The 72,089-nt window shown below is 33.0% G+C and overlaps 1 protein-coding gene and 1 long non-coding RNA gene across 2 annotated transcripts; one reads left to right on the top strand and one right to left on the bottom strand.

Moving 5' to 3' along the window:
- The first annotated feature begins 35,887 nt into the window (after window positions 1–35,887).
- LOC127710727 (uncharacterized) lies at window positions 35,888–43,144 on the top strand. The gene is made up of 2 exons (XR_007986300.1): window positions 35,888–36,048; window positions 40,384–43,144. It is a non-coding gene; the product is annotated as an uncharacterized LOC127710727 (long non-coding RNA).
- A 6,882-nt stretch (window positions 43,145–50,026) lies between these two features.
- Window positions 50,027–67,827, bottom strand: LOC127710634 (ran-specific GTPase-activating protein-like). Its single transcript, XM_052216573.1, has 6 exons — window positions 67,551–67,827; window positions 66,673–66,782; window positions 64,600–64,757; window positions 63,789–63,917; window positions 51,428–51,502; window positions 50,027–50,677 (listed from the first exon to the last, which is right to left on the bottom strand). Exons 1-6 carry the CDS (start codon window positions 67,563–67,565, stop codon window positions 50,469–50,471), a joined length of 696 nt encoding a protein of 231 aa, XP_052072533.1. The 5' UTR covers window positions 67,566–67,827; the 3' UTR covers window positions 50,027–50,468.
- Between the last annotated feature and the right edge of the window lie 4,262 nt (window positions 67,828–72,089).

The raw sequence follows: 72,089 nt of genomic DNA, 5'->3' as shown, positions 1-72,089 counted from the left end.
GAATTATATTTAGAAACAAGTTAAAAGAAAGGGGTAACTGAAATTTTTGTATTGCGGATGGTCTAATTGACGTAAAACCGTAGCTCTTTTTCTACATATATTTTATCGCCATGGTATATTCTAAGCGGTATAGCTGTTGTTACTTCTAAGAAGTCTACATAAGAAAATGCCTGTACCAAGTCAGGAATATGACAGTTGTTATTCATTCGTTTGATGTGTTTGAGCTTTTGATTTTGACATTTGATTAGGGACTTTCCGTTTTGAATTTTACTCGACGTTCGGTATTTTTTGTTATTTTACTTTTTGTTCATTTGAGTAGCACAATTGTTGACAGCATCAACGAAACGGTTTATCAAAGGAATAAATGCAACATACAATTCCGATTTGAAAAACGAAATTTCAAACAAGAAGCATTCATTTCTTAAATAAAAGTTAAAAAATATTAATTTACTCATTTTAAAAAATAATAATCAGCAGGATCATTATACATGTGAAAAGAAGGAAAATAAGTTCAATTTATATAATCTTCAAGATTTTGATGACATCCTGGTATGATTATTGTATAAGTATTACTAATATCTTAATTCTGTATGATGATAATGAGCCATGAAAAGTTATAGAAAATAAATCCACAGTAGTAATTAGAACAAAATATTTCGTTTGAAGAATGAAATGAAAATTTATCAACTTGTTCCGGTAGATCGTTCGATTAACATAATAACTTTGTAAAAATTCAAAGATTATGTTTGAAATGAAAAGTCTTATCTAAATTTATATCAAAACAAATAAGGATGAGTTGATCACTCAAAATTTCCGATGAAATAAGCATATATAGCAAATAATCTCAATTTTGTCAATTAAATACCTTCTAATAGAATGCCATTATTCAAATTAATAACTAAGAAATTACCAAGGTAACTATAACAATAAACAAATATTAAATAAGGGGGGTTTTCAAGTCAAACGACTTAGATTTAAGGTGCACACAAAGAAGGAAAACTTTAGCCGTATTTGGTAAAACAATTAGCAATTTTTGGTTTTCAATTTTCTTTAACTTCGTATTTGATTTTGCCTTCTAACGGATTGGATTTGAGTGCCACTGATAAGTGTTATGTGGACGAAACGCGCGTCTCGTTTGGCGTACAGAATTATAAGCTTGTTATATTTCATGACCTTTTTTTCCCGACAGCTGTCAAACATAGTAAATCATCATTTGGAGGATTTGAGGGATTATAATGAGTTTTTTTTTCTGTATTTCTTCAATAAATTTCTCTAACGAGATAAAAATATATACTAGGTTAACAACATTTCGGTGGTAAAAAGGTTAATCTTCATATCCAACTGCCGGTCGAACTAGACGGAACAAATATGAATCAAATAGATAAAATTCAGATATTTAGCTCTTCAATGATGCATACTATGTTACCCATTTGTCTAGTTTTATCAGTTTAATAAATGATCGAAAATCGGCGATCACCATCCGCCATTGTTTTTCTTATTAACCTCTTTCCGGTGCAAAGGTAAAATATAATATGGAGGACAACTAGGAACACTAACTAAATGCACCCTATTTTGTGCATCAAATAACGCTAATATTCTAGTAAAGAAGTACAGATCATCAAAACATTATTTTATTGAGGACAATTTATATTTGACAAGACGAAAAGTGATGAAAAAGTCAAATGTGCAAGATTTTCTTTTTAAAGATGCAATGAAATAGTTTTATTTTGTTAAACAATTCTTTTTTTTTTACTTCTTATTGTGAAAATCATTTTAAATAATTTTATTTTTATGTCAATAGGGGAAAATGATTTCACAAATTTTCCCTATTTGAAAAATTACTTTACCTGAATAAATATGAAAATTACATGAATATTAAAAAGTTTTAAAACTCTTGTTTGTGTGTTTGAATCAGAATAACAGTTCTTGGAATAGTGTTCTGTGTTACGGTTCACTGTTCTTTACAGTGGGGACAAAAGAAAGTATCCCCTCTCCTCAAAACCCTTACATCACTGCAGAATTGGAGATGTGTCCAGTGACGACAGTTATCATTGTCACACTGTGCCCATTTAACAAAAACAATTCCTGCTAATTGTCGAATCTCTGAGGGAGATTTCTTGTTACAAACACAGCAAGTTTCACCATCGTCATCATCGGTTAGATCACTGTCACTTAATAAATTATCAAGACATATTGGGCCTCCTTTATCTTTGTTCAAACCAGATGTACCAAGACATGCATTAACATCATCCTCTGATGGTTTCATCTGTTTTTCAGTTTTAACCCTCTCAGTTGAACTTTTCTTTTTACAGGTGCCCTCTTTTTAGTATCTTTTCCTGTTTTGTTTTGGTGTTTAGTTACATTTTCAACAGCCTTAGGCTCTGGTATTTTATAGGGTGGTTTAAATGTTGCTTTCTTTTTTGACTGATTCAGATGATCCATGTTTTTCTTTTTTCCTAAATTTCCTGTTATGGTAAAGTGGTTCCTTTTCTTTTCTGTCCTTTCAACTGAGACAACAGACCTTTTTAGCAGATATCCGGATGGGGAACTGTTTACTATCTTTATGTTTGAAGAGTTGTTTGATGTGTTCAGTTCAATTATAGATTCTGCAGTATATATTTGGATGTCATCAGAGTACCTGTTTTCAAGAGGAACTAGCAAAGGTTGACTGTTTGATTCATCATGATCTGATGAGATATCATGTTCCTTTAGAGTTGATGACAAAACTTCAAATTGTTGTATTGTCAGAGTGGCAGATTTGCTGAATTCCTGAGAGGGACCATTTCTTTGATCAGGCTGATTTACAGTGTTTTCATCATCTTGGGAAATATGGGTATTGTTCATTGAAGATTCAGTTGCTTCATCAGATGTTGGTAAATACTAGCTGGAGCAAGTTCCCTCGTGTCAACGGTATTTTGGTTAAAAGGATATATTCCACTTTTCTTGAAAGATGATGTCAGATTCTGTGCTGAGAGATCTTTCTGGTAGGGTGAACATGACATCTGTCCAATATTAAATCTTGTGATTTTACATCCAGGGTTTCTACGCATAATTAACTGTGCCTCCCTGTTGTAACAAGCCTTTAGTGGTCCAAAGCACCCTATATCTAGTGGCTGTACAATGTGGCTACAGTGTGACGGAAGAATGAAAAGGATGATGTTCTTCGATTCAGCCCAATCTTGTAAAGTTAAACTAACATGGGAGCGGTGGCCATCAAACAACATCCGTAGAGGAGTGCCAGAGATATCATGAGATACATACTCGAGGAAGGGCTTTTCAAGGTAAGTTTTGAATATGTCACTGTTGGGCCATCCAGTCTTAGAGCATTGGCCATCAGAACCAGGCGGAGTCCCATCAAGTAGAAGAGCCCTGTCAAATTTTACACCTGGAAATACGTAATAGGGTCGAACAGCATTACCAATAGAATTGCCAGCACCAATTATAGTTACATTTGAGGACCTTGGAGATGTGACAGACTGGGGCTTAAAAACAATGTCGTGAACTATTCTATTTGTGTTATGTTCAGTTTGCAGAGCACTCTCATCAATATTGAAGATTTTTTGTGGCTGGTCATGGAGATTGTTTTTGGTCATAATAGAGCCCAGCTCTTTGTAATAGTTGGAGAGTGTCTCCTTTGATGCACATCTAGCTCTTTGTAATAGTTGGAGAGTGTCTCCTTTGATGCACATCTAGCTCTCTGCTTGGACAATTTCTGCGGTTTACTGATAGTTAAATTTGGCCATCTTTTCATAAAGGAGTAGTACCATTTGTTACTTAATATATCCTCCTGCGGTTTACTTTTGCCCATAAACACGGCTAAATCAGTTGCAAGATAAATTACATCAATTCTGGAATAACCATAACCGATGCTGGCCATATGTGCAATGTGGTCCACAATTTTTTTTCTGCACCCTCATCAAACAAGAAATTTGAGCATCTCCCATCCACAGAAACCAAACCAAGTGTCCTATCTCTAAGAGTGCTTTCTGGAATACCATAGTTTTTTGCAGCCTTGTAAACAGACATTCCATTTTGGACAGCATCATAGGCATATTTCAAAGCATTTGGGTCATATTGCTTTTTCTTCATTTTGAAGATATCTGTAATAAAAATGAACACTAATAAACATTTACAAATAATGAGTAAAAACTAAAATCTGCTTTGAAATAAATTTTCATAAAAAATTTTTTTCTCGTATATAGCTGCAATTATTTTATTTATAAAGCACATTTTTTTATAATCATCGTGCAAGCATTTTGTCCTTTAATTACAGTTATCTGTTCTTCATATTCATTTTATTAATTCTAATTAAATTCAATCAACAGAAATAGTTTTCAAAAACATAAAAAAAAATCATAAGTCACTTTTTCTAAAAAGTGTTCATTTTTGTTAATCAGGCTTTCCATAGATTTTCCAGAGTCATAAGAACGTTTTATTATCACGTAATTGTTGTTTAGGACGCCTTACAAAAGGCAAACGATAAATCAATAACAATAGATTGTTTTTGGATGAATATTCAATATTTTTTGATGACTTGAAATTTCATGACATATCAATGATTTTGGAATGGTGGAAAAAACACTATCATGAGCTAATAAATATATTATTACATGTAGTGGAGACTGTTTGGCGTATTTACATCTGCTGACAAACAGCAGTGAACCAGTTTTCTGTAACCTCTGACCTCCGACCCATGCATGCGCTTTCAGTTCAACGAAAACCCGGATTTTAACATTACACCGGAATCTAGTATACACCGGAAAGAGAAGGCAGTATACTTGTTAAATTCATGGTTTATCTCATATAAAGTGATAAAAGACTTTCCGTTTTGAATTTTCTTTGGAGTTTGATATTTTTGTTATTTTACTTTTCACCAGCCGACGTTTGTTCCCCCAAATTCTACGTGTCTGACCAGTTTATCCTTTATAGCTTTTCTGATTTCTTTTTAAGAAAGACATTTTGTTCTATATTTGTGTTTTTACTTTTCCACAAATCACAGCAAATTAAAATTGTGTTGAATGGGTTTATCACCGAGAACGAGCTCAGTGTATACAAGCATTTATTTCTTATGCAGCATAAATACTGCAATCTGATTGGTTAATTACCCCGTTGTAAATAACACCCTACCCTTGTTCACCCCGGGATAAATAAAATTTTGCTAAAATATTAAAAAAAATAAAATTTTGCCAAAATAAAGAAAAAAAATTAAAATTAAAAAAAAATTAAAAAAATTAAAAAATTAAAAAAATGAATAAATTTGAGGACAAAAATTTTTAAATTTAATTTTTTTTTTCCCGAAAATTCAAAGGAACACAAAAAAATTCAGAATTTCCCAAAAATAAAGAAAAAAAGTATTTAACAATGCGTAGCAACATCGACGTTGAAAAAATGTTACACTGGAAATTTTTCATTAGCATTTTTCAATTTTGCATCCCGGTTTAAAAATTGGTAAAGGAATTGTTCATAAGAAATAAATTCGTTATCTTGGTGTAATCAGGGGTGTACGGAATTTTACACAGTTGTTGAAAATTCATACATCCATTCGGCTGCGCCTCAGGGTGTATGAATTTTCAACAACGGTATAAAATTCTGTACACCCCTGATTACACCAAGATAACTAATATTACACATAAAACCCATGACAGCAGTTCCGAAGCCCCGATTTTTGGTTTGAATTTATAGGCCGAAATTTTAACATATTGAAGTTGATACTTATTTATTTCGAGTGTGGCGATTTCTCAATTAAATATTTCCAATTTATTAAGGGACAGGCCATGCTCCACATTAAAAAAGACGCGGTTGCCTGTATTTGTGTTTTTCTCTCTAAGTTGTCACAGTTGAGCACGATTTGAATAAAACAGTTGTTATGAGAAGCGTTCCAAAGAGCTGATTAAAGTCATATTGAGTAGAGCATAATTTCCTCCTTTTTTTAAACTTCAAACGAATAAAACTTTTTCAATAAGAACACATATGTAATACAGTGATGATACAAACATTGTGTATGCAACTTTATCGATAAAATGTTCATCAAACGGACCAACTTACAAAACCAGACTACAATTTCATGAACTATGAAATAACAAACTTGTAATTCATTTAAACTCAATTTAAGATCTTTGTGCATTACATTTCATTGGAAATTAACAGCGTGTCATGACATTTTTGTGCTATTCAATATATTTTTTAGAAAGATCATGCATACTTTTTTTTCTTCTGCTACAAATGTCGCAGAATAGGGCATTTGGATGTTATTTCGGGCTTTTGTATAAAACCTGATATGTCAGACTATAGAAGAGCTTGGTACTTCAATCTTTTTGATACCTCGTGCTCTGAAGTTCCCGTCTGATAGTTCTATTGTTATTGCAACAATTTTCATCATTCCGTGACCACATACAATGACTGTCTTTTCACTTATTCGAGTAAAGGGTAAACTTTATTTGGTATGTAGAATCCGTGTACGGTCTACATGTTCATCACACATTGTTCTCTTGACTTTGCTAGGTAGTTTTCCCAGTTTCTGTAAGATGTAGGCATATTATCCTTGGTCAGATTAATCCTCTCAGACAACATTGACATCTCAAAATTTTTCCATAAACCATTATGGAAAAATTATGAGGTGTCAATGTTGTCTGAAAGGATCCATCTGACCTTGGCCTAGAGTTTATTGGCCAACTTTAAATTTTCGTTATTAGATTAGTTTCTCAATTACTTGATAGATGAACAATATCTGGTCTTGAAGCTATTGTAAAGTGTACATGTCCATGTGGTTCGTCTGCAGTTCACCTGATCTTGACCTCATTTTCATAGTTCATTGATCAACATTAAGTTTTCGTGAAGTACTATCAGTTAACATCAACAATGTTTGGTCAATAGAATTATGGAGTGATGCACATGTCCGCCTAGCAGAGATCACTTGAACCTTTTATCATTTTCATAGTTCATTAATAACGTTGACTATTCCTAGATAATGTCAGTTTTGCAAATAAGTGAAAGGTGAACTGTATTTGGTCTATAGAACCATTGTAAGTATTTAAGGTCCATATTGTATGATTTTCGTGATTTGGACCTCATTTTTATGATTCATTGAGCAATATCAAATTAGTGTGATTAGTTCCGCTTCTGAAAAAGTATAAGATTAATCAAATATTGATTTCGTTGGTGTGTGTATTGATGGATATGATGTTTGTGGTGTATTCATACTTATCACACCACATACTTTATAAGCCTGTCCCAAGCAAGGAACCTGTAAGTGTTTGTCGTTGGTTGCTATCTTCCATATTTGGTTTTAGTTCATTGTTTTATTATATAATGCCGTTGTTTTTCTCTTTTGAATTGTTTCACATTTGTCTTACCGATATTTTTCAAGCTAACTAACTATCAGGTATTGGTTTTACTTACTGTTGAAGACCGTACGATGACTTGTAATTGTTCACATCTATGTCCTGTGGTTTTATGAATAATTGTCTCGTTGACACCACATCTCTTAATTGACTATCATACCATTTCTCCTCATTGCCAATAATACCACATCTCCTCAATGGCATTAATACCACATGTGCAGTGGTATAACCAATGACTCGAGAACAATAGAAAAGTAACTTTTCTGATGAAAAAGTCGAGAAAATAAATAGTCAAACAATTTTGGTGACGATTCTGATTAAAAGTTATATTTCTTTTCGTGAATATAACAAATTAAAAATTGTGTGTTAAAGACGTTTAACGATTTTAACTATTTTTTAATACAATTAAAAGAAAAGGTAATCTCAATTTCTGTACATGTGTTTGCGGTCTTCTCGATCTATTCGCATTTAATGTTTACATAGGGATAAGATTCGTTTGAATTTCCTTAGTAACTTAATGTCAAAAGTATTAATCTTTGCTGCATATCAATCGATTCCTTTGAAATGTTTTCCCTGAACTTCGCTGCATATATATACGGTTCCACAGAGGTATACAGCCAGAAGAAAAATAAATTAAAGTTGGTACTCCAGGAATTTATTCGAATAGCAACATTTTAAACCTATGTTATACAAAGTTCCTATAGCCTAAAGTGCTCGTCGTTTTGCTATTTTAATAGGGAAATGATAACATCATATATAGTAATTTTGTTTTTATACCAAATTAATTATATCGTTATTATTTACCAGAACGTGCGTTTATAAGTAAAAGCGTCCTTAATAAAACGTAACAACCAGATCAAGTTTTCAGTTTTTACAAGGGAGGTAATATTTTTACACTAGATTTCTCACATTGATATGCTTATTGTCAATGATACCACCTCTTCTAGTTTTTGATAAACTGTCTTGAATGCAGTATTATTCGTTATGTTGTAAATCGCTCAAGCAGTCGCATTTTTGTTTGAGGAGTTTCTTAAATGTGTGATATTGAATACGTTTTTTTTTTTACTTTTGTGTTTTGATTTTGCATCTTTTTTAATAACGAGTAAGTCAGTTTTAAAAAGCCGCTCGACGTCATTGTGAAAAGAGATTTGAGCAAATATTTGTTTTAGATGTTGGTATATCTATTACATTTAATTACATTTTTACAATTTTGTGTATACCGCAATTCTTTATCAGTTATCTATGGATATTATTAGATATTGTAAATAATTGGATTGTATTCTATAAAATACAAATACACATACATGTAGTTTAACTATATCTGTGTTATCCTTTATTTATTCAAGGTTCAAAGGGATTGATGGGATCAACATAAAGAAGGGGCACAGAAATCAAACTTTGAAATTGAATAATGAGCGACAAGATCTCTATATATCGGATTATGTAGTTAAAGGGTTTTATTTTGTCCCAGGTAAGAGTTGTCTTATTGACACTCTTTTTTTTTATCACTACCTTTAACGTCTATGTTATATAGCCACCTACGTTTTAATATTGTATTTATATTGTGTCATAGATCAAACTTATACGTTCAGTGTATGTTTACTTGTTTGTGTTTAAATGTCTTTTTGATCGAGTTAAGCCATTTCAATTGATATTTTATAGTGTGTCTTTTTATGTTGTAATGTTACACTACTGTGTCGGGTTAGGGTGAAGGTTGACGCCTGTTAACAAGTTTAAACCCGCTGCATTTTTATGCACCTGTCCTAAGTCAGGAGACTGTTCAGTGGTTGTCGTTTGTTGGTGTGGTTCATAGGTGTTTCTCGTTTCTCGTTTTTTAAATAGATTAGACCGTTGTTTTTCCTGTTTGAATTGTTTTACACTAGTCATTTTGGGGCCCTTTATAGCTTGCTGTTCGGTGTGAGCCAAGGCTCCGTGTTGAAGGCCGTACTTTGACCTACAATTGTTAACTTTTTGTACATTGTGACTTGGATGGAGAGTTGTCTCATTGGCACTCATACCACATCTTCTTATTTATACTGTAACACATACTTTTTATGTATTTATTGCAAAATGCACACTTATAGCCAATTCGTAAACATATCTTACAAAAATGGCAATATCAAGACTGTGTAAAACTATTCAATGAAAGTCGACTAGCTTATGAATAACATTTTTTGCATGAAAATCGAAAACTTGATTAATTAAGTTTTGTCATGAAACAACTACTGACAAGTAATTTTTATGTTTTGCCTTACTTTATCAACATTTATCATGACCTTTGAATAAATCTAATTTGGTATTTTTATAGCCAAAAACAACCGTTTAGAAATTTAGAAATTTGTCAAAAACAACAAAATTACAAACTTTTCAAATTGTTTTGTTCATTCTTTCCGAATATAAACCTATATGTAGGCCTTTCTACTTTTCCGTGGAAAAACCTTTTGATTTTGTTCTGATTATTTTTTGTTTCTTTTGCCATATTTTTTTTTGTTACTTGACACATCGAAAGGATTTTCGGCCAATGATATCGTGATTACGATTTCACCATTCACCGCCTGCGTAACCGAACACTTTTTCTTATATGAGTTATTTCCCCACGCCCTCTTGTTCTTGTTATCTTCATGTCTGTAAGAGTAAGGGATATCGACATATTTTTTTTCAAATTGTTCGTCTACTCTTAAGGAAGCTTTGGTTAAGTTTTACGGTAGTTATCCAATGACATCTTATGGGAGTTCATTCCCTTTTCAAATTTAATATAGGAAATATATTGAATAAATTCATACACCATAGGTCATAGACACCTAAAGTGTTTCGAAATGAAGTTCTTTGTCCATTAGCTGGAAAATGATGTCAAGGTCAAAGGTCAAAGCAATGTTCTTACGTTTTAACTTTGCTTGTTATCTTTATCCCAAAGGCACCAAACGGTAAATGATAAGAGGCTTTTGTCAAATAAATTTTTACAACATGTCCCAACTTCAACGCATTTGAGTCGAAGAGTGTCGGTGACCCTCCTGGAGTTTTCTACCCTTGCATATTTGAAATAAGTATAACTCTTCAACCATACATGCGATTGACCTGAGGTCTTTTGTTTTGAGATCAATGACCTATGACCTTAAAATGGAAGTCAAGGTCAATTTGACGTTCTATATTTTGACATTTGGTAACAATTCATACTGATTTACTATAAAATCTATTAGGGTCTTTTGCATTTAGTTGGAAGACATATGACCTCTATGAAGGTCAACCAGAAGTTACATTTTTTGAACTTTTTGGTTGAAAGGGTACGTAGACATTTAATGGGAGTTTTCTCCCTTCGTTGTTTAGAATTAGCTATGTGGTGATATAACTCATTAACCATATATAGTAGAGACCTGGGGTCTCTTGATATGAGGTCCTTGTTTTTATGAACTTGAAATTGGGGTCAAGCTCAAGTTTCATTTGACGTTCTAGATTTTGACCTTTGCTTTAACTTCTTATTGGTTCAAGGTAAAGTCGAAAGGACTTTTACATTTGGTAACAGATCAACCGGAAATGACCTTTTATAAACCAGAAGTATTCAATTTTGCATTATTTTCATGTGCAATTTACTAGATCTTTATATTTTTGGAATCAGTGTGAAGTAAGGTTCAAATGTAACCGGAAGTAGAATTTTGTAAACGGGAAGTATCTACTTATCTCCCTTATTTTGATCAAAAGTATATACAAACTGTATATTTTCGAAATCAGCTTAAATTAAGCTATTACCTGACACCAGAATTGACATTTTAAGCCAAAATTGAATATTTTCCTGTTTATTTGAGGCGGAAAGACCTTCAACTGTTTAATTGTTTTTCTTCCGGCAAATTTTTTTTTTCGCTGTTTGGCTGTTTCGCATGATATTACTTAGATATTTGGTATATGATATCGAGCAGTTAATACACTTTTGAAACTGACACTGCTAAACCGAATACTTTTCTTTATAAGAGTTATCTCCTCAACACTGTTTTCTTTTTAGTTCTAATACTTCGCAACCGTAGCAGAAACCGACAACTTTATTTTTCCAAATTGCTCGTTATATTTTCAGGATGTTTTGTTTAATTTTACCGAAGCGCTAAATAGATTGCATATGAGAGTTATTTCCCCTTTTGTATTTGATATAAGAGATATCTATTTGTAACTAGTAAACCATAAGTGATAGAGGCCTAGGGTCGTTTGATTTGAGGTCCAGAGTCCACCAAATAGAAAATGTGGTAAAGGTCAAAGGTCAAAAGTCATGTTTTGCATTTTGAGTTTTATTTATTATAGCTCCTAATCAAAAACCGTATAAGATATCGACAAAATATTTTTTTCTGAATCGTTAGTTACGACATGTCAACACATATACTTTGGTTGAAAGGGTAAATTGACCTTTAATAGGAGTTTTCTCTTCTTTTATATTAAAAAATTAGCTGTATAGTGATATAACTCATTAACCATATAATGCAGAGACGTAGGGCTTTTTATTTGAGGTCCTTGCTTTATGACCTTAAAATTAAGGTCAAGGTGAATTTAACTATTTAGATTTTGACCTTTGCTTAAGCTTCATATTTATACATGATAAAGCCAAGGAACCATTTGCATTAGTTTAAAAACGTTTTAATTTCAAAGTTCAACCGAAAGTGACCTTGTGTAAACTGGAAGTAGCTATTTTTGCAGTTATTAAATGTGAAAGTGTATAGAACCATATATTTCTGGAATCAGTGTCAAGTTACCTATCATATAATAACGGAAGTGAATTTTTCAAACCGAACGTAACACATTATCTCTTAGTTCAAGCAAAAGTGTATATAAACCATATATTTATAATCAGAGTAAAGAAAGCTATCATCTGACACCTTAATTGACATTTTAAACCAGATTTTTATAACTCTTATCCAAATATGTCGTTTCGGATGGAAAGACTTTCAATTGTTCACTGAACAATATGTTTGTAATTTGTTTTTATTTTTTTTTCAGTCAGAAATCTCCTATTGATCTACAAGAATGTTACATTTCTCAAAATCGCTACAATGACAATTCGATGAAAACTGTTTTTTAAAGCAGCCAACAAGTATGATGTTTGGTGCGCCGTAAAACCTCGTTCCAACCACCACTTTCTTTTTGAATTGTCCATACTAAGTCAGGCCTATGACACTCGATCGCAATTTTTTCTAATTAAGTTTGTTCGAAGAATGTTTCCCTGAAGTAACAAGTATCAGCTTAAAAGCAAGAATCGAAGCTCAGATACTTGACAATCGTTAAGTTCAGGACTTTTGGAAAGTTCGGAGGGACAACGATCTTACTTCGGAAGTTCGGAGGCAGTATATATGTTGATTTTGATTTTTTGGAATGTATCTTGAAGTTTCATATGTTTAGTATTACCTTTTTATTATATTGCATATAGTCATTTCAAACAAAATATTAACAAGTTGAACTGTGTTGCCTTCTTATGAAACCCAAGCATTAAGTATTTAGTAAACAGAAAGTTAACGAGTGATGGATGTGAAAACGAAACATACGGTTCAGCACCATAATTCAAAAATTCCAATGCTCACATTAAGCTTGATATAAAATTGTAGAAAGCTAGGATTCACAGTTCCTAATGCGACAAATATATATAAGAACATATAAGTATTCGGCAAACAGGAAGTTTATAAACGATAAATATCAAAAAGTTTCACACGGTATAGTAAGCTGACATGAATTTTGCTACATTATTTCAGAAAGCAATGATATGAACTTCCTGCGAAAATAATCGACGAAGATTTCATGTGCTGTACGGACAGACGGACGGAAACCACTAAATCCATCCTTCGGATCGGAGCTTCAATAATGCTTAACTGTTTTGTTACGATATGATTGCCTCGGTTGTGTCCTTAGATTTCTAAATGAGTTGGTACGACCCCTTCTATTTGCATTACTTAAAATAAAGTTGAATAAAAAAAATTATTTATCTGTGTAAATGAAATCTACATTAATACGCAAATAAGGACAAAGGAAAAGTACAACTTATGCAAATTGAACTGTGTGAAAACTTTCTTCAATACAAAGTACTATATGAAATCTTTATTCAACACAAAATTTATTTGAATTTTTTTTTATTTGATACATAATGTACAATATGAAAACTATATTATTACACAAAGTATACTGAACGAAGCCATGTTTTACTATTTAATGTACTGTATGGAAACTGTAAAGTAAAAAGCTTAATAAAATACAAATGTACTATATGAAAACTATATTAAACACAAAATGTACTATATGAAAACTAACTTTACACAAATTGTACTAAATTAAAACATTTGTTTATACAATATGTACTGTATGAAAACTTTATTTAAGAAACATGTATTTTAGTTAACCTGCAGTTGGTAAAAACCAATATATTATATACTAAGTGCTTTTAGTATCCTATTCAAAGCATTTGTGTAAACAGGCTAACAATTTTTTTGGTTAATGTTGATTATTCAAATGTCTTTCAGTTTGTCCCAGACAAATATGAGATTAAAAAAAGTAAAACTTATGTAACGACTACAAACTTATTAAGTAAATAAAAAACTCATTTAGTGAGTATGATCTCATCAAGTGACTACAAACTCATTTAATGAGAACTCAATTTCCACTTTTTTCGTATAGGTGAAAAGAAGGACAAAAGATACAAACTTAAAAACGAAAAATCAAAATGGATAAGTTTCCCTTTTATCATGTTTACTGAATCATGGCCGTTTTATTTTCATAGATACATATTTCAAATTCCACAAAGATGAATCTTCTGGACTGTTCACCCAGAAATATCTTTCGTTAGAATTGAGGTTGACCAAAGTGCATAAAATTGCTTCATCGTAAAAATCATAGTAATCATAACTAACATCATCTGGGAGCAGGCCGTACCACCAACCCCCATCATAATTATCTTCACAATCATCATTCTGGCTATCGAAAGTAGAAAACTGCATATTGTTATTCCAGTTCATGGAGTCACCTAGAATATAAAGTAACGCAAATAAACCTTGGATGTCGCCTCTGAGGATATCGCCACCTAGATACATGTCATAATATCATATTTTACAGGCCTGAAAAACATACAGAGGGACAAACAATACTTATCTATATTTCACACATAATATTATGGGTTGAGCAATGTCATCTTAAACCAGGAACTCGGAAAATGTGCTCCGGAAGGGTAATATTAAACCTGTTGTGTTGGTCATAATAAGCAATGTTTATCGATGTTTGGCATGAAATTTTAATATTGATGACAATACTATCTATATTTAAAGAAAGTTACTCATTTGGCTTAAACCGGTTTTCAATAAGGCCTTCTAGATACAATATTATCTACATGAATAAAACATAATCAATCTACGAATACATAACGGAAAACAATATATATAAATATAACAAATAAGACAACAATGATAAACAGTGTGCTTAGAATTACAAAAAAAGTAAAATAACAAAAATACATATAACTCCAAGGAAAATTCAAAACGGAAAGTCCCTTATCAAATAGCAAAATCAAAAGCTCAAACACATCAAACGAATGGCAAACAACTGTCATATTCCTGACTTGGTAAGGCATTTTCTTATATAGTATATGGTGGATTACACTTGGTTTCATAGCTAGCTAAACCTCTCACTTGTATGACATTCGCACAAAATTCCATTATATTGACTTATATTGACAACAATTTGTGAGCAAAACAAACAGACGTAATAGGTATAACACTTTATTAAAAAAATTTAATGAATCCTCAATTTTTTTTAATTTTTTTAAAATTTCACCGAATATTTTATTCAACACTGTTGGACCATTAAAAAAAACTTGATTTGTGTAATTCTGTATTTGATTTCAAAACAATAGAATTATCTGAATTATTATGAAAGTCGAGTATTGTATGATTGCTTGCTATTTGTAGGCATAAATAAGGGTATAGTATTCTCTTTGTAACGGGAATAATTCCAGATTCCTTACATAGTTCAGTAGATTATTTTTGAATATCTTTTTCGTTAAAAATAATTCTAGCTGTCCTGTTTTGCAATTTTAGTAAATTGATAATTAAAAATTTGCCACAGTTTCCCCTTACTGAATAAGAGTGATCCAAATATGGAAGAATGAATGCATTGTAAAATAAGATTCTTGCATTAAGTATTACCTGATTGTCTTCAGTACCGATAACGAAGAACTAAACTAGTTTGCATAACATAGTTGATATGATATATGATACAACAATACCAAGGACCTTTTCGTTATGACTTTCATCAATATTTTGACCATGTGTGTGGTGTTCAGAGGCGAAATTAGGGGTTAGTACCCCCTTATAGAGCTACATTTATCTTACCTCTTATACTTCTCTAGGAATATCATTTGTTAGCATTGAACATGTTGAGACCGTGTATATTTAATATTTGGTCAGTGGGCGTGTTATATTTAAATACACGGTTAGTAGTGGTGTTACATTCCTTTGTGGAAACAACATGGCAGTTAAGAAAAATCTGAAATGTTACGCCCTAACAACAGATGAAGATATTGATGATTAATCAAAGGACATAAATGCAGAAAACACAATTAAAAGTAACAAATTGTTATTGTTGGTATTTGTTTTGGTATAGACCAAAGGAAGTAAGTGACTTATCTCTTTAATAGGTCACCAGTCTAATTCAACATAGTCGGTAAGATACGTTCGTTACACAGTGTTCTAATGACTTAATACGATATATACAGGGTCAGTCAATTCAGTATTGGGTGAGAGCAGAGCCCGTGTATATCATATTAGGTCAATAGCATACTGTATTACTTATAATATGGTGATGCATAGACTTTTTGCATGTCCCACTCCAATCGTTAACTAGTTTGGAGACCCCCATTTTTCAAAATCCTGGATCCGTATCTGGTGTTCAGATCTCCAATTTAACCTCTTTTTTCCACTTCGTTTTATCATTTAACTTAATGATGATTGTTTTATCTGTTCTTACAGTCAGTAAATTACGTCATAAAAAAGATAACTGTGAACATTGTGCATTATTTAGAACAGCACATGATGTAACTAAGAACACAAATTGATATATTTTCGATTATTTCATAAGGGATTAATTGAAAACAATTTTAAGAACATTGCACCTAGTATGAGGGTAATTTACTGTATGCAGCGTCTTATCGAAAAATTCACACCATGCGGTGAATCACGATGAAAAAGAAGATAAGAATAGCTGGATATGTTATGAATATCGTACTCTAAATTATGCTCGAATTTGAAAATGTGTATCTATAAACTTACTCCCATTGCCACTGTAGTCACTAATTGTCAATGTGTAATAACTGCTTTCATCCGAAATGTTGAAAGTTTGATAGAAAACGGAGGCGCTGACGTTATCAAAAGAGCGTTCCATATCTACTCTCAATGAATAGTTCTTTCCAGCAACTATCCTGTGAATGTTCTCATTGCCTAGAGGGTTGAAGAAAACAAATAATTCAAAATAAATATTTTTATTTCTACACATATGACATATTTCTAATATTTCAACCATAACTGTTGTTTGGTTCCTCAAGTGTGCCATGGTGTATTTGTTCTTTAATCCAGATCAATATTTCAGCGGCCCATACAAATATAAATAGCATACATATTTTTAATCCATTGTATTTGTTATACCTCGTTAATGGTATACTCGGCGATTGATAGTCCATCAGCGGCAGAGTAGATCCAGTCTTAAAAAAGCGCACGATACATATATCCGTGTGACAAGAGTTTCTAGAATGACCTTCTTCATGTACGCTTGAAACCAAGAGATTGGATAACATTTGTTTTGTTTTAATTCTGAGAGCTTTAATTTGCAAATGGACTTCACAGAATAGCCAAAACTTTATCTCTGTGAGTCGCAAGCTTTGATTTTGTGCAATTACGTAATTTATGAACTGGAAGTTTACACATATTAAATTCATCATGCAATTGATTTTCTTGATTCTAATACTTTATAATGATGTATTTTTCTTTGTTCTTTTTTTTTTGTGTCTAAGATATGTTTTAAACTTTCGTATTCTTATGCTTAAAAGTATGAGTATTTCCATTTCTTTCTCGGTTTAAAAAAATAATGTTGCCTATCAACCTGCTGATACTCTTAATGCATTAAGCCTAAAAAAATAAATGTTAACTGAAAAACAAAATGGCTTAATCTCCGATCTAATTTCTATTCTGTTTTTACCATTCTTGATCGACAAAGGAGTTTTTAGCAAAGTATAATGTTTACCAAGCCAAAAATTCCCAGCAAGATTTCCAAACCCATGTTTATAATCCGACCAGTTTCTGTTAAAGTCTTTGGAGTCATCTACTCTTCGTTGAATAACCTGTTATATAAATAGTATACCAATATCCTTTTAGTCAAAACACACGAAGACTTGGTACATGGAGGAAGAACATCAGATCAGCTTTAAATTACATTTTGCTATGAAAGAAAGATGCTTGAGAAATTAATAATTGTGTTTTGATAAGTTTGAAAAGGCTTTAAATAAGCAGCAAATTCCATTCTGTTAGGTTAAGTACTTAACAAACTAATTATAATAGTTTAACCATCAATCGTTACTACTCGGCAATCGACGCTAGTAGCGGATTCGGCCGATGTCTGCCTTTTGGTGTTACTATGTACCTGTCTCAGATCAGGAACTTCATCACTATTTGCCTTTAGTCATATCTTAATAGTTACATTACATGTATGTTTAACGAGAATCCGTTAGTTTGATTGGCTAACAACAATCGCGCGTCCTTCAAAACGTAACCTTTTTATCAAAATGAAATGTTACATTCATGATGACATGTGCTTCCACAATAAAGTACACAGGTAAATAAAAGCAAAACCTGATAAAACTTTTTGTCATGGTCTTATTAGCATAAAAATGTAATTATAAGAAATGAATGCTTCTTTTTGTAATTTTATTCGGGGTGTAAAAGTGTTGATCATGCACATTTTTAGACCGAAGCGCTTTCGCGCTTTATACAAAATGTGCTTCGGACAACACTTTTACATCGCAATAAAATTACAAAAAGAAGCATTCATATCTTAATGTTTATTGTATTTAAGGAGATTTATGATTCTTATCATTGTCTCTGGTAAATTTATTCATAATTTTTCTAGACTTTGGGGCAATTAGAGCTAGACAAATTGTATATATACTTTGGTATTGTTGAAGACACCACTTGACCTTCATGTCTTGTCAGATTTCTTGCATACAAAATTGTGGAATGTCAACCAGTATCTCGGACCTGACTGTTAACACGCATTGCAAATGTACTTAATTAGTTTCAGCCCCGTCGAGACGAACTGAAAATTACCGTCCATCCATCTTCTAACTCGCAGTAAACGTCTATTCCTTCGTTAGTGCCATTAGGAAATATTCTGTATATTCCATCCCTATCTCCTTGGCAAAGATCACCACAGTCAATTGGTTTGGTTTATATATCTGCAATCAAATAAATTACATGTCCTAAACTTTAAAAACTCCTGATAGCGTCCTTACAGAATATTATATTTATATAAATATGAACAATTACATACGTGTTTCGAGGCACAGTATTTACTTATTTATTTATTGAAAAGTCATAATTGCCTTACTAGGGGAAATATTTGGCGTGTTCCCATTTAGTCCTGACTGCCTATTTCAGGTTAAAAAAGTAAAAAAGTACTAAAGCTAAATGGGAATTCTACTAAGGCGAAATGAGAATTTTGACTATCCTCATTTTTGTATTGATTATGGAAAAAAAAAACAGAGAAAAGTTCTAAATCTATGGAGTTTTTTTATCATTAAAATGACCACTATGAATTTTGTGTCCGAAAATATAACAGTTGAATGATATATTATTAAAATGTTATATACATGATTATCATAAAACACCGAAACCGAAGATTTGCAAAATAAATGAAAAACAAGTATTGGCACAACAACTTGTTTTTTTTGGCTGTGTTTATATGGGATTCATATTTTGTTATGTCATCAGCTTACTACGCTTAAATACAGATAGTGAATGCAGTCAAGAACAAGTTAGAAAATGGCGATACAACATCCATAATAATTCAGTTGTTTTCAAATTTAACCTTTTAACTTATGTTTTGTTAGAAATGGAAAAAAATAAATTACATTCACTAGAAATATATGTAAAGCTAATATAGAAAACATTATTTTCAAACCCCTGAAAAATTTGGAAAACAGTTTTAACTTTTTTTACCATGCTTACATTCTGCTGGATATACAGAATACGCATAGAGAAGATAAAACAATATTTACTCGTTCATTCCGTTTCAGAACTTTCGATGAAAATACATTTTCAAACATTTTCATCTTGGGTTAAAAACCTGAGCTTTTTATTTCCGAGATCATTCTTCTAATACACAGAAATCGATTCCCTTTATTCTTCAAATACATTCCCTTGATTTATAAAACCATTATATAAAAATTTATGACAACTTTAACCCTAACAATCCAGTCGTTATATTCCGCTCACTACGACACTGACCGTAAGAGGGCGCTGCAATTATAGAGTTATGACAAATCCTATCTTAAGTTTCAAAGATATCGATATTGGATTTTTTAATTACACACTGTTATATTTCTGTTTGATAAATCGAATACACCGGCTTATACAGTCATATGACTCCAAAACAATCAAGGGTAACAACCCTATGATCACTCTTTAAATATACATTTTTTTTTAATATCATACACTATCAGGCGAAAAAAGTTATTGCAACTTTCGATTGCATGAAATGTCCACATGCATGCACTTTGAAAATATGTTTGTGTACAGAATAGTATTTCATATTTTGTGAACAGGCCCACAATTTATAACAAAGTCGTTGGTTCATGTCTGTCATATTTGTTTTTCGTAAATTGTTTTGTAATAAATTTGGCTGTTACAGTGTTCTCAATCTCTCATATTTTTCATGTCGGGGCCTTCTATAGCCGATTATACGGTATGGGTTTTTCTTAGTGTTGAAGGCCGTGTACGGTTGCCTATAATTGCTTACATCCACTTCATTTGAACTTTGATAGATAGTTGTCTCATTGGCAATCATACCACATCTCCCTATTTTTATATTGAAAATGATTTATTATTATTTGAGTATTCACAATACAGTGTCAGATGACAAAATATAACTAAAGGCAACAGTAGTATACCGCTGTTCGAAACTCATAAATCGATAGAGATAAAAACAAATCCGGGTTACAAACTAAAACTGAGGGAAACGTATCAAATATAAGAGGAGAACAACGACACAACAAAACCACAACATTAAAATGTAACACACACAGAAACGAACTATAATATAACAATGGCCATTTTCGTGACTATGTACAGGACATTTTAAGAACAAAATGGTGGGTTGAACCTGGTTTTGTGGCATGCCAAACCTCCCGCTTTTATGGCAACGTCAAACACAACACCAAAACGACAACATCACATGACAGGACCACAATACAAATAAATGGGAGAACATATAGGACAAAGAAACACACAAATAATAGTTAGCAGAAGGTACTAGGCTTAAAATTCAATACGCCAGACGTGCGTCTCGTCCACACAAGACCAACCAGTGACGCTCAGATAAAAAAAGTTTGAAAGCCAAAACAAGTACAAAGCTGAAGAACACCGAGGACCAAAACTTCCAAAAAGTTGCGCCTAACACGGACAGAATTTTCTGCCTGGGATAAGAACATCCTTATTATTTAGAATAATTTATAATTTTGCAAACAGTAAATTTTATAAAATGACTATATAATAGATATACATGATAAAATCAAAGTGGGGACTAACTACAGAATAAAAACGGATACATTACATAAAACAACTTAATCCAACATATAAAAATACACAGCCGAGTTAGCTAAAGTCTCAACGCACAAAGTGACGTCACATATGAAATTCTAAAAAAACACACAAAGTGACGTCACATATGAATTTGTAAAAATATTTCCCAAAAATAAGATAGGACCAGGATTGACCCAAGACCAGATCTGCAATACTGCCATTACATTTATTAATAACAATGAAAATTACAATACTTATTAATATCAAATTGTGGTAGTAATTAGATAACTAATTGTATCATCCAGCTATGTCGGTGTTTCCTCCGAATCAAACCGTAAACCAAATATATCGTATAAATTTCGTTGAACCAAACTAAAATCTAATAAATGAAGGGGGTGATTAATTATCTATACCATAACACACGAATATAACAGAAAATACGTTAAGACATTTGACAAAATCCGACGAGAACAACAAATATAACATCAAAATTAAATACATGAATTTGGGATAGAAAGGTACCGTGACACGTCTTATAGCAATGCGGTTTCACACTCAGCAAAACAGTCAAAATCGGGAATAAGTCACGTTCGGTAATTAAAAGATCAGACGACGTAATGACAAACCACAATCTAACACGTGGTAAAAATGTCCTTAGTTAGTTTTGACAAAGACACATCGTATGGATCAACCAATTGGTGATGGTGTCCGTAAAATTTACGGAGTGTCATTTTTAATCTGTCCTCCTCATAACTTTATTGGAGCAGTATTTGCTTAAGGAGCACACTCCTGTATATGAAGTCCGTATAGTGTGAACAAGCACGAGAATAACGTATCAATTGAGATATGTAAACACCATACGAAGGGGCAGAGGGTATGTTACTGCTGAGAAATGGGAAATTGATAAATGGGAAGTTGAAATCGTCCCGTTTATCATAGATTTTCGTATGAAGTCGTCCATCTGTGTCAATATTGAGGAAAAGATCAAGGTATGAAGCAGTCCTTCTAGTATCAGTAGTGAGTAGTATCCTTAATTTCAAGTTCACTGGGATATATGAGATGTAAGTATTGGCTGAAATATGGGTTATTAATTGATAGAACATCATCAATATATTGGAAAGTAAAATTAAAGAATTTCGCAAGGTGCTTTAAATAACTAAATAGTTATGGACAGAGTTTGTATTGTAGACGTTCATAGTTGCCATGTTTCCATACCATACTTGACAGGTTAAATATGCGTTATTTATTATCTAAGGGAGGTAATGCATTTTTTATGTTGTACAATGTATTCTGTGATTTCATATGATGAATTGTGATTTATAAATCTTCTTCGCAAAATCTAACAAAAATTGTGTATGTTTGTACATGTAAAGATGTGAAGGCTTCTAAATTCAATGAAGAAATGTATACATCGATCGCTTTATTTCTTCGATCCCAATATTACCTTATTTACATATAAGCATAAAAAGCATGCGATACTTATTCTTCCTTAATCAAATATTCACTGGAAAATCCGAAGATGGCAGATAGAGAATTACTTAGTACAAATAATTTTCTTAGACATCGTCGGAATGATAATTTCGAAGTTTACTGCAACTATGCTATTTTCCGCGTCGGACAGCATTGACCCTATAAGTATACGTGATATACAGTCACTGACCATAATTTTTTATATAACGCCTTGTTTGTGACGTTGATAATGTGTTTCCGTAGAGTTTTAATTTATGACGTCATAAAGAATGGTTTCCATATAGTTTAGTGAATTTATTGTTTTACCAATATAACTTGCAGTTTTTGAGTAACTTGTATTTTTCAATGAAAATGATTTAAATGTAGTAAATGTTACGTTTCTAATTTTTCATTTTGTAACAGTAAAACGCAATTTCCCTAAAATGTCGGAGAAGCTGGTATCTCAGTTATAGAAAAGAATTTTAAGTTACACAAATCAGTCCGATTTTGTACAGGTTATTTCTTCACTAAACGATAACTTCTGCGCGAGATATGCTTCATTTTTGGTTTCAATTTTAGATATATTCTGAATAAAGCAAAACATACGAGTAATGATTTCTAATTCTTATGAATTTTAAGAAAGTTACTTTATCCAATTTTCCGTCTGCAGTCTTGAGATGTCCTTAACTGACAATATAGTTAGCTGACTTGAGTTATATGTTTGAACAACTGTCCGTTCTGACTTAATTAGATATTGACAACCTAAAAAATTATATTTTGGCGAGATGGGAATTTTTTTTCTTTTTGTATAAAGTTTCAGCAAAGGCGAAATGGGAATAAATTAAATACTGTTTTATAATTATAGAACCATTATAGAACGGCAAAATAAAAAAAGCCATATCGAAATTGCACTTTTCTTAACTATTTGGCATTTAAAAAAAAGATAGAATAAGAAATATTTGAAAACATGTCGCTGTGTTAATTGTAATAATAATATTGTCGAGATCAAGAATAGGCATATTTACCATCATCAATTGGTTTGGCCACTTTCCTTATAATAATTCCATTCTCCGACGGTCTTGTATCAGGAAAACAACAGCTGTTGAGATGGCAATCTTGTGTTGATTTATTATAGTTTGCAGTACAACATTCATCATAACTGGTACACAAAGTAGCACATGCAGTGGTGGAAACTACTTTACCAGTCCCTATTGTTGATTCTGTCGAAACAAATTCTTGATTGTTTTCTTCAGTAAACTTCCTGTTTTTCATTTCCGAGGTCACACAATTTAACGGGAAGAGCATAAAAACCACGAAAATTATTCCTTTTTTCAGCATTATTGGTACTTTTACAAAGTTTTTAGACTGATGTCCAACAACATGATCATCGACATTTAAACAGGAATATACTTTTTTTAATTATATCAAAAACTCATGAATTATTAAGTAGAGGAAAGAAAATTTGCCTCGTTCTGCATTATTCGAATTGAAGTCATCAAAGCATTAAATAACATTTAGAACTTTGTGATGTCACTGCTATTAAAGGTTATAAAAAAATACTGATAACAAAGCAGTAAATGTTCACGTTACAAATATAGTTCGATCTATTTTTAAAAGTGCAGTGCTTATGACATTTGAGGAATATTCTTCTCATAAAAGCTATGGGCAGTTGTGTTTATCTGCCTTCATATTTACATTAAAAAGGTGGGATAAAATCTACTGTTTTCTCTTTTTTCAAATGTAGATTTACTCTTCCGAACGATTAATATATTGTTGTTTCCGAATCATTTACAATCATATCGATATATTTACCATTATAAATTTTATATCCCAATCTGTCATTCATCAAAACTTTAGCTTATCTTGTAAAACTGGAGATTGTTTTAAAAATGGAGTAAGGCTCCATGGAACATATATCAACCCCCTGAGACCCATGCATGAGATCTTGATGTGGGTTAATGAATGAAGAATAATGGGCCAGAAATGACCCTTATGAATAAGTATGATCAACATTTAGAAACCAGTAACATAAAACTATGTTTTCATTGGAAACCTACATCCTTAAACATATTTTTTAAAACAAAAGCACTAGCTGGTGATCTTTCTGGACAGGAATGGCTTGGAGGGGTACGTACCTAGGGTAAGAAACGTAACGTTTATGTTAGGTGTTTTTTGTTAATATTTGACCTCGGGCTTCTCTGAAAGATATTAATTGTCGAAATGCACACCTGGTGGTGTCAAATTGGTACTGTTAATCATGTTAATGTTATACAATTATTGACTTTTGATGAGGTTGATACAATTATATATCAACCCGATATATGATATTCACCGAGGCCAACGGCCGAGTTTGAATGTCATTTCTCTGGGGTTGATAAATCATTGTATCAACTGATATCAAAAGTCAACAAATGTTTTATCATATGACTTTTTTTATCCGTCTGTCTCCAATATTCTAGTATTTGCTCAGAGTATTTAGCTGCTCCTTGTTATTACTAAATATATCATCTGCTTTTGCAGTTGCTCACTTGTATAAGTTGAATATTCAATAAAATTTACTAAAAAGATACATTGAAACAAGAGTAAGAAAAAAGAAAGTTGGCATGATGTCATAAACAGACGTCATTGACGTCGCCTTGGAATAACTATATTTGGGTACACTTTAGCTGTTTCAAATCTTATATTAACCTCTTATGATTTTTCCCGCGGTGAATATAATGCTTTATCTAGGAAGATTCTCTATGGTTTTAGGCAATGAGAAAAGAGAATTTTTATAGTCATATATTGATATTAAATATCATGGGTACATTTGTGTCAACAAGTCTTATACTGTTAATGTTATTTGAGTACATTTGTGTCAATAATTCTTATTGCGTGAACCCCTGAGAGTTCACGCATATTAATTAGTTAGAAATATAGTCTATGGAGGAATATTCGGAACCCTAATTATTGTTCATTCGGAACATTTATATTTCTTATCTGTATTAGCTTCCTGCAATTAAGAGAACCTCCATACGGATCATTTAAGATATCTAAAACTTGGCAATAAAGAACTTTACACAGATCGCTTTACCTCACTTATTTGCTATATGGTAATAAAAGATACAGTTGACAATCTATATAAAAAAAAATTGAAATAGATTCCCATACGTATAATTTTTAAAGAATAATAATGATTCAAAACATGGACACATGTACCTCAGTCTTTCAAAAATTCATTAAATTAATCTAGAAATAATTAATGAGGCATTGAGTAATGGTCAAACTAGAAGAAGACAATAATTAATGATCCTTACAACTGATCATCAATAAGTGTAACTCTACCACGAGACGCATTGAGAGAATAAATGATCTAATATAAAACCATTTTTGTAGAGGCATAACTTTTAAGTTCAAGATACAAAAGATTTCATTGATAAAACACACGAGGTAAAAAGGGAATGCATTCTTATTGCCTATGATGAAACGTAAATGTACACAAATATGATCTTTGATAATTTAAAAGAAACAGTTATCAATGCAGAAGAATTAATTGACAAAAAAGAATATCCTTTAAAGATTCTCAACAAAAAAGATTAAACTGCATTTGTTTAATTAGTTCTAAGTTTAATGGAAAGTTATACGAACAAGTTATAGGAGCGCCCCCTCCATAGGTGGTATGTTTTCACCATCATGCACATATCTGCATCTGTCTGTCCTATTAATAAATATCTTAGATAAGTTCAAATGGAAAGAAAACATCAAATTACACTGTCAATATAGAGATGACGGTTTTATAGTCTTCACATGCAAAATAGAGCAAGTAGATAATTTCTTTAACATAGCAAACAAAATTTCCCCGGTACTTATCCTGCCTAACTAACTTTAAATAAAGCTAATACTAACAATGAACACTGCCCTTTCCTGGATCTTGATATATTTATCTTTAACGGGAAGCTTAATACCAAAATTTATGATAAATAAAGGCAACAGTAGTATACCGCTGTTCGAAATTCATAAATCGATTGAGAAAAAAACAAATCCGGGTTACAAACTAAAACTAAGGGAAACACATCAAATATATATACTACGACACAACAGATACAACAGATAAAAGAGATGATTTTTCATTTCCTATTGTTAATTATCCATTTTTAGATGGTGACGTTCCCTTGTCGCCATCTTATGGTGTTTATATATCTCAACTTGTTCGATTCGCTCGAGTATGTAACAACGTATTTGATTTCAACGAAAGAAATCTCTGTATTACTGAAAATTATTACACCAGGGTTTTCGATATCACAAACTGGTCAAAACATTTACTAAATTTTATCATCGGTACAAGGACATCATTCGTAAATATAAATCAACATGCAGACATCTTATACGTTCAGGTATTTACATCCAATATTTTATGGTAATATTCTTTACAAAGCACAAAAATGTCGGCATTCAGATCACCTCAAAAGCTAACCAAACCTTTAAACAGACTTATTCGGAAAGGATATAGTTACGATACTGTTGTCAAGTCATTAAGGATTGCATATTTTTGTATTAATATTGATTCACTCATATGGTCTTTGCATTGGAAATAAACACATTTATTCTAAAACCAGTTGTTGGCATGATACGGGTTATGTTCTTCTCATATATTTTATGATGGTATGATACTAAACCCCAAACGGGAGGGATTGTACTTGATTTTCATATGATGAAGTTATAATCTTTCAATCAGTTTAATTGAGGTCTGGAGCTGGCATGTCAGTAACTGCTAGTAGCCCTTTGTTCATTTATGTACCATTATCATTATGCTTAGTTTCTTTTGTTACCTATTCTGACATCGGAATTGGACTTCTTTTAAACTGATTTTTACTGTGCGTATTGCTATGTGTTTCTTTATTCTACATTGGCTAGATGGATAGGGGGAGCGTTGCGATCTCACAAAACATGTTTAACCCCGCCGCATTTTTGCGCCTGTCCCAAGTCAGGAGCCTCTGGCCTTTGTTAGTCTTGTATGTTTTTAAATTGTAGTTCATTTATATGTTTTGGAGTTTAGGGTGACGTCCATTTTCACTGCACTAGTACACAATTTTATTTAGGGGCCAGCTGAGGACCACCTCCGGGTGCGGGATTTTCTCGCTGCGTTGAAGACCCATTGGTGGCCTTCGGCTGTTGTGTGCTCTTTGGTCGGGTTGTTGTCTCTTTGACATATTCCCCATTTCCATTCTCAGTTTTATTAAGTTCACATATGAGTTAGTAGTTGGGAGACTTTTGAAAAGTTAACTTTAATCAAAAAATCCCAAAACACTGTTAAATTTCTGAACTATAGGCAACAAACATAAGTTAGCAAAAAACAGTGTAAAGTTTTGAGATTTATTACGTATGTTGATTTAAGGAACCGCATTTCATAATTATCGAATTATCCTGCGACTGATATGATTATAAAATATTTGGTTACTTTTCAATAAACATTGCGTTGAATGTTGAGTCTTAGCAAAGCGAGCTAAATGACATCAAATTGACCAGTGTTGTACAAGATATAAATCAATGACAATATTTTATACAAAAAAAAAACGAACAACAGACACGATAATAAGCAAACAAAAAAACAGGCTCCGGATTTGGACAGGTATATTAAGTATACATGTATAAGCAGCAATTTGAATGTATTAGCTGTATCCAAACCCATTTCTACGGTGGAACGGGATTTTACGGCACAAAATAAAATGGTAAGCAAGTAGATTTTGTCTTATTTGGTAGGAATACAGCTTTCACATTTTATGAAACAAAATATCGTACTTGCTCTGAAATATGTATTTTAAAAAGAAAAATATATAAAATTAAAAACCAATTGTTCAGAGAACAAATGAAGGTCTTTCCACCCGATACAATATATTTGGAGGTTAAAAATAATAAAACTCGGTTAGAAATGTAATTTTAGTGCCAAATGATAGCTCATTGTACGTTGAATTTATAAATACATGGTTTCTACACATTTTGTTTGAAATAAGGGAGATAAGTTGTTACTTCCAGTTTGAAAAACGTCAAATTCGGTCTCATCTGATAGTTTATTTGACACTGATTCCAAAAATATATGGTTCTATGTACTTTTACATTAAATGAGTACAAAAAATGACTACTTCCGGTTTACAAAAGGTCATTTCCAGTTGATTTCTTTAAGGTCATATGACTTGCAACTTAATGCACAAAGTCCCATAAGTTTATTATGTATAAATTAAAAGTTAAAGCAAAGGTCAAAATCTAGAACTTCAAATCAAACTTTGACCTTGACCCCAATTTCAAGTTCATGAAACAAGGGTCTAGGCCTCTACTATATATTGTTAATGAGTTATATTACCATACTACTAATATTAGATATAAAAGGGGCGTAAACTCCCATTAAATGTCTACGTACCCTTTCAACTAAAATTTATGTGTTGCGACATGTCGCAACTAACAACTCTGTAAAAATATTTTGTCGATATCTTACAAGATTTCTCAAAATCAGTGATAACAAGCCAAAACCAAAATTTTAAACATGACCTTGACCTTTGACCTTGACCTCATTTTCATTTTTATGGACCAAGAACCTCAAATCAAAAGACCCTAGGCCTCTATCACTTATGGTTTTCCAGTTACATATACATTTCACTTATATCAAATACAAAAGGGGAAATAACTCTCATATGGAATCTCTATACGGCTTCGGTCAAAATTAAACAAAACATCCTGAGGGTATAACGAGCAATTTGGAAAAATAAATTTGTCGGTTTCTTGTACGGTTGCGAAGTTTTAGAAATAACAAGAAAAACAGTGTTCGGGTAAATAACTCTTATATGGAAAAGTATTCGGTTAAGCAGTGTCAGTTTCAAAAGCGTAATAACTGTTCGATATCATATTCCAAATATCTAAGCAACATCTTGCGAAACAACAAAACAGCGAAGTAAAAAAATTAGGCGGAAGAAAAAAAAAAAAAATCAGATTAAAGGCAATAGATAGGTCTTTCCATGGAAAAGTGGAAAGACCTAATTACTGAGGGATTCTAGTTGAAATATTACCTCTACCAATAAACACCCTAGAAGAGTCATCCATTGGTAGTAGTTTGACCTTTCACACCGGTAAAAATGAAAGCTAACACCATCCAGAAATGAACTATTGAAATTAAAACATTCCTTATCTCCCTACTTTATATTTAAAACCACTCTCAAAATGCCATAATTGTCCTGATTTACAATAAAAAGAAAATATTATCCTCCACACACATGGTAATGAAAATACTGAGATATAATTTACAATTCAGTTGAAATAATAATTAGCATAAAAAAAGTTCTAAGGTTCACGTATTGACTTTTTTTTTTAAAAAGCAACTTGTACTGTTAATATTATTTAATATCACAGGTACAATTGTGTCAACAATTCTTATAAATGTATTCTAAGCTTCTAAGGAACATAGATTACGTTACTTTTCTTTCAAATGAGAATTTTAAAGCGTTGATGAAACTAACTATTTCATACGCATTTCCGATTGAAGGAGTGATCTCCCATAACCCGGATGCTTTTCTTGTTAAACAGTTAAAAGGGCATTAGTTAATAAGCTACGATTTCGACAAAAATTTAAATAAGATTTTCTTTGTTTTAAACATTAATAAAAAGCGGAATTTTTAAATAATATGTCGCTGTTAACAGAAAATTTTGTTCGTTTTGTCAAAATAAGCTTAAAATAAATCGTTGATGTTATATTGATTTGTAAGTCAACTCCACCTAACTTCAGTCTGTATTCATGCAAACTTTAATTTACCTTTGTTGGAGATTGGTTCAAGGACAGTGATTAAAACGAATGGCAGCTAAAAAAGGGAAACTAGGAAAAGCACCAGCAGCATTATGGATTTCGTTGATTGAATTGACCCGCAATAATATCAATCTTATACTGGTTATGAGTAAATGATTTACATCTAATTTATATCTTGAGATCAAACAAAACTGGCAAAATCAACATTATGCTGATGCACGTGCTTACTCGTCTATTTCCATTTAATGTGTACCCGTCCAGGGGCGGATTTATGGGAAGAGGTACATATATGGTTAATGTCTAGACTTTTTATACGTCCAACTCCAAACATTGCCCCTTTTGGAGCCCCCCCCCCCTTATCCTTTTCAAAATCCTTGATCTGCATCTGCTGTCTAATTATATTCATAATTATAATAACTATAATGGGGTTACTTGAAGGTCGTTTATCTATATGGATATTATCATTTGCTTTCAACTGATTTAAAAAAGAGATACTAGTATGTAAAATATATATATGTAGGAAAAAATAGCGGTTGATAATTCTCTTATACAATAATTTTGGCACGAATTCAGTTTATCTTTTCAGCGTCAGCAACCATTTTTGTCAGCAGAAATTTAAATAAAAAAAATAAACATTCGTATAATATATAAAGATAAGAAGATGTGGTATGATTGCCAATGAGACAAGTCTCCACCAGAGACCAAATGACATAGAAGTTAACAACTATAGGTCACCGTACGGCCTTCAACAATGAGCAAAAGCATACTTCATAGTCATCTTTAAAAGGCCCCGAAATGACAAATGTAAAACAATTCAAAGAAAAATAACGGCCTGATTTATGTATAAAACAATGAACGAAAAACAAATATAATATACAGCAACAAACGACAACCACCGAATAACAGGTTCCTGACTTGGGACAGGCACATACAGAAAGTGGCGGGGATAAACTAGTTTGTTGGCGCCATCCCCCCTCTCCCCCCCCCCCCCCCCTTACCTGGAACAGTGGTGTAACAATGCAACATAAGAACAATATATAAAAATCTGTTGAAAAGGGCTTAACTCATCAGATCGATACAAAGCATAAAAACATCTAACAAAAACACAGACCGGACGTAGCAGGGCATTTGTTCATTCCCACAACAAAAAAGACACTAAGTACAGATGAAAGTGCTCGCAGTTACTGACATCTAGTTCAAAGCCAATAATAACTAATAAAATAAATAATGCATATAAGACTAAAATATCAATCAGTTCACATCCAACATACAATGGATTAAGTCATTAACAGTCAGAGAAAAACATGACATTGTGCAATGCCAAGATAAAGTTGTCTTTTTGACATCGATACATCTTTTTTATTTATATTATGCCATAGATCAAACTTATTCGTTCAGTGAATATTTACTTGTTTTTGTGAATATGTCTTTTTGATCGAGTTAAGCCATTTCAATTGATATTTTATTGTGTGTCTTTTTATGTTGTAATGGTACACCACTGTTTCAGGTTAGGGTGAAGGTTGGCGCCTGTTAAAACGTTTAAACCCGCTGCATTTTTATGCAACTGTCCTAAGTCAGGAGCCTGTTGTTCAGTGGTGGTCGTTTATTGGTGCGGTTCATAAGTTTTTCTCGTTTCTCGTTTTTTATATAGATTAGACCGTTGGTTTTCCTATTTGAAATGTTTTACACTAGTCATTTTGGGGTCCTTTATAGCTTGCTGTTCGGTGTGAGCCAAGGCTCCGTGTTGAATGCCGTACTTTGGCCTATAATTGTTTACTTGTTACACATTGTGACTTGGATGGATACTGAGTTGTCTCATTGGCACTCATACCACATCTTCGTATTTCTATATAGTACATAAAAATAATTTGAATTAAGTGGTTTTTTTTTTACAAACTACAGCATATAAGTAAGCTTTCTTACGACAAAATTGTAGGCACACATATTTATCATATTTACATCCGAAAATTAAAAAAAAATTGTTTAATTTCCATTGAATTAAAATGAGATGAGACTTTAATAGAACATTGAAACAACTTTACTTCATGAAAAAGTTACCCATTCACTCTACAAACTCGTGGTATCGTTTTTTCCAATATATATCCCAATACTTGTACCTTAATGTATAGGTTCACATTTTAATTATATAGTAATGTAATCTTAATTATAACATATATTAATAAACTTTCAATATTTAAAAATAATAAATTTAAGACGAAGAAGATCTTATAATTTATATTGCTGATCCAGTAAATGATAATGATGATGGATTTGTGTTTAATGTTCAGTGGGTGAAATAGTTAATATGTTTATTCATATAAATTGCTTATTACAAACATTTTGCATAATCATGTTGAATTCATCATGGAATATATATATATATAAATGAGAATAGTAACCTCTGTTGAAAATTTCCCTTCGGGTCATGCACTATATATGTCTTCCATTCGGGTCATGCACTATAACCATATTGAATGACTGATTTAGTACTTGCGTGATTGGTATTATACCCTTTGGATTTCAATGTTGCAGATGTAGATGTACGATGTGCTCATTGTCAATGCTAAACACAGCATTATTCTATCAATCAAAATACCAAACGAAGCGTTCGTTTTTTCAATTCAAGTAACTATTCGTACCAGTAAAATTATTAATATATTTATTAAAAAAAAATCAACAGGATCATCGTGAATAATAAAAGGATAACGAGATAAATATGATTTTCTAGTTAATTTTATGACTTCCTGGTATACTGATTTTATAATTATTACATATAATAAACTCATCATATATAGATACCAGGCTGAAATTTTGAAAGCCAGACGCGCGTTTCCTCTACAAAAGTCTCATCAGTGACGCTCGAATAAAAAAAATCAAAAGGCCAACTAAAGTAGAAAGTATAATGTTCTGTTGAATAATATTGAGCCATTAAAATTTATAGTATTTATATGCAAATGATGATTAGAAAATTATACTTCGTTTGATGGTAAAAAGAAAATCATCCGGTATACAGGATTATGATATCGCTAGGTTAATATAATTATTCCCCGAGGGTATGAGCAATATAAAATAAGGAGTTATTGTATGATTGCAAATGAGACAATCATATCCACCATGTCCACCAGAGACCAAATGAAGTAGATGTTAGCAAATTAAAGTCACTGTACGGTGACCTATCCTTCCCAGTAGCCAGTACTTTTAATTTGTACTTGCATGAAAATACGGGTATTGTGTAACTGTTTTTTTTTCTTTTTGATACATCAGCTGCTTGCCGTCTGTATTAAGTTTTGTGTTTTGAACTATTTTGGACTCGAACATCACTGAAGAGACATTGTCAAAATGCGCATACCTTAAATGATTTAACATAGTAAAAATGTATTGATTATGTCTAAAATAAAGAACCTTATCTCAATTTATTTCAATAATTAAAAAAGAATGAACCACTGAATATTTTCGATCAAATAAGCAAAGGATTGTCTCCTTATCTTCAACAAAATACTCCCAGTGGCGGATCCAGGGTGAGAAGAAGAGTGAGTACCACCCCTTTTGATCGCCAAAAAAAAAGGTTCTCATGTTTTTCACGTCATTTATATTTTTTTACTATAAGATCGCCCGCTTGGCAGTTTATATCAAATTATCGGGATTCACATCCCCCTTTCAAAAATCCTGGATCCGCCCCTGACTACCACTATTCAAATTAATAACTTAGAAATTACCAAATTAAGTAGAATAGATAAATCAACAGAAATAAAAAGGTATTTCCAGTCAAACGGCTTAAAATAAAGGTTCACTCAAATGGAAAAGAAAAAGACTTTGATTTCGAAAATCAAAAACCATAATAAACCTGCCAAATAACATACTTTGGTTTCTTAATTGTGAACTTTCCATTTCTATGTAATAAGATTTAAATTGAGAAAAGCATTCAAATGGTGTATTTTTCTCATGCATTCCAGCAGCCCCTACAAATGGAGTATGTATCTCCCAGTTGACACCATATTCCATAGCTTGTGTACTATCCTGATTTTCTTGACAGAGGGTTGCTGCGTACACGGAAATTATAAACCAAGATTCCAAGTTTTACAATTAGAATTAGCCTTTTGAAAACTGTACGGACGACATAACGAGTTGGTTGACCGTTATGGAATATCTGTTTCACATATGACGACATATATGTTCCAATTGAATCGTCGTAACCACAATCACGTCCTCTTTGCCTCGAGTGTGACAACACCGAAAGAGACTTATCACAGAATTTGTACTTAAATGAGTAAACCGAGAGGTGCCACATGTTGAGCAGGATCTGCTCCTTTAGGAGCACGCCCATTTTTTGGTGCGGTTCGTATTGCTCATAATTTATTTTTCTATGTTGTGTTTTGTAGAGTGCTGTTTATCTCATATCATCCTGGTTTTTTTTTTTGCCATGACGTTGTCAATTTGCCTTCGACTAATGAGTTTAAATATCCCTTTGATAAATGCTGTCTCTCCCTTACAGATGTTCATAAGACATGATTAGTCTGTCAATCTTAATCATCAATTTTCATTTTTTTTTTTTAACTTTCTCACATATTTGCATAAGAGCCTCCAGCTTCTGGCATTTTGTGTAAAACTGCAAAATCTGCTTAAAGAGCCTCATTTTGAGATATTGTTATTGATTTTTAAATATGAGACAAAGCTTAACTAAAAAAAATATCTGCAAGATGTATTTTACAAAGATGCAAATGTGCGTATATTATCTTTTTGGGTTGTCCTTGGGTTGTGCGCGTCGGGCACAGTTCAAGGCAATTCCCTGCCACGATATCTCAGTAGCATGAGTTCGAATCCCGGCCAGGGAAGAACAAAATATTTGCTTCCGCAAATTTACAGATCTAATATTGTTGGGCTGTTGTTTAGACGAATTATATATATGTATTGTTTTATTAAAGTGCAACCTGATATAACATAATATGTTAAAATAAGGGACAAAAATTATTTCCTTTAATGCCCAAGGGTCTAAATTTGGTTTATATAAAAGAGAACAATGGGCAAAAAATATAGATCTAAATATAGATATAAAAACACATAAAGAATAGAGAATAAAAGGCAAACGAATAAGGAATTTATATAATAGTTTTCTATTAATCAATGCATATTTTTTTTAGTTTCCTTCCCCTTTAATATAATGGTGTGACAAACAAAAATAAAGAATAGAAATAAATGGCGAAAAATTAAACAAATATATATAAATACTCTGAGAAAGATACTATTTAATGCTTAAATAAATAGAATGGTAAACTTTTTATTTTATTATCCACAAAACAAACTCTGCAAGAGATTTCATGTTAGAAGCATATATCATTTTTCATTTCACTTCTATGTTATATTTTTATTTGATTTGATTTGATAGATGATACTATATGCATCCAGCTTCTGTAATAAACAATAAATATGTGAGGAATTTGTACAATTCACATATGGTATATTTGAAAATATCATTAAATTGTTAATTCTTTAAATGACTTTAAATACTATAAAAAAAACTTTATGTAAGGGGTTTGATCCCGGGGATGTTAGACACATTATATCATTACAGTGTAAACAAAGAAAGGTTCGTTCTATAACTTGACACGACGCGACTGGTTTTCCCCCAATAATGCTATTTGATATTTGAAAAAAATCCAGTAGCAAGCACACCTATATGCCCTATTTCCAGTTTCAGGTACGTTTTATTTATTATTACGCATTTAAATTGCTCTTTTTTTATTTTATTTTTCATTTCAGGGAAAAAAATTATGTGAACAAAATTTGCAGTTAATTTGCTTCCTGATCAGGTAAAGCGGTTGGGACCAGATTTTAAAATATTTTCCAAATTTTGTTTGCTTGTTTTTATTTCAGCTGTTTAGCACAGTGCTGTACATGTCATTTTTTTCTATGTAATTGATGTGCGTCCATTTTCTCTTTTATACAATGTATATACAGCCCCAATTCTTACCCCATTTATATATAGATATATTGTTTAAAAAGCCTCGTACATATTACACAATATCAAACACATTTAAATAAATTAATAAATGAATGAATACTGTATCATGTTTATAAACGTATGCTGAGGAAACTAAGATAGTATTTGCAAAACATAACAAACAAGCTGACACCAGAGAACATAATTACACTATACATACATGTCAGACATACAGCATGTATAGTAAACATTAATAACAAATTACACACACATTATTTCAATTGTTTTCTCATGCGCACTTAACCGTGTTCAATCTGTTTGTTAATTTATAGCTATAGACAATAATAGTTATTTGTGGTTAAATACTCAGTTACAATAATCATCGGGAAACTTAAAAAACTAAAATCACAATACAATTGATTGTTGTTTGATGTTGCAAATATATCATGCGTTATCAAAATGAAAACATATTAAAGACAATAACTACGCTAAAAACAAGGTTAAACTCGACAGTCCTCAACACCTCCTCTGCATCACGACACGACTGAGGTCATTAGTCCGAGGTTGCTCTTTCGTCCGTTGTTTTCAATACTGGTTTGATCCTATGGACGTAAGAGCGATGTCAGTCAGTTTAGACAACATGAAAATTGCAGACCCATGCATATGACTTAAAGACGCAGGTTTGTGCACACAGGCAAACCCCTGTGGTTTATGTTTCGAAATTGAAATTGATCCATTTTCAAGCAGATAAACCATACATCATTCGTTTCCTTTTTTTTTCTTTTTCTCCTTATATCTTTATATATACATCTTATTTACTGACTCAGCAAACCAGGTAGCACAAAGGAAAGCTCAGTTTTTCCTCAATGTAGTAGTTGCCATGCGACTGTAGCATGTCGTTCGGTGTGTATATATTTATTTATACATGACCCCGGTGACCCATATATCAGTATATATTAACAGTTTTGCTCATCATCTCTGGTTTATGTTGTGTATGTAAAAGCAGCGCCAGCAAACCTATCGGCAATGATTAGCTCTTCTTCAAACTTGTGTTAAGAAATAATGAGAAATAGGCAATCTCCGCGGACCAGTCTTCATGCTGACCAAAACTAGATCAATGTGACATCCATTTTCAGTCTTTTCCGACTTCGGTGACATGTTGCGTCCATTTTCATTGTTTAGACAAACGGGATAAACGTAATCCATTCATTATTTTTAGGACCCTTTATAGCTTGCTGTTCGGTGTGAGCCAAGACTCCGTGTTAGAGGCCGTACTTTGACCTATAATTGTTTACTTTTTACATATATATTGTGACTTAGATAAAGAGTTGTCTCATTGGCACTCATACCACATTTCCTTATTTCTAATTAATTCTCATTATCACATTTTCGTGTAAGACAGAAGCTTAGTGACCCACGATTTTGTCAAATTGAATAATTTAAACATATTGTGCTGTACGAAGCAAACTTTGAGGTCACAGATACTAGACTAATATGTTTTGCTAGACTGTCATGCTAGTTTGTTTTTATCTGTGTGATAGATGCCTCGGTTACCAAAGTTTTCCTCGGGGTCATAATCTTAATAGCTATATGTTATTTAAAGCTCTGTTATCATTGTCATTTATAAATTATTGATTTTTGTTTCCATATAACATGAGAGGGTAACATAGAAAAATGTTACTTATATATAATAAACCATTTTAACAGAAGTATACTTTGCTTTTCAAAATAACCACTTGACCACCATTTAATGGCGAAGGTAGTGCTAGTTATATTTTCTGAGTAAACATGGGAGATTGAAATGAAATAGGGATTTTAATTTTCATTGACTTTGCATGGGTAGCTGTTTGTTGTCTTTACGTATTAAACTGAATGTCAGCTTGACTTTGTTATGCTACGCCATATATAAGGCCATACACGAGGGGCCTGATGGGGGGGGTCTCATCACGATTCACGAGTTGATTTTTTTGTCAATCACGATTCACAGAAAATAGATTTCCATGATCACGGATCACGAAAATATAAAAAAAAAAAAATCTGTAGAAAAACGGATCACGATAGCGAAAATGCGCCGATCACGAAGAACGAAAATAACCCATCAGGCCCCTCATACATCACTGAACTAGTATACATATTTGTTTAGGGAGCAGCTGAAGGACGCCTCCGGGTGCGGGAGTTTCTCGCTGCGTTGAAGACCCATTGGTGGCCTTCGGCTGTTGTCTGCTCTATGGTCGGGTTGTTGTCTCTTTGACACATTCCCCATTTCCATTCTCAGTTTTATGTATTTAATTATCGAAATTTAAAGATAAGATGGCAAACCTTTGGCGACACATTATTTTGGACAAGGCTCCACTGTATCAATTTCCGTGTTGTTCAATAAATGCATTTGATGTCATTTGAAATTTAAAGACGGTTTATTTTCTGGATCCTTATATTTATATCAAATTTTATTTGACCAGTCACCTGTACACAGATTATCTCTGGTATAGTGTGCATGGTGATCAATAATCTCTGCGAAGGTCCTTATTTAAATCCAAGATGTGCCAGGTGAAAAAAAATATCGTTTCTCTCAGATCTGAATCTCAAAACAGAACAGACATTTCTAACCCGAATAATCCAGTCGTTATATTACGCTCCCTATCGATCACTACCTCGAAAGGTGGAGCTTGAATTATTCGAGTGAAGACATTTCCAGTAAAATAGTTTTGCAAGGGTGACCCAGTTTTTGCATGAAGGCAATTTCGTATGATTATCCTAGGACCTTTCCGTAGTATGCCTTGCATTGAGAATAGACTGGCATATTAACGTTTGAACAGAAAAATGGACTAAAACAATAAAGAATAGAGAAAATAGGTAAAATAAATAATGAATAGATAATAATGGGCAGTTAAACAAAGTATATATATATATATATATGTACAAGTCTAAATTGAAAACAACGTTCAAACCTATGATTGCGTTGGATAAAAACCGCAATTTTTATACGTGTGCATGCAAAACAAATTTCTTGGTAGAGGGGTCTAAATACAGCACAAACAACATTTTCCAAAAGACCAAATGAGTGAAAAAGTATATTTTAACAAAACGCATTTGACTAGCAGGTCGAACAACTGATGTTCTTAAACCTTGCTGACTGCCATTGGCGATTGCCAAATAAACGGATCACAAGATGTAACATAATAGATCTTATTATTAATTTATTACCAAACAGAAAACAATAAACTTGCGGAAAAGATGGTATACCGCAAACATGAGGTGCAAAAATTTGTACACCATATCCGGATTTCGACAATTAATGTCTCTTCAGTGATGTTAGGAATCGAAACGGTATTTGGAAGGCCATATAATTTACCTCAATTTAGGATAGACTCTTGGATTTTGAAAGAGTCAAAATAGGATGAACGGATCATATAAACCCGAAGGCAAATATAATACAAGCCCAAACGAAAAAATATAAACAAGTCTAAATTGAAAACAACGTTCAAACTATATATGATTGCGTTGGATAAAAACCGCAATTTTTATACGTGTGCATGCAAAACAAATTTCTTGGTAGAGGGGTCTAAATACAGCACAAACAACATTTTCCAAAAGACCAAATGAGTGAAAAAGTATATTTTAACAAAACGCATTTGACAAGCAGGTCGAACAACTGATGTTCTTAAACCCTGCTGACTGCCATTGGCGATTGCCAAATAAACGGATCACAAGATGTAACATAATATATGTATATATAGTATATATATATGTATATATAGAGAAGGATGAACAATGAACAAAAATAGAAAGAATAGAGAATAAGGAACAAAAATAGAATGAATAGAGAAAAATGACCTAATACATTAAAAAAATACATAAATGAATAAATCCAGACCCTGAAACATATAACCCGATATCGTCTAGTACATTTATGGTGTATAATAGTTTAGGTGATCACCTAGACAACTGGCTATATAACTGACCTTTAGCATGTGTTTAGACAATATCATATGGTCGATGCAAGGTGACCGACCGTGTCTGGCAACTGACGAACTTCTTCTTAACCTGCACTTTTTAATCATCATACTGTTGTATTTTTATATTCTTTTACAGTCGTCTGCTATACTAAGAAGATGAGTCTAGAATGGGCAAAGAATTTGTGTGGCATGTCCTTGACGGACCAACAGATGGAAAAAGTTCCACATACAACCACTGAGTTGGGCGTACATGTTACAATAAAAACTGTCCAAGCCTTTGGTTTACTTGGAACAGTTTTGGTAGGCCCTGTTGCTGCTATTGTGAAAAAAGAAACCAGAAACATGCGAGGAATCAAGCAGAAAATGACCAGAGCAGGTCGCGGGGGTATAATTCTTGGACTTGTCACGGGACCTCTCATGACATTTTTGAAAGTTAAAGATGAAGACGAATATAAGATTTGGGATAGGTGTTACCGTTTGCGACATAACCGAGGACAGGTCAAAGTTGATCAGGGTTCTATTGTTGGAGCCGTTGGTGGCGCTGGGATATGTGCACTTACTGGAAGTGGTGCTCTTTTTGGAGGACTTGTTGGGATGAGTTCTGGCATAATAGCTATGGCCATTTATAACAACGCCATCGTTAAGAAAAACTAGCATTTGTAATATAGATATCTTATGTTTGATGAATGTTATCAAAATGTAGTGTCGTAGTTTTACTAAGGGATTATACCACGTGTTCATTGTTATTCGTGAATAGACTCTGTGCTATTGATATTGTCTTTTAGTACTAGTATTATTACATCAACAATATGAAAAGGTAAATCTTATTACACCATTTCCAATATTATTCCTTTTATAACAAGGCAAATTTTATTACACAACTGATTTATAATGGGACTACATTATAGCTGTGCAAAATTTGTGTGGAAATTCGAAGTGAACATTTGTCGATGTCATGCAGAATCTTCCGATCTTTACAATAGAAAGACTTAGAATTCAATTGTCCGTGAATCTTTATCCAGAATTTATACAATCCATGTTATTCAATGATCTTCAATGCATAGTATTTGTAACACTATTTGGGTTGACTAAATATAAATGTGTGTTGGTCCCGATTTTTTTTGGAGCAAATCTCGTAGCGTTATGACTTGAAACATTGATGCTATAAGATGTACGGAAACGACAGTCATTTATAAATTTATAAATGGCGATATGTTTTTGTACACAGTATATATAAATTTTGTACAAAACGGAGTCGAAAACAATGGCATCACTAGTGAGATAAAAACCGGTGAATGTATATTGATATCATTTTATACTAACCTAATTAATACCCTATATAGACCCTGTAATGAACCCCGAGTCTAGTCCGAGATTGCTCTGGCGTCTGACGGCCTTTTGTCAGATGTTTGTGGACTTCAGGTAGCAACACACAGTTAGGAATGTAGTTTCGCATTTTGGCCCTGGTGGATTTTTCAAATATGAAAGTTATTGTGCAATAAAATTCATTTTTAGACAGCTGATGACTAATTTGGCCTTCAAAGTGGGTTAATAAGAACTTCAAGATTATATTTTTACATGTTTTATGGGCTATTTTCTGATTGACTGTCCGTATTTTCATAGCCAGACCGGCCATAGGTCCAGAAATTATTGTAATGTTTAAACACTTTTTTCACACGAACTTTTTGACGCAATTTTACAAAAAAAAAAGAGACGAAAGACATGATTTTTATTTAATCTCTTGATAGATTTATGTAAACAGTTTCAGAATAGGTATCACTCCAAGGGATTGAAACTCTACTTTTGGCCAAATTTTGGGGAAATATGTGACATCTTTACCCCCTTTTTGCAATATTTTATAGCAATTAAATGCAGATTGTTGCCATGGATACACCAAAAAGAAACTTTATTTAATCATTTTAACTACCAAAAAATCAACTAACCACTATTTTTAATACTGGAAATCAAATCTTTGGAAGATACTGATTACATGCATATGCACATATATGACTCAAACAGAAGGCTTAATTTGTAAGAAAGCAAGGAAAAGGGGATGGTAAAATTTATTCGAGGGTATTTTTTTTCCTCTTGAACTGTATATTGCCACCCAGGCTAACCCCGTAAGACGTCACATCAATCTCGAACTGTCCCGAGAAAGACCCGTTTTTATAATCAATTGAGACGAGAGACGTATAATATATGCTGTTGAGACAAATAAGTTTTTTTTTATTTTTGAGAAAAGAAGAACTATATTACCACAGAATATGATGTGCTACATATTACATAAAGACACACACTTAGGCTACACTTTGAAGATTAAGGCAAATCTTGACAGAAAACAATGAAAATGGTCTGACTCCTTGAATTTTTATTCCAGTTCCAATAATTGAATAGTTTGATTTTTTAAGCGATTTTTCATGTCGGATAACAAACAAATTGTGGTAAAAAGACAATTTGAACTGATAAAACTTTTTCTTTTTCTGTCAAATTAAAGATAATTTCACGAAAAAGGATCACAGTCCAACCTCAGCCTGCGTTTCTATATAGTAAATATTTTTATCACTCCATATTTTTTTATACTAACATCAGTCAATTTATTTTTAATAAAAGCATAATACTGTTATTTTATCAATCCATATTTTGTTTTATATTAAGATCTGATTCAGTCAATTTATTTTTAATAAAAGTATAATACTGTTATTTTATCAATCCATAATTTTTTTTATATCAAGACCGGTCATTAAATTTTTCAGCAAAAGCATAATACTGATAAACACTTCTATGTTGTATGTATAAATGTAAATAATAAATCAGGGTAACATGTATACATCTACACCTATAAATGTGTGTGTACTAATATGATAATCATATTTAAAAAAATAAATACATAAACATACTTTGTTTCTCAGTATACTATTTACATGAGAAGTTGTTTTCGAATGTCCAAAATGCAAGTTACTGGATAGATGCCAGTGCTGTTTGAATGAAGCTTATTGGTCATCACCTGTCCAGTAATTCTTAGAGTTTTTGCATTTGCCATGTTTTTTGTCTTCATACATATTAAGAAATTTCACCATAAAAGTAATGTTTGGACTCTTTCAGCAAAGATGACCACAGGGATTTGTCTTTGAAATAAAATAGCTGTATACTTTGATATAACACGATATAGGGTGAAAATTCAGAGACAAGTGCCAGTGAAGATCACCTAGATTTTTTATATTCACATTTTAAGTACATTTGAAGACTAGTCGATGCAGATGTCAGTTGCGGCACCAGGATCTTGAAAAGGGGGATGGTGACCAAGACACCAATGTATGGAGACTTGTAAAAAGTATATGCATTAACCACGAAGAAGGGGGATAATTCAGTCTCTCTGTGTAGACATGAATATACTAGTATTCTTTTCTCAAATTTTTACGAAGAAGTATCACATATGGTTTTGATGGTCTCTCGTTTTTGTCATGTTCCTAAATCTTTGTCTGACAAAGGTTATACCAGAAACATGTTGTTTTTATTCTTTTGAAATTTGCAATCTTAGTGTATGTTTTGGTAAATTGTACTATCTAATGAGGATTTATGCGGATATTGAATTTAATTTGTAAACATGTATGTTGGAAAAGCCATTGTGAGAAATGGAACATATCTTAGTAGAATTATCTCTTCAATCAGAATGAGAGATCATAGTCCCGTTCCAAAATTATTCAACCTGGATCATTAAGAAATGCAAAAAGTTTAACCATCCAAATATCTTTGTTATTCTTAAAGTTGTCTGCAGGATAATAACCAGTTGCGAAAATGAACCTTCAAATAGTAAGCTCATGTCCCGGAAAATGTTTTGCGTGCAACAATGGGCGGGAAATGACTGAATTGATTTATTTATCACTGATGCACGTGCGTTATGATTTACACAGAACTTGATATGATCGTTTACACTTTTGCTCGCAGACTTTAAAAGAAAAATGATGATGATTATGATGGATGACTGTGTAACGTCCATTGAAAAATTAAATGCCTATTCGGGACGAGAACATGGTGATCATGTGATATGAATATTAAAACCCTGCTTTGTACTTGACCGTCAAATTGAGTCGGATTTTTATCATGCTAGTTCACAAGAAACGGTCCAAAGGAAGACTTGTCACCCTACCTGGACACATTATCCTGACGTCTCACTCTGAGCCAACCAGTCTTTTCTCTTACTCCTATATGCCAAGAGCTTAGCGGCGAAGTAGCAAATACCAATTTTTAAGTCTTTTGTTAGAATCGACGATTCCCAGCACTCGAGGTGAGTACACCACCACAAACCCACAGAGGCGTTCTTAGAAAAATTGAACTATAATCAATTTTGTAAACCATTCGTTATTACCATGATGACTTTATTATCAACTGCCAAAAAATGGAAAACTTTGAAAGTCCGTGCGGTAACACCCCTGAAAAATTTCAGGATCCGCTCCTAATGGTCACCAGGGCCATTACAAAATGGGTTGACTGAATCATTATCTCTCTTTCAGAAACTACTGAGCCAACTGAATTGTTAGGCGATATACTAGTAAAGGAAACGTTACACAAGTTTTAATCTGAACCCAAACCAAAACTTATCTTAAATCGTATTATATGTGAAAGTCTTTAAGAGAGGCGAAAGATACCCAAGGGACATTCAAACTCATAAGTCGAAAATAAACTGACAGTCTGACAACGGCCATGGCTAAAAAAGAAAATGACCAACAGCACACAAAACACAACATAGAAAACTAAAGACTGAGCAACACGAACCTGGGGGTTATCTTAGATGCTCTGGAAGGGTGAGCAGATCCTGCTCCACATGTGACACCTGTCGTTTTGCTCATGTATTGACAAACCCGATGAAGCATTTAAATCAAAACATCTTCTTTTCAAAACTGTTGCACAGATTTGGGCTAGTAGTGTCCCTATATAAAGACAAGAGTGCACACGCTGAAATGTCTCATCTGCTTTACTGACCATTGATTTTATGTTGAAAGTCTTAAAAACAAGTATCACATTAACTTGACATTCTTAAAGATCCATGACAATGAGGTCAATGTCAGATAATTCCTGCCAGACAGACATGTACACCTTACAATTATTCCATACACCAAATATAGTCGACCTATTGCTAATGGTAATTGAAAAGCAGACCAAAACACACAGACTTAACATTGAACAATGAATCATGAGAATGAGGTCAAGGTCAGATGAAACCTGCCAGACTGACATGTACATATTACAACCATTCCATACACCACTTATAGTTGACCTACTGCTATAGCATCTGAGAAACAGACCTAATCACTTAACTTTAACCTTGATAACTCATCCATGAAATGAGGTCGGGGTCAGGTGAACTTTATCTAACGAACATGTAGACATAGCAAGGAACCTATATACCAAATATAGTAGTCCTATTACTAATACTATGTGAGAAATTCACATGACAAAAAAACTATTTTTAGCTCACCTGGCCCGAAGGGCCAAGTGAGCTTTTCTCATCACTTGGCGTCGTCCGTCGTCGGCGTTAACTTTTTACATTTTGAACTTCTTCTAGAGAACCACTGAATGGAATGAAACCAAACATGGCATGAATGTTCCTTATGAGGTGCTGACCAAGTGTTGTTACTTTGTAGCCGATCCATCATCCAAGATGGCCGCCAGAGGGGGACTTAGTTTAACATAGGACCCTATGGGAAATGCATACAAATGACTTCTTTTAGAGAACCACTGAATGGAATGAAACCAAACATGGCATGAATGTTCCTTATGAGGTGCTCACCAAGTGTTGTTACTTTGTAGCCGATTCATCATCCAAGATGGCCGCCAGCGGGGGACTTAGTTTAACATAGGACCCTATGGGAAATGCATACAAATGACTTCTTTTAGAGAACCACTGAATGGAATAAAACCAAACATGGCATGAATGTTCCTTATGAGGTGCTGACAATGTGTTGTTACTTTGTAGCCGATCCATCATCTAAGTAGGCCGCCATTGGGGAACTTAGTTTAACATAGGACCCTATGGGAAATACATACAAATGTCTTCTTTTAGAGAACCACTGAATGGAATGAAACCAAACATGGCATGAATCTTCCTTATGAGATGCTGACCAAGTGTTGTTACTTTGTAGCCGATCCATCATCCAAGATGGCCGCCAGGGGGGGACTTAGTTTTACATAGGACCCTTTGGGAAATACATAAAAATGTCTTCTTTTAGAGAACCAATAAATGGAATGGAACCAAACATAGCATGAATGTTCCTCATGAGATGTTGACCAAGTGTTGTTACTTTGCAGCCGATCCATCATCCAAGATGGCCGGCAGCGGGGGACTTAGTTTAACATAGGACCCTATGGGAAATACATACAATTGTCTTCTTTTAGAGAACCACTGAATGGAAATGAACCAAACATGGCATGAATGTTCCTTATGAGTTGCTGACCAAGTGTTGTTACTTTGCAGTTGATCCATTATCCAAGATGGCCGCTAGGGGGGGGGGGGGGGGGGCTTAGTTTAACATAGGACCCTATGGGAAATACATACAAATGTCTTCTTTTAGAGTACCACTGAATGGAATGAAACCAAACATGGCATGAATGTTCCTTATGAAGTGCTGACCAAGTGTTGCTACTTTGTTGCCGATTTACTGTTCAAGATGGCCACCAGGATATTTTATTAAATAACGGGACCAATATTAATCAAAATTTGGCCTCAATCATTATTTGGGTATCTGTTATGATTTTTATCTATCTTTACATGATTTCTGAAACCAAAGTAGAGTCAGGTGAGCGACACAGGCTCTTGAGAGCCTCTAGTTTTATCAAGCAGTCGCTGAACCATGAAAATGAGATCAAGGAAAAGGAACATTTGACAGACGGAAACTTCCTAACATAAGATATCTGCATTCAAGGTATTAAGCATCCAGGTTTTCTACCTTCTGAAATATAAAACTTTATATAAATAGTTTACACCACCTTGGTTGCCGATAGGACTAAGTAGCCCATCTAATGTATCACCAAGGTATCAACACTGAGGCTGTGAGTTTAAACCCAGCACATGCTAGGGGAGTTCGACTTCATTGTTAATTGACTAGTAATTTTCCTGCCGAAGGTCGTGGTTCTCTCCCGATTCCCTACCAATAAAAACTGACTGCCACGATAGAGCCCATAGTGTTGAAAGTGGCATTAAACAGGAACAATCAATCAATCAACTGGCCCGTCACAACTTTTAAACCACTATCTCTGTGTCTTTCTTAGCCATCTGATGACTCGAGCCCTTTCCAACGGATTTTTACAGTTTGTACTCATGTTGTGCTGTTATAAGACTGTCCCCGTTTAGGGGGATGGTTGAGCGATCACAAACAGGTTCAACTCCACCACATTTTTTATTCGCATGTCCTTAGTCAGGAGCCTGTACTTCAGTGATTGTCTTCTGTCATAAATCAGGCTTTGGTTTGAATTGTTTAACATTTTGTTTTGTTTTGTTGTGTTTTTTTTTTTTACCTTCCTACTAGTTTAAAGTATGGTGTTATCATTGTTGAAGACTTCAATCTTAATTCACTAGAATTGTCAGTTTTCCTGCCGAAGGTCAGTGGTTCTCTCCTGATTTCCATACCAATAAAAACTGACTGCCACGATAGAGCCAAACGTAATGAAAGTGGCGTTAAACAGCAACCATCAATCAATCAATCAATCAATCAACTGGCCCGTCACAACTTGTAAACCGCTATCTATAGAATATCAGTTTCCTTCTTAGCCATCTGATGAGTCAGCCCTTTCCAACTGATTTTTACAGTTTGAACTTGTGTTGTACTGTTACGCCACTGTCCCAGGTTAGGGGGATGGTTGAGCGCTCACAAAAAGGTTTAACCCCACCACATTTTTTATTCGCATGTCCTCAGTCAGGAGCCTGTAATTTAGTGGTTGTCTTCTGTCATAAATCAGGCTTTGGTTTGAATTGTTTCCCCATCTTATTATGTAAGGCTTTTATAGCTTACTACTAGTATACAGTATGGTGTTATCATTGTTGAAGACTGTAGGGTGACCTATACATGCTTACATCCACGTCCTTTCGTCTCAGTGGCAATCATACCACATCTCCTTAATTAGTTAAAAAACACACTGAAACGTCTCACCTGCTTTACTGATCAAGATTGATTTCATGTACAAAGTATTTAAGATATAAGGTTTAATTACAAGTATAACATTAACTTAACATCATAAATGACCCATTAAATGGGCTCAAGGTCAGATGAACCATTACACCAAAAATAATTAACCTATTGCTTAAAAATACAAACAGACCTATCAAAGAAAACGTAACATTGACCAATGAACTATGAAAACTAAGTAAAGGTTCCTGCCAGAAAGAAATATTCACCTTACAATCATTCCATATATCAAATAATGTTGACCTATTGCTTATAGTATCTGAGAAACAATCCAAAACACAAAACCTTAACATCGAAACATGAAAATGAAGTCGAGGTCAGATGAAACATGCCAGTCGAACATGTACACCTTACAAGCATTCTACACACCAAATATAATTGACCTACTGCAGCACTGCATATAGCATCTGAGAAACGGAACTAATTATGTAACTTTAACCTCTATAACTGAACCATAAAATGAGTTCGAGGTTATTTTAACCCTGTCTGATGAACAAGTACCCCTTGCAAGGATTTCATATACCAAATATATTTATTCTATTACTCATAAGTGAATAGAAAGATATTAACACGAGAGAAAACTAGTTTTTAAGCCTTTGCTAAACCATGAAAATGAGGCCAAGGACAATGGACATATGACAGACAGAAACATGGTAAAGTAAGGCATCTGTGTACAAGGTATTCTACCTTCTGAAATATTAAGCTTTATCCAAATAGTTTACACTGTCATCACTGCCAGATAACTACCTGTCTAGCAGGCGAGACAAAAATCAAAACATGGTATCTGACAAACAACAACCTGTCAGCCATTATTGTAACCAACACTCTTATTTCAGTGTGAGGAATAGTAAGTTTACCCCCTTTCTGAAACTGGTGGTATATAGTGATGGGGGAGTTCGTCCATCTGTCCCACTTTTGTATCTGAAACTGCTCCTGAAACAGCTCAAAAGATTTTTATGAAACCTTCATACACATCTGTATCCTAGTCTCCTAAACCCCTGAATACAATTTATTGAAAATTTCTCACAATCTGAACCACATAAAGACTACTGTGCACCACCTTTTCTGTTGTTTTATCATATTCTTTTGGGGTTTTCCTTACCAAAGCATGAACACTGCCATTGCTTTATTTAGGGTACCAGTTTTGTATCCACAACTCCTGCTAAATCTCTTATTCCAATTAAATGAAACATTCTCACAATCTAAATTGTGCTCCTATCTTTTTTTATTAGAACCATTTTAGGTTTCCCTTACCAATGCACAGACTTTATTTGCGGATACCCATCATATTCTGTACTAACATTCACTTTGCAGAGTCTGGTTGCCCATTATTCCCATCTTTAAACATGTTCCTACTCATCTCACTTAATCTTTAGATTCCTCTGCTAGAGCTCTGGATATAAAAAGCAAGGTAAGATTTCTCCTGAATACAGATATAATTTTTAAACTAAACATTGTATGGATAATTGTTGCTACATCAGGTTTCAATTGGCCCTGCAGCTTTAAAAGATGAATTCTGATTTTTTTATTTTTGACTCAAGATGCCAAATGACGTGAACCCTTTGGTCCAGGTGAGCTAAAAAAACAAACTTAACACACTTACATTTGTATCTTTATTTGTAAGTACCGATAATTCAATTATTACTTGAAAATAAATTCATGAACAGCTGATCACAATAACAAGAAATGACTTAGAATAGAAATAATGCAGATGTTATGATTTGCATCAAATGGTAATAAATTCATCCCACAATTGAAGGATATTTCCCATGTTTCCCACTGAAAAACCGAACAAAGTAATTTTTTTCATGAATTAGATGACATTTTCCCCACATTTATGAGACGACAGATTAAACAACTGATTATCAACTGTTAACAGTCAAAACTGTTCAATTTTGAAAACTGATGACAATGTTTATACCTATCCAAGACATACAACTGATTATACAAGTCTTCTTGTTTACCTCCCACAAATGAGGAACTAAAAATTTCTCAGAATAACTGATTTGTAATGCTGGGCAATTTCCCAAAGCTTCACAAATCACGAAACACTTTCTGTCTTTTTTGGAGAATCTTTCTCCTTTTTCTCATCATTTGTTTCTGTTTTCTCTTCACTGGTTTCAGTTTTCTGGTCATCAGTCTTATTTTCCACCTTGTTTTCACTACCGTCTGATTTCACGGACATCTCACCCAACTTCTCCGCCACTTTATCAGTGTCTTTTTTATCTCCCTCTCCGTTCTCTAGTCTTCCTGTCAAACAAAAAATTATTCTATAATTGCCTTTACTCCTTTACCAAATTAACTTTATTCATATGGTTTTATACAGTTGAACAAGGCTCATGCTAGTGGCATGGGCAACCAAGGCTTAGAATTCCCTTTCCCATCCAATCACTTCGCTTCTTAAGGACAACGAAATGTGGTACCATATTGTCCTAGTTTTATACCAATTGCTATCAGCATCTGTAATTTTCCCTTTGATGTTTCTTTTAAAATAAATATTAGTAATTGTTTATTATCAAGGATGAGGCTTGTTTGAGTTTCTACTCAATAAACTGATAAACGTAAATTCTGTACTGCCAAATACAGAACTTTACTCCAATAAGTGTCAAAAGAAGATAGATAGTTTTATTTACCAGCACATGACCAAGATTGGCAATCATACCCATCCCAGATCTCCTTTATTTTTATTTGATATTTTCAAATGTTTATTGATAGCTAATTTTATAATATATATACTTTTATACTTATCTTTTGATCACAAAAGAAATGTCCTTTATTTTTCATTTAATGATTACCTAATTTTAACATTTAAAAACTAAAAATCCTAACAAAAAAATCAAATTATTATTGATCAAAGGAAGTAAAGCGATTTAAAAAAGATATGAAAGCATTTAAAAACTAAAGACTATGCCAATTGTTGACAATGATGATGAAGACATTTTGTGTTGCCTTTGCAACTTCCTATTTTGCAGGCAAGCCAAAAGTATGACATAAAGTTACCTAATTTTTCTTTCTCTAGTAGCTTTACGTTGTTTGTCTTTGCTTCATTAAATTTTTCATTGAATTTCTGTGCATCTGAAAACAAAAACATTAAATATAATGGTGATCAGATTGTCTGATGTACATATTGTCATAACTCTACCTACATGCATGTACTGAATGAAAAGTGTGTCAATTTCTATTCCCTCGGAAATAATAGACCAATCAAATAAAATTGAGAATGGAAATAGGGAATATGTCAAAGAGACAACAACCCGACCAAAGAGCAGACAACAACCGAAGGCCACCAATGGGTCTTCAACACACGAGAAATTCCCATACCCGGAGGTGGTCCTCAGCCAGCCCCTAAATAAAATTGTGTACTAGTTCAGTGAAAATGGACGTCACACTAAACTCCAAAACATATAAATGAACTAAAATTAAAATAAACTGCTTCGCTGAGCGCAGCTGGATACGCCCGCAGAGGTCCAACCCTGAACAGTTGGGGCAAAAATGGACACAATATTCAAGCTTGATACAGGTCTGAATTTGGATTGTATTAAATATTTGACATATTACAGGTTTCTGAATAAATGTAGTCAAAGAACTTGAAATTGGTTATATGAATTGAATTTATTCAATTAAAGATTTCAAGCTGTTGTGCAGTACACTGTGCTGTTGCCCAATACTTAGTAAATCTGTTGTCAGACTATAAACAATTAAAGTTCAATTAATTCTCAATGTCATATTAGAAATTTATGAAAATGTAAAGGGAGCTCACATCAATAGATATAAACAATTCACCAAAGTTTCATGAGAATTGCTGACAGCATTTTTGAGTTATTGTCCGAAAACTGGAAAATCCCCCCTTTTTTAATGAATAAAACCCCATAACTCAGAATTGTAAAATGTAAAATTTATAAAATTCTAAACAGAGCTTACATCAATAGATATAAACAATTCACCAAAGTTTCATAAGAACTGCTGAAAGTATTTTTGATTTTTTGTCCGAAAACTGGAAAATCCCCCCTTTTTTATGAATAAAACCCTGTAACTCCGAAACGTTAAATCTAAAATATATAAAAATCAAAAGGGAGCTCATGTCAATAGATATAAACAATTCTCCACAATTTCTTGCATGTTGGTGAAAGCATTCTTGAGTTATTGTCAGAAAACTGGAAAATCCCCCTTTTTTTAATGAATAAAACCCCATAACTCGGAAACGTAAAATCTAAAATTTATAAAAAATGAAAGGGAGCTCACATCAATAGATGTAAACAATTCACCAAAGTTTTATGCAAATTGGTTAAAGCGTTTTTGAGTTAATGTCCGACATGTTGACGACGGACGGACGGACAGACGGACAACGGTATACCATAATACGTCCCGTAAACGGGCGTATAAAAACATACAAGACTAACAAAGGCCAGAGGCTCCTGAATTGGGACAAGCGCAAAAATGCGGCAGGGTTAAACATGTTTTGTGAGATCTCAACCCTCCCCCTATACCTCTAGCCAATGTAGAATAAAGAAACACATAGCAATACGCACAGTAAAACTCCGTTTAAAAGAAGTGTGAGTCCAATGTCAGAATAGGTAACAAAAGAAACTAAGCAAAACGACAATGATACAAATTACTAGCAGTTATTGACATGCCAGCTCCAGACCTCAATTAAACTGATTGAAAGATTATGCCCCCCCCCCCTTATATCTGCCTCTGTTTGTAACAATATAGCAGACTTTCCAGTAAGATTGGATTTGGGTTGATTCCAGAAAAGCTCCTGTTAAAGTAAATGCAATTTTCATATTTTATCTTTATACTGCAATACATATAATCAGATTGAACACTTTTATGATATTTTCAAAACTAAAGCAAAAGTAAATAAATGGGGAATGTGTCCATGAGACACAGATGATGCCTCTGCTCGCATATAAAGTTATAACGGGACATAACTGAGGATTCAAGAACAGTAAAGGTGACGCTACCAAAATTTGAACTTGATCTGAGTTTAATAGTAATGAGCAGGGTGTATAAGTTTCATAACATTTGATTGAGGCAAACTTAAGTTAGAGAACGAAAATGAAAAATTCAGCAATTTTTCCATTTGTAAAGGGACATAACTCTAGAACAGTTAAAGTGACACCACCAAAATTCAAACTTGATTTGTATTTTGTGGTAATAAGCATTGTGTATAAGTTTCATAGCATTTGGTTGAGGCAAACTAAAGTTAGAGAACGGAAACTAAAAATTCAGCAATTTTTCCATTTATAAAGGGGCATAACTCTAGAACGGTAAAACTGACGCCACCAAAATTCGAAATTGATCTGTGTTTTGTGGTAATAAGCAGACGGACAAGGGTAAAACTTAATGCCTCCTCTACTACGTTGGGGACATCAAAGTTCTGCTCATAACTTGTGCCTATGGCCTATAGCTAGTTGTGACTTTCAGACAAAATAACTTTATACATTGCAGGGATTTTTTGAATGAATAAATTTGCTATATTCCGTCACTTTCATTATGAGAAATGATGGTTTCAGTATCTAATTATTTTGCAACTCTGCAAGTCAGATATATATGTGACTCTACATGAAGATTTCCGTCCGCCCATCACCATACTATCATCAAATGTCTAGGTTTACAACCATTTTGTAGAAAATGTACATAGAGCTTATGTTTATCTCCTATTGTGGCAGGATGGACCCCTTTAAGGAAAATGTTAAGTCTTTTTCTCCTGCTTATAGCAAACAATTTAAGGACCTTCAGAATGGGGAGTCAAAGAGACCTTTATTAAAGCAGAGAAGGTGACATTCTTCTTATCAAATATTTCCAGGTGTGTTAAAAATGGATGAATTATATAGTAAGCAACACAACCAGAGAGAGAGAGAGAAAGAATTCGAAGAGCAGGAAATACTTGTTACCACCTCTATTCTGTTTAAAATTTCTAATAAAGAATAATTCAATTTCAATGACTGTAAGAAAGTGACTGACAAAATCAAGCACAAAAACTTGCTTTGCTAATTAACTTCCTGTTTACTATAGCACTTCTCTTCTATCTTTCAACTATATGACATTAAAAGAGAATTTATAGGGAAGTGCATTAAAAGTTAACATGAATATGTAAAAAAATTATATGATCTTAAATCCTTCATTTCAAAACAAGGCATTACAACAAGTAAAATAAAGACCTGCGCCATGAGCGCATTATACGCATGTCACTTTTTTAACGAATAAAGTTCCATAACTCCTCAATGTCATATATTAAAAATTTATAAAAAAAACTTACGGGAGCTTATTTTAATAGATATAAATCAGTTACCAAAGTTTGATGAAAACTGCTTGAAGCATTTTTGAGTTATTGTCAAAAAAACTAGAAAATCCCCTTTTTTTTCATGAATAAAATCTCATAACTCAGAAACGTAACAACTAAAATTTATGAAAATCTAAAGGGAGCTTACGTCAATAGATATAAACAATTCACCAAAGTTTCATGAAAATTGGTTAAAGCGTTTTTGAGTAATTGTCAGACATGTTGACGACGGATGTATGGACAACTGTTTACCATAATACGTAAACAGGGTATAAAAACCCCCGAGACCTTATATCCAGGACACCAACATATTTTCATGACTCAGATCACAACCTTACAGATTTATGTGACACTCTACATGCAGATTTCAGTCTGCCCGTCACAATACTATCATCATTCAACAAATGTCCAGTTATTAAAAAGTCATTTATTTTTTATTGGTAACTGTACTTTATTATAACATAAAATATTACATCTTTAAAAACCTGTAACCAATAAATATATTTGTACACTTGGAAAAACATTGTACTTATTTTAATATTTCACTTTTTCTTTACTATACCCAGCATTTATATGAAAGGCCAGAGTAAAGACAGTTGAGTGATTAGGTCAGATAAATGTGACACTCAACATGCAGATTTCAGTCCGCCCGTCACAATTCTATCATCATTCCAAATATAGACTTCTGTCTGTCCTTTATTATGTAACAATATATCCTTGTATATAATCAGCTGACTTAAGGTGTCTCCCATGACCAAAGATAATAGAACCTTAGTTTTTGAAACACCATATCACAAGTAACATCTTGTAGCGGAATATCTTTTTACATAATGCTATGGCAGCTCTTATCTGAATAATAATGACAAGTTGAGGTTATTCAGACAGTTTTTACAGTTATCCTTTATATATATATACAAACATATTGATAAAACAAAAGTAAATATGTTAGATATGTTTTGAGAATGAAGATGATTATATTTTCTCATTTTAAATTAAACAGCCAAAAACATGGCATCCTCATCCTTCACATATAACTTAAGGAAACTTATTGAGTTCTGTCAAACTTTGCTGTAGTAAAACAGTTCAGAATGTGAAGAACCTATACATACACCAGCAACTAAATAGCAATGTCTGTAAGAAAGGGACTGACAAAGTCAAGCACACAACACTTGATTTGCTAATTATCTTCCTGTTTACTGTAGCACTCCTCCTTTATCTTTTAACTATATCAGGTTAAAAGAGAATTATAGGAAATTGCATTCAAAGCTAATACAGATTAATGACACTTCAGAAAGTGGGCCGTCATAATTATATTTGTTTCATGTGAAGTCGAGGAAAATCATAAAGATTTATGGGATAAACCTGAATCGCAATTTTACAAATAATAGAAATCTACAAGTCACTGAACATTGACTTATTTGAAATGGTCTAAGTAAAGACAGATTGTCTGGGTCAGATATATGTGACACTCCACATGGAGATTTCAGTCCGCCCGTCACAATACTATCATCATACCAAATTTGAAGAATAGATTTACTGTCATGATTGTATCACCAATACTTTCATTTAAGCCAAATCATTTCATTTCATGTACAATCAAAGAGCTGCTAAAGATAACTGCACTAGTTATAAATAAGGACGAGATTAAGGACTACCGGATGTTAGTTCCATTTAAAAAATATTTACTATGGAAGACAGAAGATATCATAAAGTAACATCAAAAGATAGATTGATAATTTTCCTCTTTTTCTGCACTCACTTTGAATATCATTATACATGTTATACAATTGTATTAAATAACCTGTATTTACCAATAGTCTAAACAGAACGACTGATTGGGTCAGATATAAGTGACACTCAACATGGAGAATTCAGTCCGCCCGTCACTATACTATCATCATACCAAATCATTGTAAATCAATTTACAAATAGATTCAATAGCTGCTGAAGCCTAGTGCACAAGTTAAAAACTCAACTAGAGAAGAGAGATTTAAGGTCATTCCATGTAACACAAGTATATCCAAAGATTGATTGTTTCTAGATTAAGGTCCAGTGGAAATTATGTCATGCATTTTCAGGACAAGAAACTGTCAACAAAAATCTGTTCTCTTTTGAAGTTTCTTCACAAGATATTTAAAACACTTAATACAAAAGGTACATAAATAGCAAGGTGAAACAGCACATCGAAAATGATCCCATAAATGTATCAAGCTAAATACCTTTGATCAATCTAATGTGATTTTAATCTTGCCTTTGTTAGGTGTTACCCCTTCTTCTTTCTTTTCCATTAAATATTTTTTTAAATATGAATAAAAAGAAGATGGGAAGTACATGTTAAGAAGGAAGGGGTCAAAAATTATTGTAAGAAAGTGACTGACAAAGTCAAGTACAAAAACTTGTTTTGCTAATTAACTTCCTGTTTTCTGTAGCACTTCTCTTTTATCTTTTAACTATATGACATTAAAAAGACATTACAAGGAAGTGCTTTTAATGCCAACATGAACCAGATAAAAGATCATTAAAGAAAATTCTGTCATGCTTTTATTTCAATTGAAGTCCATCAAAATCATGCTTATATGTTTGGTAAACCTCAATGAATTAATGAATGAGTCAATATTTTGTGTAATACCACAATTTTACTAAGGATCAAATCCTAAGATCACCCTGTGAAAACAGTTTTTTTACCCAGTGTCAACAAGATTAAAACAATTTAGCAAAATTGGCCAAAGATCTGAAAGTCCACGCAATATTCTAATTCTAAACACTTTCCTGCATACTAAAAACATACTTGTTCCTCTATGCTATACACATTGTTGTTCTTTCTCTATAATAAACATTGTTGTTCTTGCATATTTTACTCTTTTTTTCCTGGATTTAATACTAACACAGGGTTTTCCTGTACACTGTTCAAAATATTTTTCAATCATATCATACACATCACTTTTCAGGCATATGAAGAATGTTTTGGAAATTAGAATTTTGATTTATTTGAAATGATCTAAGTAAAGACAGAATGATTGGGTCAGATATATGTGACACTCCACATGGAGATTTCGGTCCGCCCGTCACAATACTATCATCATTCCATGTAACACGTATGTAAATCAGTATACACCAAAAATTTCCTTTTTTTATCTTTTTGCCTTTGTTAGTCATGTTAGTTATTACTCTTTTTACTTTCTTTTCAAATCCAAATCCAATAAAAAAAAAAAGCATTTATGAATAAAAAGTGATGTGAGATATATGTCAGAGAGGCAGCAACCAAAAAATGAATGTAAGAAAGTGACTGACGAAGTCAAACACAAAAACTTGCTTTGCTAATTAACTTCCTGTTTTCTGTAGCACTTCTCTTTTATCTTTCAACTATATGACATTAAACGAGAAATACAGGGAAGTGCTTTCAAAGTTAACATTGATTAAAGAACACTGAAAAAAGTGTCTTCATAATTTTTTCTCATGTGATGAAATTTAAGAAAATCATGCTTAAATGTGGTGTTAACCTCAACGAGTTAACATCTTATGTAAAATCACAATTTTACCTAGAATATCAATCTATATTTCACTGAACCACATATAAGTCCACAGACCATGTGGCAACTTTTGTTTTGCCTCATATCTACACAAGCTGTGAATGAATTACACAAAAAAAAACAAAGATCTTTTAAATGCATGTTAAACAACGCCAAATATATTCCAAACATATTTTTTCTCTATTCTATACCCACTATTTTTCTTGCATACTTTATATATCATTTCAGCTGCATTTCATACATACCATTTTCCATCTAAACACATCATTTGTCTGCATTACTATTTCATACTATTTGGCATCCATATATATTTGAAGAACAGTTTTGAAACATACATTGATTTATTTGAAATGATCATGGTAAACACAGAATGACTAGGTCAGATATATGTGACACTCCACATGCAGATTTCAGTCCGCCCGTCACAATACTATCATCATTCCACATTTGAAGATAACTATACACTAAACCACAAATAATTTCATCTTACTGTACCTATATTAATCATTATACAGCAAAACCTTTCAATTTGTACAAGAAGCTGCTGAGGATAACTGCATTAGCTATAATAGGGCAGAGTTTTAGGACTACTAATTAAAATTAGTAATTCCAATTAAAAACTATTAAGTCATAAGAAAGACAGAAAATACAAGGGATGGGATGTAAGTCTACAATTTGTAACATTTCCTATTAAAATTTATAAAGGAAGACAGTAGATGTTATAAGGAAAGACTAAAAGATTGATTCACAGTTGGTTGCCAAACATCATATTTACTTGTCAAAAAGATAATGGAAGACCTGCAAATTTTCACTTTTCTGCACACATACAGTAGTCATTTTAGACATTACTATATACAAATGTATTGAATTACCTGTATTGACAACTACTATGGACAGAATGACTGAATGGATCAGATATATGTGACACTCAACATGCAGAATTCAGTCCGCCCGTCACTTACTATCATCATTCCATACCTATGTAAATCAGTATATATACCAGAAATTTCATACAAGTAGATTTAAAAACTAATGTATACAAGTGCACAAGCTAAGCTATATCTAGATGAGATTTAAGAATATTTGAATCAAACACAAATTCTTCCAAAGGAGACAAAACTTTCAAAAGGCAAACAACAATAAATTGAGAATTGGTTGCCTGACAACACAGGACAAACATTATGTCAGTTTATAGAACATAAGGAATGGTAAACAACTTCATATTCACATAAGGCTAAAAATTTGAAATGCACTGAAATAATTTCAACATGTGGTCATGTGTGGGGCATGGAAGTGTCACGTTAAAATACCTTTAATGAATGAACTTTAAACTTGTTTTTGTTAATTTTTACCCCTTCTACTATCTTTTCAATACAAATCCAACTAAATTTTTCTCAATATTAAATATGAAATCAAATGCTTCGCTGAGCGCAGCCTGATATGACCGCAGAGGTTGAACCCTGAACAGTTGGGGCAAATTTGGACACAATATTCATGCTTGATTCTGTCTGAAATTTGGACTGTGATCAAATTTTTGACATAATATAGGTTTCTGACACAAAATAAATGTGGTCAAAGATCTTAAAAATCTATTGCACAATACTGTGCAATTTAAGATTTCTTCTTGAAACTTTTCAAAAATTTTGAAAAAAAAATATGAACCCCTTAAAAAAAATTGGAAAAAAAAAACCTCAAACTTTTTCACTCCCCCCACCCCTGGGAGCAATTACCCCCAAACTTAATCCCAGTCTTCCCTTTTGTAGTGTGGAACCTTGTAGTATAATTTTAGAGAGATCCATACACTTAAACACAAGTTATTGTCTGGAAACTAGAAAAATGCTTGTTTTTGGCCCCTTTTTTGCCCCTTATTCTTGCATGTTTTGGCCTGGGCAATTACCCCAAAAATCAATCTCAGCCTTCCCTTTGTGATATGGAACCTTGTGAGATCCATAAACTTACACACAAGTTATTGTCCGGAAACTACAAAAATGCTTGTTTTTGGCCCATAATTCCTAAACTGTTGGTACCATAAACCCCCAAAATCAATCCCAACCTTGCTTTTGTGGTATTGAACCTCCTTGTAAAATTTCATAGAGATCCATTCACTAAAACTAAAGTTATTGTCTGGAAACCAAATGTGTCTTCGGACGACAACAATGATCTGCACATTTATTTAGAAAATAAATTCTATACATATATGGTCTTTCTTATATTTCATTTACAATTTGAAAGGAAACCATTTTACTATTACAATGTATAATAATAACTGAATTTGAACTTAGATCTATTGACCCAAACGTCAACAGGCGACTTCCCCCTTTACTGTATCAGCAACCTGTATAAGGTTCATTCCAACCAGGCAAGGGAAACTTGAGTAACAATGTTACAGACACATGGACAGACAATGTGCTGACTATATTCTCTTGACTATTTTTGGTATATGTTATAAAGGAGACAGGAGCCAAACAATGAGTGTCAGAAAGTGACTGACAAATTCAAGCACACAAACACTTGCTTTGCTAATTAACTTTCTGTTTACTGTGGCACTTCTCTTTTTATCTTCCAACTATATGAAATTAAAAGAAAATTATAGGGAAGTGCTTACAAAAACTTCACTACAGAAAATACCTTTTTTAGTGTGATGACCATCAAAATGGTGCTAATCAGAGTTAAAAACTTGTTTATAATTAATAACACAATTTTTCTAAGAATAGAAAATATTTGATTTTTCAACAGAAATGACCAAATATTTGAGAACGATGACATATTCTCAACGCCTTCCTCTAAACTACACATTTACAGGTTTTCCTCTATATAATACACACTACTTTTCATACTATACACATCATCTTTCTTGCATACTTTACAGTTTTTCCTCCATTTCGGATTTCAATGATCCCTACACTCTTCAAACCATACCATACAAAGCATTGTTCACTAAATTTTTCTTGCATGCATATGAAAAACATTTTTGAAAATATATCATTGAACTATTTAAAAGGTTCTTAGTCACAAATGTTAGTCGGAAGTAAACACAAAATGACTGATTGAGTCAGATATATATGTGACACTCCACATGCAGTCCGCCCGTCACAATACTATCATCATTCCAGATTTTTGCACTGTACTACAAATATTTTCATCTTGCCATACATATTAATTTTGATACAACAAAACCTTTCAAATCTTGTACATTCAAGATGCTGCTTAAGATTGCTGTACTATCAATAAACAGGGAAGATATTTAAGACTACCTGGTACTAGCTACAATAAAACTATTAAGGAAGACAGAAGATATCATATGAAAACATCAAATGATTGATTGATTTTTGGTGTTGAATGCATCTTTTATCACTATTAGGTATTTTTATCACAGATTTATTGGTGGAGGAAGCCAGAGCGCCTGGAGAGAACCACCCACCTTCAGCAGGAAAACTGACAATCCTAGTCAATTGAGATTGGAGTCAAATGTATCTGTAATGTGCAGGGTTAGAAATGCACAACCTGTATTGATAGGCTAGTGATACAGTAGTTGAACTACCTATACCACTTGGCCACAGAGGCCTAATGATCAATTAATAAAGGGTTTCCAAACCTAAGGGGGCAAAGACTTGTTTGTTTTAATGATAATTGAAAGTTAATATTTACACTTCAGTAAATACTGGCATATTTTTAACTTTTTCTGCACACATACTGTTCTTATTTCATAATATAAATGTATTGAATGATCTGTATTGACCAATAGTATCTAGACAGAAGTGAGAACGACTGATTAGGTCAGATATATGTGACACTCAACATCCAAAATTCAGTCCGCCCGTCACAATACTATCATCATTCCATAGTTATTATACCAAATACCAAACAGAATTTAAAACATGAATTTCTTTTACGGTAAATTAGCATCACTCCCAAAACAGCTGAATAAACTAAATTTAGTTACTGCTTTATAAGAAATATGTGATCCCAGTGATTATACAAATATACCAAATGTCAGGGCAATATCTACAAAGAAGGCATTAATTGACAAAAAACCTATAATTTTCTACTAGGTAGGGAAAAACTTTGTTTTATAATGGCTTTACAGCACAACAACATTAAGTTTATTCTGACATTTTGTGGAACTTTCTTCACCAAGAACATGTATACCCCTCCCAACCCTAAAAGAAAAACACCCACAAAGTAGATGACCCTAGAATTATTTTATATTCATTGACTTTATCAAAACTGAAATTTATCTGGATTTGACATATCGATTTGATACAAAAATCTATGGAGATGGGTGTTGCAAGTATAATAGTTAAATGGATTATTTTTTTCAATTTTCAGGTAGTGTTCAATGTGACATGTTGTATGCACAATTTTACAAAAATCTGTGACAAAGCCCGTTTACTGTTTCTTGAACTTAAATGAAGAAAGAGTGACAGATAAGGTCAGATATATGTGACACTCCACATGATATTTCAGTCCGCCCGTCACAATACTATCATCATTCCACATTTGATGCAACTATTTACACTGTACCTACAATATTAAATAAGTGACCAGCAAGATGGCCAGTGATATTTGCAATAGAGAAAGGATAAAATACTTAGTCTTGTCCAACAAAGACTAATAATTGCAACAGAATGAGATTATGGCGAAATTGATTCTATTAAGACGGTTTAGCTGTTCTATAGTCCACATTCAAATTACATACTCAGGAGTCAAAAAGTGGATAATATAGGAATTGTCTATCAAGACCCTTCTTGGTTTTTAACTTTTATTTTTTTTGTTTTCCAAACTTTATCTCATCAGCATACATGTATGTGATGAAAGTTATTCCAGAATTCAGTTTTGTGTGCACAAAAATCATATTATTTGGTTTATATTAGTTAAGGCTTAAAAATTAGTTCAGCCAAACCCAACTAATATGAAGTTAATTTTGGCTTTCAAGGCTGCCACAATATTGTGAATAATTCAGTCATAACAATGTAAACAGTCATTGCTGTAACTTAAAGGATTAATACATAAAAAAAGTAGCCATGCAAATTGTTCATCATGAAAATACACCTAGTTTTAGGTGTTTTTTGCAATGTTGTCAAAAAGTGACTGACAAAGTCAAGCACAAAAACTTGATTTGCTAATTAACTTCCTGTTTACTGTAGCACTCACCTTTGACCTTTCAACTATGTAAGGTTAAAAGAACAATACAGGAAAGTGCACTTTTAACATACAACATTACAGTTGACTATAAAGTATAAATCTTAACCTTGGATGTGTTGGTCCAGTCTCATATCATATCTTACTCTTGGACACCTTGAATAGCCTTATGGAGAAGTTCAATCTCATGTCTCATATAAGGCTCATGGAAACAACCTTGTGAAAATTTAATTTTATTACCTTGAATTATCATTTATTGTTTTATCTTATCAGCTTTGAAAGAGCTGGTGAATGTTCTCTGTCCAGAACTTTTGAGTCAATTATTGTTGAGAGAAAACTGTTTTTTCAATTTTCTAGTAGATATCTGCCTTTCAAACACATAATTTAAACACATATGACCTACTTTCAGCATTAGCAAATCGTATTGCCAATGTTTCTGGCTTGGCTTCCTCATCTGCATAATCAGCCGCCACACTCCATAACCAGGCACGATCACTGCCACAGTTTGGCTTTAATTCCATCTGTGCTGTAACTACAAAAAAGATTAGAGAGTAAAAAATATTCCAGAATGTTAACAAGAAGTTAGCACTATATATATCCACGCTAAATGTTGTTGACTCTATTTTGTGGTAAATATGTTAATCAAATTATGCATAAGCAAAAGTGAGAAAGCCGGTTTAAAAGACAAACAAGAAGATGTTTGATAGAAACTCTTTATACATCAAGAAGGTTAGAATTTCAGTTGAGGACAAACATTTCATCTTTGTTCATGAAGTTTTAAAGATATAAGTTTTCATCAAAAAGGAAGTGCTAAAAAAATATGTTTCCTGTGTCCATGATTCTGTTCTCATTAAAGATCAACTTTTGATGAGAAATCATTTCTGAGATTTTTACCTTAATCACGGAATAGCAATAAAAAACTCCTTGCTTAGAATTTCCCCAAATTTCAGTATTTAACCCCTCTTTTCAAAATTATTGAAGATTAAAGGAAAAATAGCGAACTAATCAGTCTGCACTAATGCTAATGCTTTTCTGGAACACAAAAAAATGGAAATCTCAAACTTATGATTAACTATATGTTCTTTGTTGGAATATGGAAGATTAAAAGAACAGACAAAGGAGTCTCTAAAATTATTTTGGTGGGAAACATTCACATTTTAAACTGTCAGATAAAATGAATTCATTAATGGAATACAAATATGAATCAAACCTACTGAAATGATTGGCACAAACTTTTAGTGTCTTATCTCGTCTCATAAGAACACGTATCAAACCAGTTTCTTTATGCTTTAACAGCTTACAATCTCCAGTTCCACGTTCTTTCCATTCTGGCGGGTCAAAAGAATTGTCAAATCGAAATAGTTTTGCACGTCTGAAAAAATAGAATTATTTATCTACTTATACTCTCTACTATATAAACCAGACGAAATAAACAATATAAAAATAATGAAGATGTGATATGATTGCCAATGAGACATCTCTCCACCAGATTCAAATGAAGTGAAAGTTAACAATTATCATGATTATAGGTCATCTTACACCTTCAACTATGAGCAAAATGCAAACCACATAGCAAGCTATTGTCATTATTAGCAAGTTCATTATTCTACAATTTATTCAATATATCAATGTGAATTAACATTTTTTTATTAAAGGAAAATATCAAACGATGTACACTCCTGTGGAAATATTGCTGAGGGGGAAATGTCAAAAATATTTCATTCAATTATCCAGCATGAATATGCACTTGTGTACTTGATCTTCCAAACAAATCCTCCTTGCCATCCCCAATTTTATGTAAAAATGTCTGTAATAAATTAATAAATTGCTTCGCTGAGTGCAGCTGGATACGACCGCAGATGTCCAACCCTGAAAAGTTGGACCAAAATGGACACAATATTCACGCTTGATACAGATCTGAATTTGGATTGTAACTAAATTTTTGACACATAATAGGTTTCTGACACAGAATAACTGTAGTCAAAGAACTTCAAATTGGTTATATGATTTGAATTTATATTCAATTTATTGCTTTTGTGCAATACACTATGCTGTTGCGAATTGACCCACCCCCCCCCCCCCCACCAAAAATTTTTTATTTTACCCCGGTTTTTGTCTTTTGTGCAATACACTATGCTGTTGAATATTAACCCCCCAAAAAAAATATTTGAAGAAATTTTCTTTTAATTTCTGAAATCTGAAATGAGAAAAATTGTTTCCCCCCCCCTCCAATTTTTTTCACCTCCCCCCTTTCCCTTATTCCCCAAAAAAATTCTTTCCCTCAAGATATGGTCAGTATCTCAATTCAAATTTCTAATGCAGTTTGCAACCAAAATTACCCATTTAAATACATCATAAAAGTTTTAAAATATAAAATGACATACATAGTCATGGCTAAAATTAATATTAATTAATAGTAACTGCTAAAAATAAATTGACAACTAATCACCTCAAGACAATCATCATTCCTTAATACATAATTTACAAGCAGTGTAAGGGAGGTAATCAAACAGTGTTCTTTAATTTGAATTGGATTACCTCCCTTACACTGCTTTTAAATTGTCTCAATTGTCCTTTAACCAGAAAAACCCTTGTTTTTCCCCTTTTTTTGCCCCTAATTACTAAATGGTTTGAGCCATAACCCCCCAAAGTCAATCCTAACCATCCCTTTGTTGTATGGAAGTTTGTGGTATAATTTCAGAGAGATTCATACACAAGTTATTGTCTGGAAACTACAAAAATGCTTATTTGGGCCCCTTCCCTTTTTTGCCCCTAATTCCTAAACAGTTGGGACCATAACCCCCAAAATCAATCCCAACCTTCCTTTAGTGGTTATAAACCTTGTATTAAAATTTAATTGATTTCTATTTACTTATACTAAAGTTATCATCCGGAAACCATCTGTCTTCGGAGGACGCTGACGACGCCGCCGCTGGACGACGACAACGTGATACCAATATATGACCAAAAATTTTTTAATTTTTGCGGTCGTATAAAAATTGGTACAGTATTCTCCTTTCTACATTACATTTTATATCATTAAACTTGGGTCAACTTTGAAAATTGTAATCATACGAACTGTGTAGCATGAACAAAATAAAATGAAAAAATAAATTGAAATCCAAATGACGACTGACCTCATTTCTTTTTTCAGGGTTAACAATTATGGTTGAGTTGTATTCTTTAACACACATGTTTTAACGGCCTTATGTATATAGGAAATTGGGGGTAAGCCTATTGACAACAGACTGACAAAGTGAGCTATAAATATGCAATATTTTACTAACAACTTTAATACTTCTTCTTCCTCTTCTTCCAATGATTTAACCTCTATTTCTGGTAACTTTATCACAGGTTCAAAATGGATTTCTGGAGATTCATCAACTGAGTCATCATGCTGTAATATACATTTTTTGTACAAGAGAAAAAATATATTATGTCTAAACATTCATCACCCCCCTTTTTTTGCCCGTAGGAAACAGTTGGACTATAGATGTATTATCACTAGTATGCATATTAGTCCGCCATAATGTCAAACAAGTTCCTGTGAAATTATGCGTCACAATTTAAAACATTTGATGTCATAATTGAAAAGTGATTGTTGCAGAACAAAATCAAGGGTTATTCAGTGCAAATTCAGTTAAATACCTATCTATTGGACAGAACCAAACATGAAAAAGGGGAACCTAATGAAATTTTGGCAGGCAGGACCAATACACCTTATCGCTATTTGTCCGCCATTACTGGACATCACACAGGTTCCCGTAAAATTTTGACGTCATAATACAAAATATCTGACGCCACAATGGAAAAGTGATTGTTGTATGACATCAATAGTTCAAGCGGGATAGATTCTCGGGTCAGCCGGGAATAGCGATAAGGTGTATACGGCAATGGGTAAATTGGTTTTCGCAAATTGTGCAACAGTGAAACTGCTTTGGCAATTTTGGAAGGAAATAAGACTAAAGTAACATATGTATCGTCCCCATTCTAGTCTGTTAATGCTTGCTGAAATTCTATTTGGTGTGTGCTCTGCAAATTCCAACCCTCCCCCTTTTCCCACAAGTTTTACATATATTTTCGAAATCCGTTTTCTCTTCCCCAAAAATAATTGAGGATTTTGATAGACCTAATGAAGGGAAATTTAAAAAGGGATCTTTATTACCTTATCATCTGCCATGTTTAGAGGATGGGGATCGATTTATTTCACGTTTTCTGGAGGCTGAATGGCGCTTTCAAAGGCCTTTTGGTTCGCTCTGAAAATGTTGAAGAAATAACTTTATATACTACAAATAATGTGAAAATGTAGTTCAAGCTTTGTTGAAATAAGACAACCACTATTATATTGTCTGATTTTTGTCCCTTCCTTTGTCGTTGTCGTTTTGAAAAGTCATCCCCATCTTTTTTCTAGGTACAAGATTTGTCTACCCTGAAACACACATAAATAACGACTCGGATGCGGTAATGGGGTAAACTATCCGCAACAACGCTGAAGGAAAAAACTCGTCAAAATTGACGCGGGGAGTTAAACTTGGAACTGAATTGTAAAAATTAATCTCAGAAAATTGGAAAACGGAATCAATGATGACCGGCGAAAAAGAGTTGTTTCGCTGACAGATTCAACATATAAATGATCAATTCCAACCGCATTAAAGAACTTATGATATCATATAATTTCTATATGCCGTACTTTCTGAATTAGGTTTATTCCCACTTTCATTGTCAGCCCTTAAAAATACAATTAATTTCTGGCTTCATATCATTAATATGAATAGTGAGAGTATGGTAAAGAAAGCATATAGTGAAAACTTTAACATGTCTAATGGTTTTTGTAGTAAAATAAAAGTGTTATTAGGTAAACTTGGTTTTCAGAATGTTTGGGAAAATCAAAATACTATGTCAAAGACAAAATTACTTTTTTTCATTTCAAAAGAAATTAGAGGAGGAATTCATAAAATCCTGGAAACAAGGTCTTTTTTGTGACTCTAATAAAGATAGTCATGGTAATAAACTAAGAACGTATCGCAAAGTTAAAAAAATAATTTCGAATTAGAAAAATATCTCCTAGTACTGGACCTTAACAAAAGTGTTATTTCTAAAATGGTAAACATTAAAGAAGTTGGTAAATATACTAGAACGCCTTTCGACTGACTCAGAATTTGTCCACTTTGCAAGGATGGAATTGAAGATGAATTCCATTTCCTCATTAAATGTAAAGCGTTAGAATTTAATAGAAATATACTCTTTTGTATTTTAAGTGATATAGTTCCATCTTTTGTTAATATGTCTGAACAAGATAAATTTAGTTTCATTTTGAAAAGTAATGATACTGACATTTGTACTGTATGTGTAGCGGCGCGGGAATAAGCGATATGTATGATTCGAACATTCATTTAAAGGAAACATAATGTTGATCAGCCTTGAACTGTTGTAGTATTAAAGCTTATTGTAATAGCTTGAATTAATAATATAGTATGAATAACACCTCCACGCAATGTAGATATAAAATATGTGTCTCTTATCATCGAGAAAATATGTCTCCGTATATTTTTTTTTTTATTTTTGTCTAGTTTGTATTTGTATTTTGTAAATGTCAGCTGGTATCATTCCTGTATTGGAATTTACACCAATAAAATTATTTGATTCGATTTGATATGATTATAAAAAAAACAATATGTTTACATATTTGTACCGGGTCAAAATGTTCAGCGCTACACTATTGCAGTTGATGTCATTTTAATACAAAATTGTATTTTGTAAAATTTTACATCAAATGACATCTATAACCGAAATGATTTAATCTGTACCAGAAAGAAAATATATTTTCAACATAATTTAGGCCGTTTGGATTAGGATTCGCAGTGGCGGATCCAGAACTTTTCATAAAGGGGGGGGGGGGGGGGGGGGAGGCGCTGACTGACCTAAGCCGGGGGCCCGCTCCAGTCATGCTTCAGTGATTCTCTGTATAACCAACCAAATTTTTCCCACATAAGGGGGGCCCGGGCCCCCTAGGAACCCCTGGATCCGCCGATGATTCCCATCTTTAAATTTTGTGGATAAATCTATCGAAAATGCGGTTTTTGGGCTATTTGCAGACGTAAGCATGAATTGGTGATCTGAATAAATTGAATATGCTATGGTATTGTTAAAACCTCAACATGCTCAAGGTACATACTTTTACTAAAATTGGAAGCATATGGTCTGTCAAAAAATTCTCTAAAATTATTACCAAAATAACAGAAAACAACGTATTAAAATTGGAACTTCCTACAGTGAATGGGATCGGATGTTTTAAGGTGTACCACGTGCAAAAGGGTCAATTCTTGGTCCAGTTCTTTTCAGTGTCTTCATAAATGACACGTTTCATTTTGTACAAAATAGCACTTTTTATAATTATGCTGATGATAACATTGTATCATATAGTGATTATGATATAGATAAGGTTGTTAAAATTTTATAAACTGATAGTTTAAATCTAATAAACTGGTTTTCGATAAATTTAATGAAGGCTAATCCTGAAAAATTCCAGGCTATAGCCATTGGAAAAAAAACAAATAAACATAATTTGACATTCCACTTAAACGGAAACAAAATGTCTTGCGAAGAAAATGTTAAACTTCTTGAAATAACTATAGATTCGGATTTAAACTTTAACAATCATTTATCTGAAAAATGTAAAAAGGCATCAACTCAATTGAATAGTCTTAACAGAATGGGTAAATATCTAAACAGGCTAGGCAGGTTAACAGCATACTATTCATTCTTTCTTTCGAATTTTAGCTATTGTCCAGTAATTTGGCACTACTGTAGCGAAAAAAATCTTAAAAAATGGAAAAAATTCAAGAAAGAGCTCTTAGATTCGTCTATAAAGATTATGATAGATCATACGAAAAACTGCTATAAAGTCAAAATTGTCTTCTTTAAAAATAAGAAGAATAAAAACTATTGCAACAGAAACATTTAAGATAATTCATTAAAAAAAGTCCAAGTTACATTTTTTTATATGTATCTTCATGATTTAATTAATATTAAAATTCAGAAGTATAATTTTAGATCACAGGAAACAGTAGTACTCCCGAGAGTCAGAACTACCAGGTATGGTTTGAGATCGTTTCGCTATAATGCTGCACAAATCTGGGAAACATCTTTTTACAAAAAATGGGATCCAAATAACAGCTCATGCCAGTGCAGTGCATGTATATCGTGCGTTTAATTTTGTTTGGCTGTTTGATTTGTTTAGCTTTTTTAGTTGCTATTATCTGCAATGATTAATATTCTAACACATGCTATGTTTTAAGATATACTTTATTTTGCATTTTGCATACCAGGCTGAAGCTAGCGAACAATAACTAGCGAACAATAAGCCAGCGAACAATAAGGCGATATATCTAAAAACCGAAAAAATGAACAAGACAGCAACGGTCGTTAAATGAAAAATATTTAAACAGGCAAAAATTCCGTCCAAATATTGCAATTTCAACTCAAACATGAAATGGTATTTATCCCATCCATTGATAAAACAAGTCACATCTCTTTTTAGGCTAATATTCAGTACCACAGTAAATGCAACTGTCAACGGATTATTTGTAGGTGTAAAACCACCAATGCACCCACTTCCATTTAGAACGTATGTAAAAGTAGTCCTTCCCTGTAAAATACAGCACCTTTGATGTCATTGTTTAATTGAACAAAGATACACATTTGCAGAAATGGGGGTTGGCCTATTCCATGGCTTCTTGAGAAAAATAATGAGGGGTGTCACGGGGTATGACTATAAAGGTCTTGTAATGGAGAAACAGGCGCATCTTTTGCGCAAGGTATCGAAGGGCGCTATGTTCAAAAATCTGAAACTAGAGCTCAAAATTTGAAAAAAAAATTGTTAAAAACAGGGGGGTTGGCCTATTCCATGGTTTCTAGAGAAAAATAATGAGGGGTGTCACGGGGTATGACTATATAGGTCTTGTAGAGGAGAAACAGGCACATCTTTTGAGCAAGGTATCGAAGGGCGCTATGTTCAAAAATCTGAAACTAGAGCTCAAAATTTGAAAAAAAAATTGTTAAAAACAGGGGGTTGGCCTATTCAATGGCTTCTAGGGAAAAATAATGAGGGGTGTCACGGGGTATGACTATATTAGTCTTGTAGAAGAGAAACAGGCGTATCTTTTGCGCAAGGTATCGAAGGGCGCTATGTTCAAAAATCTGAAACTTGAGCTCAAAATTTGAAAAAAAATGTTAAAAACAGGGGGGTTGGCCTATTCCATGGCTTCTACAGAAAAATAATAAAGGGTGTCACGGGGTATGACAATATAGGTCTTGCAGAAGAGAAACAGGCGCATCTCTTGCGCAAGGTTTCGAAGGGCGCTACGTTCAAAAATCTGAAACTAGAGCTCAAAATTTGAAAAAAATTGTTAAAAACAGGGGGGTTGGCCTATTCCATGGCTTCTAGAGAAAAATAATGAGGGGTGTCACGGGGTATGACTATATAGGTCTTGTAACGGAGAAACAGGCGCATCTTTTGCGCAAGGTATCGAAGGGCGCTATGTTCAAAAACCTGAAACTAGAGCTCAAAATTTGAAAAAAAAGTGTTAAAAACAGGGGGGTTGGCCTATTCCATGGCTTCTAGAGAAAAATAATGAGGGGTGTCACGGGGTATGACTATAAAGGTCTTGTAATGGAGAAACAGGCGCATCTTTTGCGCAAGGTA

Source organism: Mytilus californianus, unplaced genomic scaffold (assembly GCF_021869535.1).
Source record: "Mytilus californianus isolate M0D057914Y unplaced genomic scaffold, xbMytCali1.0.p SCAF_8, whole genome shotgun sequence".
NCBI classification, from domain to species: Eukaryota; Metazoa; Mollusca; class Bivalvia; order Mytilida; family Mytilidae; genus Mytilus; species Mytilus californianus.
The sequence above is the reverse complement of the archived record's forward strand: the minus strand, read 5'-3'. Positions and strand labels throughout refer to the sequence as shown.

Excerpts from the sequence above, each read along its gene's own strand:
- LOC127710634 (XM_052216573.1), bottom strand. Across the intron at positions 63,918-64,599 it reads AGTTTGTGCCAATCATTTCA|TTACAGCACAGATGGAATTA; the intron begins GTAGGTTTGATT and ends TCTTTTTTGTAG. Across the intron at positions 51,503-63,788 it reads ACGATTTGCTAATGCTGAAA|ATGCACAGAAATTCAATGAA; the intron begins GTAGGTCATATG and ends TTTTGTTTTCAG.